Below are 59513 nucleotides of genomic sequence, written 5' to 3'. Positions count from 1 at the left end.
CAGAAATAAACAAAATAGAAACTAAGGAAACAATACAAAAAATCAATGAGTCGAGGAGTTGGTTTTTTGAAAAAATTAAAGATAGACAAACCACTGGCAAGACTCACCCAAAAAAAGAGGGGAAACGCCCAAATTAATAGGATCACAAATGAGAGGGGAGAGGTTACAACAGAACACCGAGAAATACAGCATATCATGAGGTCATATTATGAACAACTATATTTAGTTAGGCTAGAGAACCCGGTAGAAATCGACAGATTCTTGGAAAATTACCACCTTCCGAGACTGGAAAATGAAGATCTAGAAAGTCTAAACAGACCAATCACTTCAGAGGAAATCGAAGATGTAATTAAGTAACTCCCTAAGAACGAAAGTCCAGGTCCAGAGGGCTTTGCAGTTGAATTCTATCAAACACTCCAAGAAGACTTACTACCACTGATCCACAGGCTCTTCCAAACCATTGAAAAGAGAGGAATCCTCCCCAACTCCTTTTATGAGGCTAATACCACACTCATTCCCAAAGATGGCAAAGATAGCACCAAGAAATAAAACTACAGACCAATCACACTAATGAACATAGATGCAAAAATTCTCAACAAAATTTTAGCAAACTGAATCCAGCACTACATCAGAAATATTTTACACCATGACCAAGTGGGTTTCATACCAGGGATGCAAGGTTGGTTCAACATACGCAAATCAATCAACATCATACACCACGTCAACAATAAGAAAGGAAAGCCCACAGCCAACATCATCCTCAATGGCGAAAAATTGAAAGCATTTCAACTAAGGTCAGGAATGAGGCAAGGCTGTTCACTCTCTCCACTCTTATTCAATATAATCTTAGAAGTCCTAGAAATAGCAATCTGACAAGAAAAGGAAATCAAAGGAATCCAAATTAGGAAAGAGAAACTCAAACTATCCCTTTTTGCAGATGATATGATGATATACATAGAAAACCCCAAAGAGTGCACAATAAAAGTCCTAGAAACAATTAACCAATACAGCAAAGTGGCTGGATACAAAGTCAATACACAAAAGACAAGAGCATTTTTTATACAAATAATGAAGTAGAGGAGAGAGAGAGATTAAGAATACAACTCCATTTAAAATGGTATCAAAAAACATTAAGTACCTAGGAATCAACCTTACAAGAGAAGTAAAGGACTTATACCAGGGAAACTTCAAAACACTTCAGAAAGAAATTGAAGAGGATCTAAGGAAATGGAAGAACATCCCATGCTCATGGGTAGGTAGAATCAACATAATCAAAATGACTAGCCTACCCAACTTCTATATAGATTTAACACAATCCCCATCCAAATTCAGACATCATTCTTTAAAGACTTAAAACAATCCATCATAAAATTCATCTGGAACCACAAAATACTCAGGATAGCTGTTGTATATGTAAATATTTTAGGGGATTACTATGTTACTCACCCTAAACTGATTGGTAATTGTGCCCTACCCTAGGGTGTGACCTGGCATTCTGCCCCCACCCTAGGGTAGTACCTGATTCTGCTTCCACCATTGGTTGGTATGTGATCCCACCATTGGGTGGTACCTGATTCTGGAGAATAAAAACAAGGGTGTGTGGAAGGCCAGAAATTTTTGGCTGGAACTGAAGCTGAGTCTTTGGACTTCAGTCTTGTCCACCGAATAAAGCAAATATTTCAACGAGCTGACTGCGAGCTGTTTACCCGCCGTTTCACCTCAGAACCATGTTTCACCTCAGAACCATCGGCTAGGCAGGGTGGCAGACGCATGCTCTGAGCTGGAAGGGAAAGACCTCATCCTCCATCCCTCCATCAGTCAACCTCTTCAGGGGCTGACTTGTTACAGATAGCCAAACACATACTTAAAAAAAAAAAACAAGAAGCTGGGTGGCATCTCTTTATCTAACCTGAAACTATACTATAAAACCATAGTGATCAAAACAGCATGGTACTGGTACAAGGACAGAGCCTCAGACCAGTGGGTTAGAACAGAATTTCCAGACATAAGCCCCCAGATATACAGACAACTAATATTTGACAAAAGAGCCAAGAACTTGAAATGGGACAAAGAAAGTATTTTCAATAAATGGTGTTGATACAACTGGAAAACCACCTGTAAGAAATTGAAAATTTACCCATACCTCACCCCATATACAAAAGTCAACTCAAAATGGATTTAAGACCTCAAAATCAGACCCAAAACCATAAAGTTTATTGAGAAAAAATAGGCAGAACACTCGAAGATCTATATATTAAAAAAGTCTTTGATGATAGATTGCCAATGGCAAGAACTTTAGCATCAAACATAAACAAATGGGACTACACCAAACTAAAAAGCTTCTGCATGGCAAAAGAAACTATACTCAACACAAGAAGACAGGTAACTGAATGGGAAAAATCTTTGCACTCAACATATCCAGAATATACAAAGCACTCAGAAAGATGAGCTCCACAAAACCAAATAAAGCCATAGAAAAATGGGGAGATGAAATGAAAAGACACTTCACTGAAGAAGATCAAAAGATGGCCAACAAATACATAAAAACATGTTCACCTCCACTCATCATTAGGGAAATCCAAATAAAGACAACAATGAGGTACCACTTTACACCAGTGAGGATGGCTCACATCAAAAATAATGGAAACAATCTCTGTTGGCGGGGTTGTGGTATGAAAGGCACTCTCATCCACTGCTGGCGGGAATGCCCCCTAGTCCAACCCCTATGGAGAACAGTCTGGAGAGTGCTCAAGGAACTCAGAATTGAGCTGCCATTTGACCCAGCAATTGTTTTCCTGGGTATCTACCCCAAAGCCGGAAGGACATTCATCCCAAAATATGTGTGCACCCCACTATTTATCGCAGCACTCAGTATAATAGCCAAGTCTTGGAACCAACCTTGATGCCCAACAACAGATGAGTAAATCATGGTATCTATACACAATGGAATACTACATGGCAGTAATAAATGATTCAATCACAGACTTTGCAGCAACATGGATGGACCTAGAACATATTATTTTAAACAAAGTAAGTTAAAAAAAATGAAAGATAAACACAGAATGATAGCACTATTCTGAAGCACCTAGAAACTGCAGCATATATACAACTAATATTCAAAGATCAAATAACAGGATTAAACAGGGTAGAAACTCCAAACACTGTAATACCACACATATACTGGGCAGAAGTGCCCAAAACACATGAAAGAGGAACATCATAAACTCTTGACCACACATTAAACCACAAAGAAACCAGCAACTGCAGAAACAGCAGCGTAGAGTGAACAGGTATGTAATCAGCCTGTTACTGCAAAGGCTCATAATAATCTCTTAGGGATCTTATACAAGGTTACGGTAAAGAATACCAAGGGAAATCACTGACTACAACTGAAGTATTTCAAAATAATAGGTGTTAATGCCTTAAGCTTAATATATTTAAAGTAACCTCTCAGCTTTTCTGTCCACAGGCTTTCTTGGATACAAAGGATGGACAACCTAAGATGGCATCTCGGAACTAAGCCACCAAGATACCATACCGAGGTTGTGTTACAAAATTGTCTGGACAAAACTTTTTAACACACCCTTTACCTCTAGGGCATCCTTCTTTTAGGACCTGAAGCATGAGACCACCCAGACCACCTAAGTAGCAACGGTGACCTGCAGACTTATACTATGGGGCCTACTCATCGAACATATTGAAGCAAAATGACATGCCCCCGCTCTTTTCACCTCTCTTCTCACTACTCCCTCTTTCTTTTTTGTTTCCCTATTTAATCTTATTTTCTCCTTTCTTCCTTTCTGCCCCTTCCAAATACTCTACCCTAACCCCTTTCAGGAATTCGACTACCCCTTCACCCCTCAATCCCATCCAGATTTTCCAATTTATTAAAACTCTTCACCCTCAGTTCTTAATCTATTAGGTAGGCATCAAGACTGACCTACTGCCCCAACAAACCAGTACCAGTACCCGAGAGAAGGGACATCGATTCAAACTCACACCTCGTCCCAGGCAGGAAAAGACAACCAACATCCCTACTGACTCATGCTGTGTGACTCTCCCTACCAACTTATCCTAATATGGACTGTTGCTGGATACCGGACTTAGCCCTAAAAGGACTCCCAATGCAAGAACTTTACACAAGACCCCTCCCTCAAATCTTTTACCAATCTCAGGAAGGGCAGGGTGTGCAATGAGAAAGTGCCTGGGAACCCAGACCCCACAAGAAAATCTCAAAAGGCAATGGGGAAACCTATACTTCCATCATAAGTATAAGACCTGTATAACACTACCTCTTTATTTTTTATTTCATTTTACTTAAAATCATTTTTCACTATACATATGTGAGCAAATATATTTTTTATTTCTATTTTTATGTTTTTTGGGGTGTGTGACTTGTGTCTCTGTTTTTTTTCACCCTCAAATGCACTGGCAATATAATGAAGCACCATTTCTTCCTGTGAAGGCACACTAAAAAAGGAGAAATCCCATGTATATAAACAAGCTCTTATCTACTAAGGATAAGAACTCATACTTATTTACAATACAGGGGATCTCCCACCTTGAAAATATGTCATGTGGATCCATCTTAGACTCCAGAAGATTATACACCGACCATCCAGTCTTGAATCCTGAACCCCAGACATAGAATCGACACAGTTCTTCACAACAGCTACAGGAACGAAAGCCCATCTGGGACATCCTGAATACTACTCGATCTCCAACATGTGCCAGTTCTAATATGATATCCTGACAATGAGGAAATTGTAAACAAATGGACATAAGAACAAGTTATCCTACCTTACCAACTAATGATAAAACAAAATCAGAAGACTTACCACACTATGGGCTGTGCAAAAGCCAAGAACGTTGTGGGAGGCTGTTAGAGCTAGAGAGCAAAATGGAGTCTCTGATGCCTGAAACATAAAGCCTGTGTATGTGACAGGTGGCCACTGTGGCATTTACCCCCTGAACCTAAAAGAAATGTTAACCAAACAAGTCAGATGTCCCAGTAAACCGTCCGGGTTGCTAAGATAAGATCACACATCCTGTTAAGCTACCATTGTGAAATAATGTTTGTGCCCCATAAAGATAATGTAAAACTGGAAAGTCCATCCTGCATGACCCCCCTACTTTTCTATAGATACCATGAAAAAGTACTGAAAGCTACTTCCTTATGCTGTAGAACTATATATAAGCTTGTCTTGCTTTAATAAATTCAGCTCTTGATCAGCAAGCTTGACTTGAGCTCATTTCTTTCCCAGCCTCTTTCCTCCTTTTTAGGTCTGATTCTGCTCGTGACCCATGAATTACTTTGCGATCCTCAATCCACCCTGCGGGCAGGGTCCTGGGGGTCACAAGTGGCGCCCAAATGCGGGCCTCAAGATACGGACCACCAACCGACGGCATCAAGGAGCGCGTCTCGAGAGCCTGATCATAAGACACCGGGAAGACCCAAATTTGGGCAGGGTGCAGATAGGTTAGCCTAATAGTAGCTACTAAAGCCGCCGTCCCATAGTCCCAGAAAAATGGGGACCACTATAAGTAAAGATATATATAGTCCCTTTAAAGATGGGGACCACTATAAGTAAAGAGGAAACCTATGTAAAAAACATTAAAAAGGCACTGGCTGAAAGAAATGTTAAAATCAAAAAGAAAGATCTCATAAAATTTTGGTAAAGAATTAGCAGAATATTTTGAAAAATATGGAAATGAGGAGGATAAGAAGGTCATGCAGTTCTATTGGAATATTTTAGGACAAATAGTTACTGATGCAGATTCTGATCCCTTTAAAAAAGGAAATCCTTAAGAAAGTTGAAGCACATATTGATGCTGCCTCTTGCAGCCTTGCCGATCGCCCAGGCAATCTTTTGCTCAAGTCCCATACATCCCTCTAAAGGTTTTTATCCTATCCTTGCTAATGCTCCTCCGGCAGATGAAACTCTTGATCCTCAAGATGTTCAAATATTGGAGGGTGAAGCTGCCTCCTATGATCACAGGCAGTACCCTGCTAGGGCAGCCCCTCCTCCCTACAAATAGGATTTGATCCCTAAATTCCCCAAAAATATTTCCTATTTACCGTCCAATACAGACCTAGATCAAAAAAAAAAAAAAAAGGAGTTGGAGGATCGCCTGCAAAAGCTAGAAACAATCAAAAAACTAGAATATCAAGTCTCCCAGCTTCAAGCTGGCCTAGAGGGTTATAAGCTCCAATTCCCAATGTTTGCTTCCCAGGCACCAGTCCCCCCAGGTGAACAGGCTGCCGTTGGGGCCACTGGCACTGCTGTGCCTCCGGACCAACAAGACCCGGCTGCTAGACGCCGCAGCCAACAAGCCGCTGGTGCTGCAGGCAACACAGCTGGGGAAGCCAAAGCGGTTAATCCCCCAAACCCAGATAACAGACCCATTGCAGATCTCTTTCATGCTGTACGAACTTATGGCATCCAAGCTCCGTTCACCTTGTCCTGCCTTGATGCGGTCAGGGAGTGAGGAGAACTGCTCCCACATGAATGAACAAAAATTGCTAAAGCCACCCTCTCCCCTTCTAATAACCTTTTGTGGGAAACTTCTTTTGCCAACATCTGTAAAAGAATGGCTGAGTAAGGCAATAGAGACCCTCAAACAGCTGATTTACTATATACCCAACTAACAGGCACAGAAGACTTTAAAACACCAACCAATCAACAAAATCTTCCCTCTGCTGTCTTAGTTCAAATATATGCAGTGGCCACACAAGCTTAAAGAGCGCTGCCAAAAGAAGGACAAGTTATCACCCCTATAACTCAAGTCCGCCAAGGACCACAAGAACCCTATAATGAATTTCTTTGTAGACTTTTAGAGGCAGTAGAATGTGTCCTAGGCATTTCTGACAATAATAATCCTTTAGAGCTGCCCAACAGTTAGTGCAGGAGCAGTTGGCAGCTGGACACATAGAGCCCTCCAATTCTCCCTGAAACACACCCATTTTTGTTATTAAAAAGAAGTCAGGAAAATGGAGATTGTTGCATGACCTTAGAGAAATAAAAAAAAAAGCCATGGTCCCAACGGGGCTTCCCTCCCCAGTAGACATCCCCAAAAACTACTTCAAAATTATAATTGATCTAAAAGACTGCTTTTTCTCTATACCCCTTCACCCTGAAGACTGTAAAAAGTTTGCCTTAAGCCTTCCTGCTGTTAAACTGTGCTGGCCCATCCCCGGTTATCAGTGGAAGGTTCTGCCTCACACTTTGTCAAATATGTGTAGCACAGGTAATAAATTTTGTAAAAAATATTTTGAAAATAAACCTAATTATCCTATTCAACCTTAAAATAAAACAGCATATTAATTGGCTGATGCAAAATACAAATAAATGGCCTTTGGCATGTGCCTCCTTTAAGGAAAAAATTGATATTCATTATCCAGCAAATAAGTTTATACAGTTTTTTAAAAGATGCATGTGAAGAGAAAAAAGAGTCGCAAGCCAGTGACAACAAGGTACCCCCTACCTCCTGGTCTTAAAAGTTCTTGTTTTGAATATCAAAACCTCAGGTCAGCACAAACAGAAAGATAAAGTCCTGGCCCCACTCAAGGGAGAGGCCATATACCCCTAACACACTCAAGGTTTATTTTTCTTTAAGATCCCGATAAGCTAGCCACTCCCCATCCCTTAGGGTAGGAGTGCAGCCCTGTATGTAATGTTTACCCTGCATAATAAAGGATGTAACCACCTCCCCTAAGTTTTATTGATATGTAACTTCCCTTAGGTTTTTATGGTTGTCTCTCTGTTGTGACAAATGTTTCTTTCTCCTGAGTTAGGATGCCTGAGTTAAAATGTTTTTCTAAGATAAAGACCATAGTTGGTAAAATTATGAGGTTTTAAAACTGTTCAAAAATGTTATAATAAGCCCTTTAATCTATGTAGAGGTAGTGTATATGAGGCATATTCTATACCTGTATTTGAGACAGTAAGCCTCTGTGTAGTCAAAATGCAGACAAAAATTTTGGAGAAAAAAATAGCACTTCTCTCTTAAAGTTGGTAAAATTTGGCTTAAGTTCAGCAGAAATAGTGCTAGCCTGTGTGTGTTTTTGTGGTTACAAGTTTGATGGCTCTGCTAAATATGGCAGAGAGTGGCGGGGTAGAATTAAAAAGATTCAGGAACTGTTCATGTGGAATTTATAGTGAGAATTATTTTCAGAAATTTGGTGTCTCATAAGAGGCCTCAAATAATTGTGAAGTTTGTGAATTAAATTATGTGGCATAAGTGTGCCTTTTCTAAAAGCATTTGTGTAATTAAGTTTTGTGCATTGGGTGTTGTAAAGTAATTATTAAAACATTGGAAATTAGAAAACCTTCTAAATTCAGGTCTGTAAGGGTTAAAAAATTCTCTAGGGAGAAAAAGCAATTGGAAGATAAGGGTACTAAACTTTTTTTGTTTATGCCTCAGGAATTTTTGAGCAAGATAACAACTCTATCACTTGTAAAAAAAAAAAACAACTTTTGGTGTTTTAAAATTTAAAAGGACACAAAAATGTTAAAAATTTAAATATTTTATATTTCTATTAGAAAATTATTTTTGATCTTAAGAGTATACGGAAGGGCCCGGAGAGATAGCACAATGGTGTTTGCCTTGCAAGCAGCCAATCCAGGACCAAAGGTGGTTGGTTTGAATCCCTGTGTCCCATATGGCCCCCCGTGCCTGCCAGGAGCTATTTCTGAGCAGACAGCCAGGAGTAACCCCTGAGCACTGCCAGGTATGACCCAAAAACCAAAAAAAAAAAAAAAGAGTATACGGAAAATGTTGTGATTAGCCTTTTTTAAAATAATATTGTTAATTAATATTATAAAAGTAAATAAATTTTATAAACAGGTTGACAACAAGTATCAAATATAATTTTGGTCTTAAGCTTTAGGTGTGGAAATGCATCAATTGTCTTTATATTTTATAATGATCTAAACATTTTGTTAATTTGGTATATAATATTATTTACAAATTATTCACTTGAAATCTTCAAAGTAGGAACAGTTGTTTATTTTTTTAAAGTCAGTTTTTCATACCTTAAATAATCATAGTTCATGCTCTTCTGTTTAATCATAAAAATTTTAACACTTTATTGCAGCTGTCTTACTGTTCTACTGTGAAACTAATTTAAAGGAAACCCTTTCATTTACAGCAGATATCATACTTCAAAGTGGAGACTCCTACAGTGCTCATTAACCATTTTACTTAAAAATTTTTTAACTTCTTACTAACCATTTTTTTTTGCCTGGTGGTAGAAATAGTTTATTAACACGACAGGTCATCAATGGGAGCACAAAACATCGAGGCAGAACATCTGGGACCTGATTCGAGTTCAGTGCAGCCGCCTGGCCTCTCGCTCGGATTCCAGCAGGGTCAGCACATCACCCTCTCGGACGGGTCGTCCATGAATTCCACGCGCACCTGGGTGCACTGTCCCTGCGATCCGGTCCTGCCTAGCACCTTGGTGACCCGGGCTAACTTGATAGGCTGCATGCAGCTGGTGTCCATGATGGCGGCACGGCGGCTGTCTTGGCGGAGAGCCTTACTAACCATTTTACTTAATGTTTTAAATTTCAAATTAGGATTGTTTTAAAAATGTTTTGTACTGGGGCCAGGAAGGTGGCGCTAGAGGTAAGGTGTCTGCCTTACAAGTGGCGTAGGATGGACCACGGTTCGATCCCCCGGCATCCCATATGGTCCCCCAAGCCAGGAGCGATTTCTGAGCGCATATCCAGGAGTAACCCCTGAGCGTCAAATGGGTGTGGCCCAAAAAAAAAAACAAAAAAAAATGTTTTGTACTAAATCTAAACCTTAAAACTTTTATTTTCAGTAAAGTTCCACTCCATCTACATTAAGTACTTCTAAAAACTGAAAAAGTTTTTCTACAAAAAAATTTTTTCTTACAAATATGCTAGCTAAATATTTAAAAGTGCTTGTCCAATTTTACCCGGGTCAATTTTTCTAATGTAAGTTTTGGATCGATCCTTTTGTCTGTTCATGTGTGTGTGTTGTGATGAATGAAAGTGGCCACGAGTATAAAATGTTGTGTTTAGTGTTGTTTTGTTTTGCCTGTTTATTTAGTATCTCTACATTTTATGATAAATACAATTTTCAAAGCCTTATCCATTTTTGAGGTTTTAATTAATTTTTTCACAACGTGGTCAGTCTGGTCATTTAGCAGCTGACAGACTGTGGCATCCTGCAACTAAAGATCATGTGTTAAAAATTATGTGTTAATCTGACTTTATCCTTCTAAAAACATGGCAGAAGGTGTAGGGGATGGTAAACCCCAGATTTCTCAATGGCCATCAGGGATAAATTTTTCCTGGAGAATTTCTGGACTTTGCAATCACCCAGGTTTCCTGCTATGTGTAAGTTAAGGCCAGAAAAATATGGATATGTGGCTAGAGAGAGAAGCATCTAGCTTTAAGATAATAACTATGAAGTTTAAGAAAAATCATTTACGTTCAGTTTAAAAGTTTTTGAAAAATTGGCGACTTAATTATAAAATTTTTTGAATGCTGAAGTCTGATAGAAGTCAGGAGGCATTCCCGAGGTATTCAAAAATAATTTGTGTGGGGCCGGGTAGGTGGCGCTGGAGGTAAGGTGTCTGCCTTGCAAGCGCTAGCCAAGGAAGGACCGCGGTTCGATCCCCCGGCGTCCCATATGGTCCCCCCCAAGCCAGGGGCGATTTCTGAGCACATAGCCAGGAGTAACCCCTGAGCGTCAAACGGGTGTGGCCCAAAAACCAAAAAAAAAAAAATAATAATAATTTGTGTAATGTAAATTGCTAGTGTCTTCTGCCTGTAAAACAAGGCCAGAAGACTAAGTAAATTCCTATTTTTTATATGAGGAATTAAATTCATGCAAAATTTTATTGTAAAAAAAAAAAAAACCAAAAAACCATTTTGCCTCCTGCCAAGCAGTTTCTTTATAGACCTCCCGCAGCCTCCCGCTTTCCTGTCTTCATCCACCTCAAAAGAACCTGTCACCCCTGTGTCTTCATCCACCTCAAAAGAGCCTGTCACCCCTCCTCCCACCCACCCACCATTTCAGTCCTTCAGCCCACCATTCCTGCCGAAAGACAGGTCATGGGCGTCGGACTTTGCTTACTCGGACCATATATGCACCCCCCTGTCCAACTATCAGACATTTGCAATCAAACCATTGTGGTTAACAACTCTTCCATCTTCATTGAAGCCCCCAACTCCACTTATTTTGTTTGCTCCACTGGACTTTCTCCCTGTATTATTACTGAAATGTTTCTTGCTTATCATGATTATTGTGTTTTAGCTTTGTATGTCTAGATTAACCATTAAACCTGTTGGTCTGGTTTCCACCTCGGACCTCATCCTGCAAATTGTCAACACCTTCGCCCAGGCACTCTCTGGCACCAGCTATGAACACTGTTGAATCTGCTATTCACCCATCCCACCATTCTATGAAGGAATTGCTGCCTTCGGACTGCCTCACTTCACCAACAATACCAACCTTCTGCGATGGGGTATGGAGCCTCAACGCCATGACATGACTTTGAAACAAGTGGTGGGAATTGAACTTTGCCTTTTGGGACCCAATATGCTTCCCCCTATTCCCCTTATTGAAATTTGTAATCAAACTCTTGTTGTTAATTCCTCCTTTCAGTTTATAATTGCCCCCAATTTGACATTTTTTGCCTGTTCCACTGGTTTATCTCCTCACATTGTTTCACATTTGTTTCTTGAGTCCAAGGACTACTGTGTTTTGGCTGTTTTAATGCCTAATTTGACTGTTAGACCAGAAACTGATTTATTACCCCTTAAAGATAACTCTGTGTCTCTCTCCCACCACAGGGGAGAACCAGTCACTGCTCTTACCCTCGCCTTATTGTTAGGCCTGGCTGTTACTGGTCCAGGCACAGGAAATTATTCATTGATTCATACTCAAGAATCTGTTAATGCCTTAACTAGAACTGTTGTTAGAGATATTGAGGAACTTAAAAGAGGTTTGGATTATTTGGAACAAACTGTTGGCTTTTTAGCAAAAGTAGTACAGCAAAATCGCCACAGCTTAAATCTTGCCTTTCTGTGCGAGGGGAGGGTATGTGCTGCTTTATAGGAAGAATGTTGCTTTTTTAAAGATAAATCAGGTTTAGTCAGAGATAGTATTAGAAGAGTTGAGCAAAGTCTGGTAGAAACAGAAAGAAAGTTAGACCAAAATGAGTCTTGGAAAATTGGTTCTCCACTTCTCCATGGCTGTCAACACTGCTGTCTAGCCTGTTAGGCCCATTCATTGGCTTCATGTTGCTCATTTCCTTTGGTCCATGGGCGTTCCACCGCCTTCCAAATTTTGTTAAGAATCAGGTTGATGAGGCTACCAAACGCTCAGTCAGAGTCCACTATCAACAGCTCACCCAGAATGAACCCTGATCTCTAGAATACGATCCTCTAGGAGATGGTGCCTCCCACCACCTAGACTTTAAGGAGTTTGAGCACATTGCTAAACGCAAGCGTTTGCTTCTCTCTCGGCTGTGGAAGTGCTTAAGACAGGGATAGCTTGGTGCCAGTGTTTGGGGCAAACGTGACTCTCTAAACTTTTCTCGCCAGCACTGCATACTCAATTGGAAACAACAAATTGTCATGTTCAAACCTGGAAGCACACCAAGTAACCTAAGACAGGCACTCCACCCGCTTCTCTCTCCTCTCTTTATTTTAGAGAAACGGGGGAACTGTTGGAGGCTGTTAGAGCTAGAGAGCAAAATGCAGTCTCTGATGCCTGAAACATAAGGCCTGTGTATGTGACAGGCGGTCACTGTGGCATTTACCCCCTGGACCTAAAAGAAATGTTAACTAAACAAGTCAGATGTCCGAGAAAACTGCCCGAGTTGCTAAGATAATATCACACATCCTGTTAAGCTACCATTGTGAAAGAATGTTTGTGCCTCATAAAGATAATGTAAAACTAGAAAGTCCATCCTGCACGACCCCCCTACTTTTCTATAGATACCATGGAAAAGTACTGAAAGCTACTTCCTTATATATAAGCTTGTCTTGCTTTAATAAATTCAGCTCTTGATCAGCAAGCTCTACTTGAGCTCATTTCTTTCCAAGCCTCTTTCCTCCTTTTTAGGTCGGATCCCACTCATGACCCATGAATTACCTCGCGATCCTCAGTTCACCCTGTGGGCAGGGTCCTGGGGGTCGCAGAACGTGATCTACAGATGACCGGCTGATATAACCATGACCGGGCAGTATGTATTCTGGGACCAACAAGAAAGCCCTATTCTAGGGTTTGCTCTACGTCCTGCATAACAATCATGACCTCTAATTTCAGAGTCCTGACTGAGGCAATTGCAACTAAATGGGTCTTCTGGAAACATAACGAAAGACGATATCCCAGGCTCCATCCGAGTTTCAGCACAAGGGCCAAGACCACTAACCACAGAAGACATATTAAAATGACATCAAGGAAACAGAACTTCTAAAATCACAAAGAAAGTCTTCATCATAAGTTCCACTCCTTGACCTGTGCACAGACTGAGACCTCTATATTTAGAGGTCTGTTTTTATCATCCAGATCGGAGCAGAAGTCTTCCATACAGCACAAAAACACCAAGGGGAGAGTAAATGAACGTGAAAGGAGTCTAGAGATAATCCCATGACAATATATTCCAAGGGTAGAGAAACCCTTAGGCCAAGGGGATTCCCGTTTCGGATGACCCCAATAGTTACTGTGCCTATGCAGTGGGGAGGGGAGACAAAAAAACACTAAATAATCCTTTTTTTATATTAATTTTTTATTCTATTTTTTATTTTTTATTATTTTTAATCTAGTTTTTGTCGATTTCTTTGTTCTGGGGTAGATATTGAAGTAGTTGTCCATTTTTTTAATTATATATTTACTTTTTCTTTCTTCTTTTCTCTTCTTCCTCTTTGTGCCTTGCCATATTTCCTATCTCAAGACCATGGCAAATATGTGGTGCATATTTTTATTGCTGCAGTGCTCACTGAATATCTTATTTGATTCTTTGTTTTGAACTGTTGTGGTGTTTCACCTTCTTTTCCCCTTCGTCCCTCAAACCAAGGATGAGAGCCTCTAGAATGACTCTGCTCATAGTTGGCATAGTCGGTTTTTACCCCATTATATTACCTTTCTCTTCCTCAAACAAAACCATATAACTTGAACTTTCTAGTCCCGCCTCCCAATTAGAGGGGGCAGTAATGAGGCACCAAGACCAAACAGTTACAAGACCACTAAGTAATAAACTAGACACAGAAGGGACCACGCATTCTAGAGCAGAGGATATGGGAGGCAGGATGGGAGCGGTTGTAGGAGGACAATTCCCCTGATTCAATGCAAATTGAATGCAAATTGAATGCAAATTAAATATGACTGTGAACAATATGTAATTCCCCTGATTCAATGCAAATTGAATATGACTGTGAACAATATGTAAGCCACTATAATTAAAATAAAAATTATATTTTAAAAAAGTGTGATAGTGGCAATAGCTGTTGTTTGCATAGGTACAAAAAAATATGGGCCCTAGGCATCCAGAAACTACAGAGGCTTGGCTGGGCTCAGAACACTCCACATGCCAGGATTTCGTGGGCTTTTGACTGGTATGATGGGGGCTCTGGGCAGGACAGCTAGCCATAGGGCCCCTGGGCTGACCACTTAGTCCAGGCGAGCATGATTTCCCCCACACCAGGCGGGTCTTCAGGGCCACGCCTGGTTAATCGGGCCCTGGGGGGAGGGGGTGAGAAATTCCTCCCTAGGCATCCAGAAACTACAGAGGCTTGGCTGGGCTCAGAACACTCCACATGCCAGGATTTCGTGGGCTTTTGACTGGTATGATGGGGGCTCTGGGCAGGACAGCTAGCCATAGGACCCCTGGGCTGACCACTTAGTCTAGCCGAGCATGATTTCCCCCACACCAGGCGGGTCTTCAGGGCCACGCCTGGTTAATCGGGCCCTGGGGGGAGGGGGTGAGAAATTCCTCCCTAGGCATCCAGAAACTACAGAGGCTTGGCTGGGCTCAGAACACTCCACATGCCAGGATTTCGTGGGCTTTTGACTGGTATGATGGGGGCTCTGGGCAGGACAGCTAGCCATAGGACCCCTGGGCTGACCACTTAGTCTAGCCGAGCATGATTTCCCCCACACCAGGCGGGTCTTCAGGGCCACGCCTGGTTAATCGGGCCCTGGGGGGAGGGGTGAGAAATTCCTCCCTAGGCATCCAGAAACTACAGAACCGCGCGAGGGCTCACGCCCCCGCGCGTACTTCATGTACTTCATGTATTCAGAATATTCCTTATTCTTATGTTATGTTTTCCGTATACAGAATGTTTATTTTGTATTCTCCCCTTTCCCATACCCGTACAAAGCTCTTTTTTACTCCTTAACTCTCTAACCCCCTCTCAAACATCACTAACCTAGTTACTCTTTTTAACTTCAGTAGTGTACAATCCTAATCACAGTCCAAAGCTGTGCATTGTGTGTGACAACCCCAAACTGTTTTAAGATACATAAAATGGACACGTATTTCTTTAGAATATTTTGTGTTTTTTCTCTGACAGATATAATTCTTACTAAATGTTGTCTTATACAGTGATGATTCTAACCACTTTTTATCTTCTCTTTTTGAGCTGTTTAACAAGGAATTTTGGTGGAAGAGTCCCCCAGTTTAATGCTTATGATTGAACCATGTCATGGGAATCATTGTAATTGTTCTTATGGCCCCCATATGCGCCAATAACAGCATGTGGCATAGCTTCTTATTTGCATAGGCACATTAAAATGGGAAAATAGTATAAATACAAATAAGATCCTATCTAATAGAGATTTAACACACAAATCTTGTAGTGCAAATGGACCTTACACCCTGAACATTGACATAACGACCTGGCACAGACCTCAGAAGAAAGGACATATTCCATTCTCCCCTGAACCAGGAAAGCCATCCACGAAACATCCAGGCTGGTCTATAACATCACCTGGAAGCAGTCCTCTACCAAGGAAGACCTACACTGCTCAGACTTCGACCTGCTCAAAAGAGACTTCCCTTAACACTGAGAAGACTTAACAACAACAATGACCTGCTTACAGGACAGGGCTCCCTGCATTGCCCTTTGATTGTGAGGTGAAAGGAGAGGATGCTCCACATCCTGACTTCAATGTAAGATATGCAGATTCCAGGATCTTTAATACAGAAACATGATACCAACAACAGAGACTGTGTGAAAAATAAAAGTGTGTTGGCACTACAGACAATGTCTTGGATTGGACGATCTAGCTTGCCTGGAGCCTAGACTTGGTCTTGTGCCAGGAAACTTCAGGGGTCTGGTCTCTTTGTACTTAGGCCAACGTTATTTCTTTCCATGTCCCTCATATTTTGGTGGGCCTATGCAAACAACAATTGCCACTCTAACACCATTTTTACTGTGCTCCTTTGACTCTAATCCTTAAAAAGAACTCACTTAAAATTTGAGGTTAACTTAAGCTAATATGCATGTATATGGAAATGTAAGAAAATACTATGCCTGTAATGTTTAATTGTACATGGATTCTGTCTTATTTATCTTAATGTTCTTTGGCTGAAATTTCAAAGTTAAGATATCAGCAAGGGGACTTCTGAGAATTATGTTATGGGTGATTGTCCTTCCACTGTAACTTTACCTTGTCCTCTTTCTTTGCACCCTTGTACTCATAATTAAAAATAAAAATTAAAAAAAATATATGGGGAAAACAAAAAAAATCCTTGGCCTGAGACCTTACACCCTGAACATTGACATAACGGCCTGGCACAGACCTCAGAAGAAAGGGCATTTTTCATTCACCCCTGAACCAGGGAAGCCATCCACGAAACATCCAGGCTTGTCTATAACATCACCTGGAAAGTAATCCTCTACCACGGAAGACCCTACACTGCTCAGACATCAACCTGCTCAAAAGAGACTTCCCTTAACACTGAGAAGACTTAACAACAACAACAACCTGCTTACAGGACAGGGCTCCCTGCATTACCCTTTAATTGTGAGGTGAAAGGAGAGGACGCTCCACATTCTGAGTTCAATGTAGGATATGCAGATTCCAGGATCTTTAATACAGAAACATGATACCAACAACAGAGACTGTGTAAAAAATAAAAGTGTGTTGGCACTACAGACAATGTCTTGGATTGGATTATCTAGCTTGCCTGGAGCCTAGAGTTGGTCTTGTGCCAGGAAACTTCAGGGGTCGGGTCTCTTTGTATTTAGGCCAAGGTTATTCCTTTCCATGTCCCTCATATTTTGGTGGGCCTATGCAAACAACAATTGCCACTCTAACACCATTTTACTGTGCTCCTTTGACTCTAATCCTTAAAAAGAACCCACTTAAAATTTGAAGTTAACTTAAGCTAATATGCATGTACATGGAAATGTAGAAAAATACTATGTCTGTAATGTTTAAGGAGTTACGTAAGTTTTATGGCTTTAGATTGCCTTGTGTGCTGTTAAGAAATATAATATGTTACAATCTGGGGACTTGAAAGACAAAGTAATTGTACATGGATTCTGTCTTATTTATCTTAATGTTCTTTGGCTGAAATTTCAAAGTTAAGATATCAGCAAGGGGACATCTGAGAATTATGTTATGGGTGATTGTCCTTCCACTGTAACTTTACCTTGTCCTCTTTCTTTGCATCTTTGTTCTCATAATTAAAAATAAAAAATTGGGGCCGGGTAGGTGGCGCTGGAGGTAAGGTGTCTGCCTTGCAAGTGCTAGCCTAGGACGGACCACGGTTCGATCCCCCGGCGTCCCATATGGTCCCCCCAAGCCAGGGGCAATTTCTGAGCACATAGCCAGGAGTAACCCCTGAGCATAAAACGGGTGTGGCCCAAAAACCAAAAAAAAAATAAATAAATAAAAATAAAAATTAAAATTAAAAATTAAAAAAAATCCGGGCCCGGAGAGATAGCACAGCGGAGTTTGCCTTGCAAGCAGCCGATCCAGGACCAAAGGTAGTTGGTTCAAATTCCGGTGACCCATATGGTCCCCCGTGCCTGCCAGGAGCTATTTCTGAGCAGATAGCCAGGAGTAACCCCTGAGCAACGCCGGGTGTGGCCCAAAAAAAAATTCTTGGCCTGATTACAAAAAGGCCTCACCCCAGAAGTTTATTGGCATAAGACCGACTCTGGGTTCCAGGCATATCAGTCTGTCCAACCCAAGTCATTCTCCACAGTCCCGGTGAAACTTTTTCACACTTTAGCTATTGTTGGTGTATTTTTTGGTTCTTATATTTAAAGATTCTGGATTCTGTGCATGTCTTTCATCGATGTCAGGCTAATGTGGAGCATCCTCTAGTTTTAGCATACCATTAAATGCGGAGTGATCTGTCCTGCAAGCAGGCTATTGCTGAGTCGTCTGGGTGTTGAGAGCACTCTTTGGAGTAAGTCGATGCCAAAGCAGTGGTAGGTCTTCCCTGGTAGAGGCTTGGATCCTGGTAATGTTATAGACAATTGTGATTGCTTCCATAGATGGTATCCATTGCTCAGATGTGTGTGGGCGATGCCCATTCTTCTGAGGCCTAAGCCAAATCATTATGCCAATGTTCAGGGTATAAGGCCTAATTGCATTACCAGATTTGTGTTCCCATCTCTATTAGATAAGAACTTGTTTGCATAATATTATTTTCCCATTTTAATGTGCCTATGCAAAAAAGAAGCAATGCCACAAGATATTGTTGGTGTATCTAAGGGCCGATGAACAAAGTCCAACATTCCCCATAACTTTGTTCAAACATGAAATCTATACAGAGATACTCTTCTACTAGTAATGCTTATAAAACAGATCTCAAAGGGAAAAATCAAACAATCAAATAATAAAACCAGTAGGCAAAATTGTCACTATATGAGGATGCTCAAAAAAAGTTATAGATGTTAAGGGAATACATCTGAGATATACAAAGGAGATATACATGTCCCTTTTATGTTTTAGAAATAGTCAAGAGGGAGGGTGTTGTTTCCAAGACACCACTTTGCCTTAGCTTGGCCAAAAAGCCTACAGTGTGGAGCCATGCCATCCACGTGTTGCCTCCTGAAGCTTCAGACTCCACCCAAAAAATTACTGTGAGAGATATGTAATCCACCTTGGCCAAAACAAAAAGCATTAGTACAGAAAAAATGGTTAAATGTGTGGTACTAGGAGGTGGGAGTGAGGGAGTAAAGAAATAAAACAAGCTCCTGGATGACTTTCAGATTATGACAAACAAATGAAACACAATGATATCCAAATATTTGTCAATGTGTTCTGCACGGGGGCACGGTTTTACAATGAACAGGTTAGTAAGGAAACTTCCCTGGTAATTCCTGAAGCCAGAACCTATTGTGCTGCTATTCACACCTTGCTGGAAGCCCTGGAGTCCCGGAGGAAGGAGGTAGAGGGTTGCTGGGGTGACCCATGTCCTGCATCCCTTCCTAGGCCTGGTTAAAGAGGTTTTTGGCATGGCAAAGGGCTGCCAAACCCCATGCTGGCAGAACCTTCAGGTTCCCAGGAAGGAAAGAGATCCCTCAGGAGCTGGAAGGCTGGAAGGTCAAAGCCCCCACCCCAGACCCTCCCGGCTCCAGAGGGAGGAGGAAAGCCTAGGGAAACCAATAAGCTCCTCCAAGGGACCCACCTCACTGGCTTGCCCAGGCATGTGACCCAGGGGAAGCCCCCCTTAATTACATTTTTATTTCAATTTTTAATCTTTTTTATTTATATATGTGAGCATATATTTTTATTTCTATTTTTATCTTTTTTGGGTGTGTAACTTGTTTCTGTTTTCTTCTCTTTACACCCCCAAATGCACCAGCGATATAATGAAGCACCATTTCTTCCTGCAAAGTCACACTTAAAAAAGAGGAAATCTTATGTATATAAACAAGCTCTTATCTACTAGGGATAAGAACTCATACTTATTTACAATACAGGGGCATCTCCCACCTTGAAAATATGTCACGTGGACCCAACTTAGACCTCAGGTGATTAGACACTGACTGTCCAACCTTGAACCCTGGATCTCAGAAATAGAAATGACACAGTTCTTCACAACAGCTACAGGAACCAAATCCCATCCGGGACATCCTTAATACTGCTCAGACACCAACAAGTGCCAGCTCTAATAGGATATCCTGACAACGAGAAATTGGGAATAACTGGACCTAAGAGCCGGTTATCCTACCTACCTCACCAGCTAACGATAAGACAAAATCAGAAGACTTGTCACCCTTTGGTCTGTGCAAAAGCCAAGATCACGATCTACAGATGACTGGCTGATAGAACCATGACCGGGCAGTATGTATCCTGGGACCAATAAAAAAAATCCTAGCCTAGGGTTTGTTCTACGACCTGCACAACAACTATGATCTCTAATTCCAGAGATCTAACTGAGGCAATTGCAACTGAATGGGTCTTCTGGAAACATAATGAAAGATGCTATCCCAGGCTCCATCCTAGGTTCAGCGCAAGGACCAAGACCATCAACCACAGAAGACAGATTAAAATGACACTGAGGGAACAGAACTTCTAGAATCACAAAGAAAGACTTCATCATAAGTTCTACTCCTTGACCTGTGCAGAGACCAAGATCTCTAGATACAGAGATCTGATCTTATCACCCAGGATGAAGCAGAAGTCTTCCAAACTTTCCACGAAAGCACCAAGGGGAGAGTGAACCTGAACGGAGTCTATAGTTAATCCCATGACAATATACTCCAAGGGTGGAGAAACCCTGTATCTCTTAGGCCAAGAGAATTCCTTTTCGAATGACCCCAATATTTACTGTGCCTGTGCAGGAGGGAAAAGAGAAAAAAGCACAAAACAATTTTTATATCTATCTAGGTTTTGTCGATTTCTTCATTTTGGTATGGTTACTCAAGTTGTTGTCTCCATTTATATTTATTTATTTATTTTCTTTCTTTTTTTTTTTTTTGGTTTTTGGGCCACACCCGGTGACGCTCAGGGGTTACTCCTGGCTATGCGCTCAGAAGTCGCTCCTGGCTTGGGGGACCATATGGGACACTGGGGGATCGAACCGCGGTCCGTCCTAGGCTAGCACTGGCAAGGCAGACACCTTACCTCTAGTGCCACCGCCCGGCCCTATTTATTTATTTTCTTCTTTTCTTTTTCTTTCGGTGCTATACCATGTTTTTTATCTCAAGACCATGGCTTTTATGTGGTGTTTATCTTTATTGTTGGAATGCTCACTGGATATTTTATTTGACACTTCTTTTTGTACTGTTGAGGTGTTTCACCTTCTTTTTCCCCTTCATCTCTCAAACCGATGATGAAAGCCTATAGAAGGACTCCGCCCATTTTCGATGTATTTGATTTTTACCCCAGTTTATCACTTTTCTCTTCTTCAAACAAAACCATATAACTGGAACTATCTAGTACCACCTCCCAGTTAGAGGAGGAAACAAGAGAGGTACCAAGACCAAAACATGTGTAGGACCACTAAGTAGTAAGCTAGGCTCAGAGGGGACCATGTATTCTAGCAGCCCCGGGGGTGAGGGAGGAGGATATGGGAGGTAGGATGGGAACGGAGGTGTAGGGAAGATAATACAGTGATAGGAATCCCCCTGATATTATGTTAATATGTACCTAAAATATTATTGTCAACAATATGTAAGCCACTACGATCAAAATTAAAATTATGTTAAAAAAAAAAGACCAAACAGGGGCAAGAGAGATAGCATGGAGGCAAGGTGTTTGCCTTTCATGCAGAAGGTCATCGGTTCAAATCCCAGCATCCCATATGGTCCCCTGTGCCTGCCAGGAGCAATTTCTGAGCATGGAGCCAGGAGTAACCCCCGAGCACTGCCGGGTGTGACCCAAAAACCACAAAAAAAAAAAAAAAAGACCAAACATCTTCATATCCTACGTATTACTAAGTAACTGACTAAAATATATTATTGAAGATTCTACCAGCTTAAGAAAATATTATGGGCCCGGAGAGATAGCACAGTGGTGTTTGCCTTGCAAGCAGCCAATCCAGGACCAAAGGTGGTTGGTTCTAATCCCGGTGTCCCATATGGTCCCCCGTGCCTGCCAGGAGCTATTTCTGAGCAGACAGCCAGGAGTCACCCCTGAGCATCGCCGGGTGTGGCCCAAAAACCAAAAGAAAAAAGAAAAATATTAGTGTAGAGTTTAGCAGTTTAGCAGTAAGGTACATTCCAGCAATTCTTGTTTTAATGTAAGGGGCAAAGTAACTGACTAAAATACATTAATGTATATTCTAACAGCTTGAGAAAATATTGTAGAGTTTAAGAGTTTAGCAATAAGGTGTGTTCCAGCAATTCTTTTTTTTTGGGGGGGGGGAGGGGGGGTCACATCCAGCAGTAATTCTGGGTTACTCCTGGCTCTGTGTTCAGAGATCGCTCCTGGAGAGGTTTTATTCCCTCCCAATGATGCTTTTATAGGACCAGAGTTAATGGGGAGACATTTAGAGTGGCAGACATAGCAGAAGGGTAGGCAAAGAAGAGGGGGCAGCCAGGAATAGACCATGCATGCATGCTGGGGTGGAGTAATGTTTCAGCATAATGCTGTGTGTGCATGTTACTGCATGTGCCTTTTACATTGTAAATCGGCAGGGATCAGTTTTCTTCCCTCCTTTTGCATCCGGGATTAAGGATGTCTCTTCAAATGATGATTGGCAAAAATGGGCCCAGACTGATGACTAAAATAAAAAAATCACTCCTGGCAGGCTCGGAGGACCATATGGGATGCCGGGATTCGAACCACTGGCCTTCTGCATGCAAAGCAAACGCTTTACTTTCATGCTATCTCTCCAGCCCTGCAATTCTTTTTTTTTTTTTGGTTTTTGGTTTTTGGGCCACACCCGGCGTTGCTCAGGGGTTACTCCTGGTTGTCTGCTCAGAAATAGCTCCTGGCAGGCACGGGGGACCATATAGGACACCGGGATTTGAACCAACCACCTTTGGTTCTGAATCGGCTGCTTGCAAGGCAAACACCGCTGTGCTATCTCTCCAGGCCCCGCAATTCTTATTTTAATGTAAGGAGCAAAGGCACGCAGTTTGTCATCTACTCAGGATTGTTAATCTCACTATACATTAATGTTTAATAAGGTCATTGTTGCTCTCCTGCCAAGCGCGAACCTAGGGCACAACTGGCCTTTTGTTGGCAGTGCCTGCCAGGACCGCACGCCCTCTTTCAGGGAGGAGTCTAGGTCTGCACCGCAGCAGTCCTGCTTGGTATTCAGCCATCATGCCTGTAGGTGAAGGGCTGTGGCATCTCAGGTCACTATAAGCTACCCCCCTTCCAAAAAAACCCTTTGGGGGTGTGTTGAATTAAATAATTAAAGATGGGTCTGGATGGCGATGGATGGTGAAGGATGGAGGCCTTTGTTCTTAGGCCCCAGCCACGTGGCTTCATCCCCCATCAACCAGCGGGTCTGGGGTTCAGGAAAGCGACAGGTATTGAACTCACTCACAGGCAGGCATCAGGAAGCATCAGCTTTATTTATGCCCTATCCACCTTTCAAGCATTCAGCCATTCTTAGCTACCCTGCATCTTAATTCCTTACAGCCATCTTTCCTTTGACCTCCATGCTGGTCAAAGACCCAGCCTAAAGCCAAAAGGGCAAAGATCCAAAAGCCAGAGAGCCCAGCAGGGCAGAAAACCCTAATCCCCTGGCTCAAAGGCTTATCTACCTATTCCAAGACCCCTCCCAGGAATGGGCGGGGTCTTGCAGGTAAGGTCACACATAATATCTGGTTCCTAAGACCCCTCCCAGAAATGGGTGGGTCTCAGGTAGCTACACCTAAATCCAGGGTGGAGTTACAGGGGTGGTGTCTGTCATCATCAATTCCATGGAGTTGAGTCCTCAGAGTTCAAGATAAAGGGGAGAATAAGAGGGGAGAGCACTTGCCTTGCACATGGCCCACCTGGGTTCAATCCCTGGCCCCCTAGAGGGTTGCTCTTAGCCATTTCAGGGGGGTTTCCTGCGTGCAGAGCAGGGACTGACCTCTGAGTACCACTGGGTATGAATAACAACAACAACAAAATACAAGGGGCTAGAGCAATAACACAGTGGGGAGGGTGTTTACCTTGCATGTGGCCAACCCAAGTTCGATCCCTGACATCCCATAGGATCCGGGTGTGATTCCTGAGCACCATTGGTGTGGCTCAAAAAGTAAAACAAGGGGCAGGAGAAATAGCATAAAGGTAAGGTGTTTGCCTTGCATGCAGAAGGATGGTGGTTCGAATCCTGGCATCCCATATGGTCCCCCAAGCCTGCCAGGAGCAATATCTGAGCGTAGAGCCAGGAGTGGCCCCTGAGCACTGCCAGGTGTGACATAAATAAATAAATAAATAAATAAATAAATAAATAAATAAATAAATAAATAAATAAGACAAAACAAAAAAGGGTTCATTCCAGTCCTGGAAAACCTGTTCCTGGGAAGTGGGGTGCTCCCTTTCACAAGAGTCCTCTTTTCCCGTTGCCTAGTAGACAACCTTAATGAGCCCAATATGACCCTTCTGGTGTTCTGGGCCTGCCTTTCCTTTCTTAGTCTGCTCCTATCCTCACCTGTTCCTTTCCTGGTCTCCCACATTCAGTGGGTTCATAGGGCTGGGGGTGAGCACAGTACTTCCCCGTGGTCGAGAAATGCCTGGTACAGGGGACCCCTCTAAAAGCAGAAATTACCTTCGAGGTTCAGGGCTGAGTCAGACCCTTCCTCTGCCTCAGGGAGCCTCCATGCTTACAGACTTTCTCCCCCTCTCGCCCAACCACACCTATACTTTTCTGGGTGATCCTGCGCCAGCATTTGCATGAGAAGTTCCCTTTGGAAAGCCCCAGAATCGAAGACAGAAGGGAGGCACTTGCCTTTCACATGGATGACCTGGGTTTAATTCCCAGCACCATATAGTGTCCGCTTAGCACCGCTGGGTGAGCCCTGAGCACCGCTGAGTGAGGGACCATCACCACCCCCCTATCCAAAAAATAAAAAATAAATAAAAAATTGCAAAAAGGAGGGTAGATAGACAGAGAGATAGCCTGGTCACCCTACTTCTAGTCATGGGTGCCCCGGAGCACCACTAGGGGTCATTACTGAGCAGAGAACTGGGACTAGTCAGGTACCAAGTTCCCAGGAAAGGAGAAATAAAGGAGGTAACAGAAAAGAAGCACGAAGACCCCTCATTTCTATCCTGATTGGGGTGGGGGGAACGGATAAGCAGTAGGAGGGTAGGGAAAGGAAAAGAGAACGCTCCTTCTCATAATTTTATTTTGGGGCCACACCCGGCAATTTTCAAAGGCTACTTCTGGCCTGCACTCAGGAATCACTCCTAGTGATGTTCGTGAGACCCTCTGGGATGCTGGGGATGGAACCCGGGTCGGCTGCGTGCAAGGCAAATGCCATACCCATTCATCATCCTTCTAAAAAACTAAAGGGAATCCCTGGGGAGCCGTCAGGGGGCAGCTTCTACAAGTGCAGAGGAGTGTCCAAGGGTGGAACAAAGTTGACCAGGATGCGGTGTGTGATGATGGTCAAAAAACGATGATGGTTTAAGTAGGATTCCCACAGGACAGGAGCCACAGCACAGGGAGTAGGGCGTTCACCTTGCACACAGCAGACCCGGGTTTGATTCCCAGCATCCCAGAGGGTCCTAAGAGTAATTTCTTTTGGGGGACCACACCCGGTGACACTCAAGGGTTACTCCTAGCTATGTGCTCAGCAATCACTCCTGGTTTGGGGGACCATATGGGACCCCAAGGGATCAAATCATGGTCTGCCCTAGGCTAGAGCCGGCAAGGCAGACACCTTACCACTCCACGCCACTGCTCCGGCGCCCTAAAAGTTATTTCTGAACTCAGAGCCAGGAGTAACACATGAGAGCTGCTGGGTGTGGCCCCAGAACTAAATAAATAAATCACTATTAATAGTAAATTAATTAGAATAATAGTTTAGGGAGAGGTAAGGTATTTGCCTTTCATGCAGAAGGACATTGGTTCGATTCCCGGCAACCCATATGGTTCCGCAAGCCTGCCAGGAGTGATTTCTGAGTGTAGAGCCAGGAGAGCCCCTGAGCGTGGCTGAGTGTGACCCAAAAACTAAACAAAAGAATATTTTAATTGTATATTATATGATTAGTGAGATAAACAGATGAGAATACATTAAGCTTCTGCACCTCTCTCTGTGATGGGGTGTCCGTGACTGTTCTCAAAGAATGACCTGTGTCAGCTCAGCCAAGGGGCATTCTAATATCTTCTCATGGTTCCACTTGTGAGCTGCATTTGGGTTTACTATTTTGTATGTACAGTGTCCTGGGGTGCAGACTTTATGTTTGCTTGTTTACTTGCTTGTTTGTTTTTTCTGGTGATGCCTAGAGAAGTTCGCACTTTAGTCTGCAACAAAGAGAGAAAAGAGAGAGAGAAATTAATGGACTAGAGCTCGGGCTTGCATAGGAGGCCCTGAATTCCACCCTCTGCATTGCAAGGTCCCTCAATGCCATCAGGTTGTCCCTAATTGTCACCCTGCAACAAAAGACTTACACAGAACCTCAATACAGCTATTGTGACCCTTGGGCCCTGCCTGAGAAACACTGAGCCCAGACCACCCCAGAACCCCCCAATCATTTTCCTTCCCACAGGCCCACATGCCAAAGCCTGCAGTGTGTGAACTTTCATTTCTGCTTTCTCCAGAGCCCACATTACAGGGGCAGTCCCAACCCCAGACACCCCCCCCCATGCTAGTTTCCTGCTGCCTCTCCCAATGACGCTCAAGCTGTCCCACAGTTCAGTTGGGGTGGTGGAGTTCTGTGGACATGGTGGGGTGTGGGGAGGAGATCGGGGAGTGGAGGGTACACTGTGGCTGCTCCAATCATGAGTCCTTTTATGCCTGGTTTCACCCCCTGATCCACAACTTCCGCAAACCCTCTGGTCACTTCCCCTCCTGAACGACTCAGAGACATAAAAGTTGGGGAGCCTGAGGAGTGAATCGGCTGCAGGGACCTGCTTGAGGCCCCTTCATTTCGACATGGAGATGATCCCACTGCTGCTCTTCACCATGCTGTGTAGTGGTGAGAGGCTGAGGCCAGGTGTGGGGTTCCCTGTTTGGCGAGCTCGGCTGACCTCACTCTCTTCTTAGGGTCGCAGGCTTTGGATGATGGGTATCAGCTCGAAGTGCAGCCAGTAGTGTGGGCACAGGAGGGGCTCTGCGTGTTTGTGCCCTGCACTTTCAAGTACCCCCAGGACAGCCAGTCGAGCACATATGGCTACTGGTACAGATTATCAAGGAAGCCATACAACCAAAAAGAGGAACTCGTGGCCAGCAACAACTATTGGAATTCACCAAGCACCAAAGGACGCTTCCAGCTTGTTGGAAACCCCGAGGATGGAAAGTGCTCCCTGCTCATCACAGATGTCCAGAACAGTGACCAGGGCATGTATTACTTCCGGGTGGAGAATGGTGAGTCCATGAAATACAGTTACACAAAGTCAACAGTCTTCCTTGAAGTGACAGGTATGTGAGGGGCACAGCAGGCCCCAAGCACCGCCCCACGCTGCTCCCAACCTGGCACCAGTGCCTAGAACATGCCTCCCTTCTCTGATCAGATCTAATGAAGCCAGATATCTACATCCTGGAGCCCCTGTGGCCGAACCGCTGGGGGACCGTCAATTGTGTGTTTAATGCCACCTTCGACCAATGTCCGGCCCCCTCCTTCTCCTGGGCTGGGCAGGTTTTATCCACCAGTCTGTTCCCAGTCAGCACCCATCGACGCTCAGTGCTCAAGATCTCACCCCGGCCCCAGGACCAGAGAATCGACCTCACCTGCCGTGTGAGGTTTACCCCACAAGGCCGGATTTTCGAGAAAACCGTGAGGCTGGATGTGGCTTGTGAGTAGGGGGTCAAGGCTGGGGGGGGCACTGCCACCGGAGGGTTCAAGAGGCAAGGAGGGCCCGGGGTTGCCCTCAGCCCACCCCGTTTGCCTCTCTGGGGTAGAGTCAAGCACTGAACCCTAGGCCCAGATGTGCCCACAGACTGCGGGGTTCCCACATTCCCCTCCTAAACTGACCTTGTTGCTTTCAGATGCCCCCAAAGACCTCGTTATCCGCGTTTCTCAGGTCAAAGGCGCAGGTAAAGGCAGCATCTGGTTATTTGGGGGCAGTGGAACATTGGGGAAGAATTAGTCCTCCAGGGAGCACCCTCTTGGCTCTGTCTCCACAGCCCCACAGTCCCAAGGCAAGGGTGACCCCTCCTTCCACCTGCAAGCCCAGCAAGGAAGCTTCTTGCAGCTGCTCTGTGAGGCCTCCAGTCACCCTCCTGCTTCTCTGAGCTGGTCCCTGGGGGACCGAGTCCTCTGGTACTCCAACCCCAAGGACCCCAGGGCCCTGGCGCTGGAGCTGCCCTCGGTGCAGGCGAGAGACACGGGGAACTACACCTGCCGCGCTGAGAACGCATTGGGCCAGAAGATGAGCGTGGTCCACCTGGAGGTGCAGTGTGAGTGGCCTGCAGGCGGTGCCAGGGAGGGAAATGTCAGGGCGTGGCCAATAGCGATGGACATGGACAGTGTGGGCAGGGCCTGATAACCGAGAGGTGTGTGGGCATTGCCAATACTACTATGAATGGTGTGGGCTTGGCCAGCACCACGTTGGCTTGTGTTGAGTGGGCGTGACCACCAGGAGAATGGAGGGAGTTGGGCGTGGCTGCCTAGAGGGGGAGGGATTATGAGTTAGTGGGCATCAATGCCTTGGGTGTGGCCTTAGGTGGGCGGGGCATAAGAAGGGGTGGGTTTAGGCCCAGAAATTGTTGGGAGTCTCGATTTCTGGGTGTGGCCCAGCAGGTGCATTTGGTGGTCAGGCATCAGCTGGTGTCCCTAATATCTGGGAGAGCAGCTTTCTCTGAGCCTACAAGGAGAGATTCCTTGGTGCAGAGCCAGGAATAAACCCTAGTCATCATCAGGTGAGGCCCAAGAATAGAAAGTAAAAATGAAGTTGTCTGTGAGTGTAAAGACCCCTAGATTTCAAGAGTTAATAGCTAGGGTTTATGTTAGTGGTAGAGCAAATATTTTGAATTACGTCCTGGCACCGACAAGGACGATGGGAGTCTATGTTTTGGGGTTTTTTTTTTTTTGGTTTTTTTTTTTGTTTGTTTGTTTTTTTGTGTGTGTGTGTTTTTTTTTTTTTTTTTTTGGTTTTTGTGTCACACCCAGTGTTGCTCAGGGCTTACTCCTGGCTGTCTGCTCAGAAATAGCTCCTGGCAGGCACGGGGGACCATATGGGACACCGGGATTAGAACCAACCACCTTTGGTCCTGGATTGGCTGCTTGCAAGGCAAACGCCGCTGTGCTATCTCTCCGGGCCCTATTTTTTTTATTTTTGTTTGTTTGTTTGTTTGCTATTTCTTTATATTTTTTCCCTTCGGTGTTGGTTGTCAAACCAGGTATCTCCACCACTGAAAATCTCCTCTGTGGCTCTGAATGTAGGTTTTTGTTTTTCTCTTTATCATAGCTCGAAGTACCACACACCTTTCCTAACACTTTAAGAAGTCTTTTATTTCACTTTGGAGGTGGGGAACCCACATTCACACTCAGAGACATGAACAGCAAGACTGGTATTGGAACCAGGGTCTTATGACCACTGGTGAAAGCCCTCCACCCTATGCTCTATCTACAGTGCTCCCGTTCCTCATTCTGGGACATCTGTTTTCTGTTTAGATGCTCCTGAGGACCTGAGTGTGATGGTCTCCATAGAAAATGGTACAGGTAAGAGAGATGGGGGGCAGGGTCTCGAGCAACAGCATAATTGGGAGGACATTTAGTCCACCTTGCATGTGGCTGACCCAGGTTCAAACTTCAGCATCTCATATGACACCCCCAAACCTTCCAGGAGTGATTCCTGAATGCAGAGCAGGACTGAGTCCTGAGCACCATTGGGTGTTGCTCCCAAACAAATAAAAACTGGGGAATAACAGGACAAACTGGGGTGGCAGCTTCTGGAAGGCGGCCTGGAATCTGCAGGGCCCATGTCTTCTCCTCTCTCTCCCTCACAGTCCTGCAAACCCTCCAGAAAGCCAACACACTCAGAGTGCTCCAGGGCCAAAGCCTGCAGCTGCGCTGTGTCGCCCGCAGCAGCCCTCCTGCCAGACTGAGCTGGACCCGGGGCCCCCTCCCACAGAGCCCAGTGCTGCCCAACGAACTTGGGCTCCTACTTCTTCCCCGGATGCAGCCAGACCAGGAAGGAGAATACACCTGCCAGGCCCAGAACCAGCTGGGCTCCCAGCAAGTGTCGGTGACCATCCACGTGTACTGTGAGAATAGGCTGGGGCCCAGGGTGGAGGGAAGGAGACCCCCAGTCCCATAGCCCAGCTAATGCCCCATCCCTCTCACAGCTCCCCCACCTCAGTTGCTGGGCCTCCACTGCTCCTGGGAGACCCCAGCTCTGCAGTGCAGCTGCTTGGCCCATGGGCTGCCTGTCCCTGCCCTGCGCTGGTGGCTGGGGTCCAAGCTGCTGTCAGAAAACTGCAGCAAAGCCTCTGTCCAATTCAGTACCCAGGAACTCTGGGCAAACAGCTCCCTGAGCCTCCTGAAGGAATTCGACCCTGGCCTCACCCTCAGCTGCGAGGCCTGGAACTTGCACGGGGCCCAGATGGTTCAGTCCTGCTACTGCCAGGTTGGGGTATCAGTGGGTGGCAAGGCACCGGGGCAGTGCACCCACACACCACACACACCCCTAAAACACAAATACACACACACGGTGCATGGGCAGGAAAAGGTAGAGTGCCAAACCCCAGCTCTGCCTTACACTGGGCCAGACTCTGCCAATTCTCCTGTGCTATTTACTTCACCCATTGACCCCACCAGGGACCAATGCAGAGCACCACCAGGGGTGGGCATGAGCGATAGCATAGAGGGGAGGCTGTTTGCCTTGCATGTGGCCAGTCCGAGTTCATTCCTGGACCTGCTGGGAGAGATTCCTGAGTGCAGAGCATGAATAACCACTGAAAACTGCTAGATGTGATCCAAAAACAAAGGCAAAAATCAAAAACCAAAAGTAAGGAGTTGGGCGAGAGCCATAGTATATTGTGGAGGGCGCTTTCCTTGCATAGAAACAACCCTACGTTCGATCCTCAGCATCCCACTTGGTTCCCCATGCACTACTAGAAGTGCAGAGCCAGTAGTAAGCCCTGAGCATCACTGGTGTAGCCTCAAAACAAAACACAACCAAAAATAGAAACAAAAAAAGAACTCTAGCACACGAGGGAGGGTGTTTGTCTTGCACACAGCAGAGCTAGATTTGATCCCCAATATCCTATAGGGTTCCCTGAGCCTGCCATGAATTATTCCTGAATGCATAGCCTGGAGGATCCCTTGAGCACCGCCGAGTGTGGCCCCAAAACAATCAGAATTGCAAGGAATCTATGGGGATGGAGAAAAAAAGAGAAATACTAAAACTGAGATACATGGGCATGGGTTCAATGAAGGCCCACCCCACCTGACATCCTCTCTGCCCCACACAGATGAAAAGGGGACCCTCAGAGGTGCTTTTTCCAACGGAGTCCTGGTGGGCACTGGCATTGCAGGGTTCCTATGTCTCTGTGTCATCCTAATTCTGTGAGTTCAAAGGCAGGATAGGGTTGGGAGCAGACACCTGGGCTGGGTCGGGGTGCAGCACTCTGAGTAGAGGGGGCATGTTGAAGCTTGAGTCTGGCGTATGCCCTGCCTGCAGGGTGATCTTTCTGAGGAGGAGAGGGAAGTGGACCAAGCAGATGTCCCGCAGGAGCACCATCCTGGACTACGTCAACATTTTCCCCCACTCGGGTTCCCAGGTGAGTGTCACCCCAAGGTCCCCACAGCTGGCCCATCTCCCTCTCGTGCCCAGACTCTTCTCTCCTAACATTCCACCCTTGCTTCATGCTGTGTCTGCTCTTGGACTCAACACTGAGTCCCTAGGAAATAGATCTCTCCCCAATGGACTGCATGTGGGTTTCAGCTCAGTGGCTGCGGTTAGGGATGGGAGCATGATGAAGGGGAAGAAAGGGGCTGGAGCGAGGTAATGGAATAAGGCCAGAGTGCAGGAGGGAGGCAGCTGTGTTGGCTGCCACAAGCCAATCCTGTCTCCTTTCTCTTGGGCAGCCAGAGATGCAATTATAGGCTTCTCATTGTTCCTACTCCAAGACAGTGGGGGGGGGGGGTCTTGCTCTCCCCTCATGTCACTCCAGAGCCTCTCTCAGGGCCAAGGACCCCTCAGGTGCTGAAGCTCTGCGGAAATGCACGCACCTTGCAGCAGGCACTGAAGGAGTGATTGCTTGTGCCTTGTGCCCTTTTCCATCCAGGCTCCGAATCAAGAGGCCGAACCACATGGTCCTTCTCAGCCTTCTCCCCCAGCTCGCCTTCCAAAACCCAGGAAGAATCCAAAGCAGAAGCAGAAGCTCCAGCAGGAGCTTCCCAGCAGTGCTGGGAAACATGCAGAAGCCACTCCACCACAAGAGGCCAGCCAGGACCAGGAGATTCAGTACTCACAGCTTTACTTTCCTGGCCGCAGGCCCCAGGTGCTCCAGGCACCCAACGACAGCCATGAGGAATATGTGGAAATGAGGTTCTGCTGAGCTCAAAGGACGAGCACTGAGAGTCTCTGGGAGGGAGATCGCTGTGAAGATAAGGAACCCAGAGAAAAGGCCCTCAAAAAATGAGTATGTTGGGACCAGAGACAGAAGATGGAAGACAGTGGGGAAGGTGCTTGCCTTGACCCGGGCTCAAGCATCAGCACTGCACTGGGTCCCCCATTCACCCCTAGGAGTGAGCCCTGAGCACAGAGCTGGGAGTAAGAATTGAACACTACCAGACATGGCCAAGAACAAAAACAAAAACATTCTCCAGGGATGATTTATTCTGCTGGACATGTCTCTCCTTCTGAGCAGAGAAACTTCAGGAAAGGTCCCAGCCAGACGTCAGGGCTTGGGGTCCTCAGTTGTGGGGTGTCCGTGAGTATTCACAAACTGATTGTCTGTGTCAGCTCAGCCAGGCGGCATTCAGGAACCTTCTCATGATTCCACCTATGAGCTGCATTTAATGATTTTGCATGTTCTGTGTCCTGGGGTGTATATTAAAAGTGGGAGAGCATTTGTTTTTGTATATTTATTTACATGCTTGTTTGTTTTTTTCTGGTGATGCCTGAAGAGGTTCACACTTTAGTGTCAGAAACAGAGAGAAAGAGGGAGAGAGGGGAGAGAAGGAGAGAGAGAAATGTTTTGGGGGAGTTGGGGCACTAGAACTGCAGGGAGGGTGTTTGCCTTGCATGTGGCTGACCTGGGTTTCATCCCCAGCATTCTTTAGGATTCCTGCCAGGAGTAATTCCTGAGAGCAGATCCAGGAGTAACCCTTGAGCACCACTGGCTGTAGCCAAAAATCCAAAAGGAAAAAAGAAGAAAAGAAGGAAAGAAAAAGAAATGTTCTTGGGAGCAATGCTATGTCCGTTGGTGACTTTTCTCTGCAGTTGATCTCTGGCATCTGTACAGGAAAAGCTAGGCCACAGTTATAGATATATCTATGACTCATGCACAGAGAGGAGAAGAAACAAAAGTGGGGGCCTGAGGGCTCAGGACAGCCAAGGGGAACATAGTGACCGGTAAACTGGGGGCAGGGACCATTTCTGAGAAACCTCCGTTCCTCTTTGCATGTCTCTAGTTGCTTCACGGAAAATCTTTTGGGGCATATGACTATGTTTGAGATTGTTCTCTTTTAGAGGAGCCATACCCGATGACTTACTTTTGACTCTGCACTCAGGAACCCCTCCTGGGGATGTTCAGGGGACCCTATGGGATGCCAGGGATCAAATCCAGGTGGGTTATATGCAAGACAAGCAAGTGCCCTCCCCTCTGTGTTATGTCTCTGGACCCCGTTGACTAATTTGAGCAGCAAAAAAGGGGCACTAGGAAAGGAGTTGACTTTTCTATTAAAAAAATAAAAGAAAGCCACAAGCCAGTGGCAAATATTATCCTCAATGGAGAAAAACTAAAAGCCTTCCCTCTAAACTCTGGTACAAGACAAGGCTGTCCTCTCTCACCACTCCTATTCAACATAGTACTGGTAGTACTTACTATAGCAATTAGGCAAGAAAAAGATATCAAGGGAATCCAGATAGAAAAGGAAGAAGTCAAGCTCTCACTGTTAGTAGATGACATGATACTCTACTTAGAAAACCCTAAAGACTCTACCAAAAAGCTTCTAGAAATAATAGATTCATATAGCAAAGTGGCAGGCTACAAAATTAACACACAAAAATCAATGGCCTTTTTATACACTAATAAGGATAGGGAAGAAATGGACATTAAGAGAACAATCCCATTCACATTAGTGCCACACAAACTCATATATCTTGGAGTCAACCTGACTAAAGATGTGAAGGGTCTATACAAAGAAAACTATAAAACACTGCTCCAAGAAATAAGAGAGGACACGCGGAAATGGAAACACATACCCTATTCATGGATTGGCAGGATCAACATCATTAAAATGGCAATACTTCCAAAAGCATTGTACAGATTTAACGCAATTCCTCTAAAGATACCCATGACATTCTTCAAAGAAGTGGATCAAACACTTCTGAAATTCCTTTGGAACAATAAACAACCTCGAATAGCTAAAGCACTCCTTGGGAAAAGGAATATGGGAGGCATTACTTTCCCCAATTTTAAGCTGTATTACAAAGCAATAGTTATCAAAACAGCATGGTATTGGAATAAAGACAGACCCTCAGATCAGTGGAATAGGCTTGAGTACTCTGAGAATGTGCCTCAGACATATAATCACCTAGTTTTTGATAAAGGAGCAAGAAATCCTAAATGGAGCAAGAAAAGCCTATTCAACAAGTAGTGGTGGCACAACTGGTTAGCCACTTGCAAAAAAACGAACTCAGACCCCCAGCTAACACCATGTACAAAGGTAAAATCCAAATGGATTAAAGACCTTGATATCAGATCTGAAACTATAAGGTATATAGAACAACATGTAGGTGAAACACTCCAGGACATTGAGACTAAAGGCATCTTTAAGGAAGAGACAGCACTCTCCAAACAAGTGGAAGCAGAGATAAACAGATGGGACTATATTAAGCTGAGAAGCTTTTGCATCTCAAAGGAGATAGTGCCCAGAATACAAAGGCCACCCACTGAGTGGGAGAAATTATTCACCCAATACTCATCAGGTAAAGGGCTAATGTCCAAAATGTACAAGGTACTGACAGAACTATACAAGAAAAAAACAACTAACCCCATCAAAAATGGGGAGAAGAAATGAACAGACACTTTGAAAAAGAATAAAGGCAAATGGCCAAAAGGCACATGAAAAGATGTTCAACATCACTAATCGTCAGGGAGATGCAAATCAAAACTACTATAAGGTACCACCTCAACCACTGAGATTGGCACACATCACAAAAAGAAAAACAAGCAGTGCTGATGGGGATGTGGAGAGAAAGGAACTCCTTTTCACTGCTGGTGGGAATGCCATCTAGTACAACCTTTATGGAAAGCAATATGGAGATTCCTTCACAAACTGGAAATTGAGCTTCCATACAATCCAGCTATACCACTCCTAGGAATATATCTGAGGAACACAAAAATACAATACAAAAATCCCTTTCTTACACCTATATTCGTTGCAATGCTATTTACAATAGCCAGACTCTGGAAACAACGAAGATGCCCTTCAACAGATGAGTGGCTAAAGAAACTGTGGTACATATACACAATGGAATACTATGCAGCCATCAGGAGAGATGAAGTCATGAAATTTTCCTATACATTGATGTACATGGAATCTATTATGCTGAGTGAAGTAAGTCAGAGGGAGAGAGAAAGACGCAGAAGGTTTCACTCATCTATGGGTTTTAAGAAAAATGAAAGACATTTGAACAGTATCTCAGAGACAAGAGAGATGAGGGCTGGTAGGTGCAGCTAATGACATGAAGCTCATCACATAAAGTGATGAGTGCAGTTGGAGAGATGACTACACTGAAAACTATCATAACAATGTGAATGAATGAGGGAAGTAGAAAGTCTGTCTCGAGTACAGGTGGGGGGTGGGGAGGAGGGAGATCTGGGAAATTGGTGGTGGGAATGTTGCACTGGTGAAGGGGGGTGTTCTTTACATGACTGTAATCATACAACTATAATCATATTTGAAATTACGGTGTTTAAATAAAAATATTTATAAAATATAAAAGGAAAAGAAAAAAATGTTACCAAATTGGAAGAAAGAAAGGTCTGGGAAAAGAACCAAGCAAAAATTTCAGGGATCAGAAGACTTGTGGAAGAGATGGTGCAAGAGGCTAGTGTGCCATTCTTGATCAAAACTCTCAGCAAGATGGGAATGGAAGGAACCTTTCTCAATATAGTTAAGGCCATCTACCACAAGCCAGAGGCAAATATTGTCCTCAATGGAGAAAAACTGAAAGCCTTTCCTCTAAATTCTGGCACAAGACAAGGCTGTCCTCTCTCACCACTCCTATTCAACATAGCACTGGAAGTACTCGCTATAGCAATTAGGCAAGAAAAAGATATCAAGGGAATCCAGATAGGAAAGGAAGAAGTCAAGCTCTCACTGTTTGCAGATGACATGATACTCTACTTAGAAAACCCCAAAGACTCTACCAAAAAGCTTCTAAAAACAATAGACTCATATAGCAAGGTGGCAGGCTACAAAATTAACACAGAAAAATCAATGGCCTTTCTATACATCAATACTAATAAGAAAGAAATGGACATTAAGAAAACAACCCCATTCACTATAGTGCCACACAAACTCAAATATCTTGGAATCAACTTGACTAAAAATGTGAAGGACCTATACAAAGAAAACTATAAAACTCTGCTCCAAGAAATAAGAGAGGACACGAGGAAATGGAAGCACATACCCTGCTCATGGATTGGCAGGATTAACATCATTAAAATGGCAATACTCCCCAAAGCACTGTACAGATTTAATTTGATCCCCTAAAGATACCCATGACATTCTTCAAAGAAGTGGATCAGGCACTTTTGAAATTTATTTGGAACAATAAACACCCTCGAATAGCTGAAGCAATCATTGGGAAAAAGAATATGGGATGAATTACTTTCCCCAACTTTAAACTTTACTACAAAGCCATAGTTATCAAAACAGCATGGTATTGGAATAAGGACAGGCCCTCAGATCAGTGGAATAAGCTTGAATACTCAGAGAATGTTCCCCAGACATACAATCACCTAATTTTTGATAAAGGAGCAAAAAATCCTAAATGGAACAAAGAAAGCCTCTTCAACAAGTGGTGTTGGCACAACTGGATAGCCACTTGCAAAAAATTCAACTTAGACCCCCAGCTAACATCATGTACAAAGGTAAAATCCAAATGGATTAAAGACCTCGATATCAGACCCAAAACCATAAGATATATAGAACAACACGTAGGTAAAACACTCCAGGACATTGAGACTAAAGGCATCTTCAAGAAAGAAACTGCACTCTCCAAGCAAGTGAAAGCAGAAATTAACAAATGGGAATATATTAAGCTGAGAAGCTTCTGCACCTCAAAGGAAATAGTGCCCAAGATACAAGAGCCACCCACTGAGTGGGAGAAACTATTCACCCAATACCCATCAGATAAGGGGCTAATCTCCAAAATATACAAGGCACTGACAGAACTTTACAAGAAAAAAACATCTAATCCCATCAAAAAATGGGGAGAAGAAATGAACAGACACTTTGACAAAGAAGAAATACAAATGGCCAAAAGACACATGAAAAAATGCTCCACATCACTAATCATCAGGGAGATGCAAATCAAAACAACGATGAGATACCACCTCACACCACAGAGAATGGCACACATCACAAAGAATGAGAATAAACAGTGTTGGCGGGGATGTGGGGAGAAAGGAACTCTTATCCACTGCTGGTGGGAATGCCGTCTAGTTCAACCTTTATGGAAAGCGATATGGAGATTCCTCCAAAAACTGGAAATCGAGCTCCCATACGATCCAGCTATACCACTCCTAGAAATATACCCTAGGAACACAAAAATACAATACAAAAACCCCTTCCTTACACCTATATTCATTGCAGCACTATTTACCATAGCAAGACTCTGGAAACAACCAAGATGCCCTTCAACAGACGAATGGCTAAAGAAACTGTGGTACATATACACAATGGAATATTATGCAGCTGTCAGGAGAGATGAAGTCATGAAATTTTCCTATACATGGATGTACACGGAGTCTATTATGCTGAGTGAAATAAGTCAGAGAGAGAGAGAGAAAAACGCAGAATGGTCTCACTCATCTATGGGTTTTAAGAAAAATGAAAGACATTCTTGCAATAATTATTTTCACACACAAAAGAGAAAAGAGCTGGAAGTTCCAGCTCACCTCAGGAAGCTCACCACAAAGAGTGATGAGTTTAGTTAGAGAAATAACTACATTTTGAACTGTCCTAATAATGAGAATGTATGAGGGAAATTGAGAGCCTGTTTAGAGTACAGGCGGGGGTCGGGTGGGGAGGAGAGAAACTTGGGACATTGGTGATGGGAATGTTGCACTGGTGATAGGTGGTGTTCTTTATATGACTGAAACCCAAACACAATCATGTATGTAATCAAGGTGTTTAAATAAAAAAAAAAACAAAAAGCAAAAAATTAATTAATTAAGCATTCCTAGAAAAAAAAAGAGGCTAGTGTGATCCTTCATGAGGGGGGGACCTGAACAGGATGCCCCACCCTGCACTGTCTCCTAAGCAGGACTGGGGTGAACGTGGCCCCCGAGCATTGCCAGGTACAACCCCAACACAGAGATAAACCAAACTCTCAGAAGCAAGTGGGCTGGAGAAAGCAATAGATAAGCAGCATGAATATTAGCTCCCCAGCTCCAAGATTCCTTTTTTGGGGGTGGAGGGGGTTTTGGGGATTTACACTCAGCTGTGCTCTGGGGTTGGTTACTCCTGGCTCTGTGCTCAGGAATTACTCTTGGCGACGCTCAGAAGTCCCTGTGGGATGCCAAGCATCAAACTCAGGTCAGCCCCATGCAAGGCAAATGCCCTCCCCACTGTCTTATAGCTTCAGTCTTCCTGGATTCTTCAGGGCAGAGAAGGACGCTCGTTCCTGTCATTCCTTTTTTTGTCCTATAGACAGACACACAAGTTCAGTGGGAATAGAACAATAGTACAGTAGGCTGGTAGTTTGCCTTGCATAAGGCTAACCCTAGCTCCATCCCATAGGGTCCCCTGAGACTTCCAAGAGTGACTTCTGAGTTCAGAGTCAAGTGTAACCACTGAGCATCACTGAGTGTGGCCTAAAAGCCAACACACACACACACACACACACACACACACGCACACACACGCACGCACGCGCACACAAACACACACACACAACCAAAATCCCTTCTGAGAAAATGTCTGGGGGACTCTTGATGGACATAGAGACCATTGCAGAGTAAGTAAGGTGGTGGGGAAGAGTCAGGGGAACTAGGCAGAGAAGAATGCAGATAAGGGAAAATGGAAAGATGAGGAGAAAGGGGAAACTCTTGCACTTTCCCCAAGACATCCTTCAAAGAAATGGTTTCTGAATCACAGGGGGTGCCCCAAAGACCAGTCACATGTGCCTCACAGTTGACCATTTGCAAAGCCAATCCCCCATCTGACTCAGCCCAAACTCTGACCCAAAAGCTCGTGGGGGTGCCTCTCAGGGGCTGTGATAGGCAGAAACCCCACCCAGAGCACGATTTTCCCTCCTTTATTTTTGGTGGTTTTTTTGTTTGTTTTGTTTTGTTTCTTTGTTTTTGGGCCACACCCGGCGGTGCTCAGGGGTTACTCCTGGCTATCTGCTTAGAAATAGCTCCTGGCAGGCACGGGGGATCATATGGGATGCCAGGATTCGAACCAACCACCTTGGGTCCTGGATCAGCTACTTGCAAGGCAAACACCGCTGTGCTATCTCTCTGGCCTGTGACTTTCCCTCCTTAAGTCTCTAACATCTTGCTTTGGGGCCACACCAGCAGTGCTGGGGTCTCCTCACTTGCACAGTCCAGGAGATGAAACTGGGTTGGCATGTGCAGAGCTGGCTCTGTGCTATCTCTCCAGCCTTCAAGATGCAAATCTTGTTCAGATCACGCTCCAAAGCAGGAGGTGAGATTAATCCACTCCAAGTTAGGGGAACTAAACAGAGAATGTCAGCTTTGAGATCATGGGGACCCTAAATCCCACAGCCCCCTTCACTTAGGATTTCCTTCCCTTTGTCACCATCTTCCCAATAACTGACATCACACGCTGAGCTGATGTACCAGGCATCACCCTTTCATGGAGTGATGGGCCTCCCATGCCCTGCCTCATTTGATGTTGGGGTCTTTGCTGGGGATCCAGCCAGAAGTCTCCAGCAGTCGCCCACGTGTAGGGGGAAGGCTGGTCTCTCTGAGCCCCAGCCTGAGGTCCTACACACCTCAATTTATTACTTTATTTGTGGTGGGGGTTAAATGTTAGGTGTTCCATGGACACTTCTGGCAATTCTCAGCTACCGAGAGCAGTTCATTGGAGGGCGTGAGAATTGGGGAGTGTCTAGGATTGTACCCCATTTTAGGGAACCACCTGGCACTAGAACAGCAGTATACAAGCAGTTGTGTTAACCCTAATCCATTCTCCCCAATACAGCTTTTTCTGTTTTGTTTTGTTTTGGGCCCATGCTCAAGGATTACTCGTGGTTCTGCACTCAGGAATCACACCTGGCAGTGTTTGGGGGATTGATCCTCTGGGATGCTGTGGATCCAACCTGAGTCAGCTATCGGCAAGGCAAACATTCTCCTTGCTGTGCTCCAGCCCCAGCATTCAGCTCATTTTATACTTTCTTAGTCTGGCAGCAGTGTTGCCTGTATAAAGCTCAAATTCAGACAGGTCCTCATAGGAGCAGATATATCATGCATCCTTTTATTGTTGATAAAATTTTAGTATTATTTTGTTTTTAGGGTTACATTGGGCTGTACTAAGGGCTTAGCTAGCCCTGTGCTCAGAGGACCAAGTCCAGGTGGGCCATATGCCAGGCAAGCATCTTCCATGCTGTACTTTCTCTCCACCCCCAACAATTCCTCCTCTTTGCTTGCTGTTTATTTGTGTGGGGGCCTCACCTGGCAGTACTCAGGGGTTCCTCCTGGCTCTGCACTCAGGGATCACTCCTAGCAGGCTCTGGGGACCCTATGGGACGCTGGGGATTGAACTTGGGTTGACCTGTGCAAGGTAAGTGCTCTCCACACTGGCTATTGCTCTGATCCCCATGGATTCCTTTTAAGGCATCAAAAAAATGGGGAGGATGTTGGCAGGGCTGTGAGAAAACTAAGAGAGCTCTCACCCAAGAGTAGAGTGATCAATGCCCTTCTGTTTTCAACCCCCCAAACTCACTATGCTGACAAACCTGCCAAGATGGATTGGCCCCCAAATTACAACTTTCTGTTGCCAGAGGAACAGGCAGAACCAGAGGTAGGACATGTAAAATGCATGTGTTGATTTCTGAAATCAAGACTTGGGACTTGGGGTGGGGTGAGAGTCAGACAGTGGGGAAATGGGAAAGGAAGTATGTGTCATGGTTGAGACCCAGTGTGTTTATCAGCAGCAGTCAGAGCCAGGAGTGTAGATATTAGCTCCCAGCTGGCCAGGGTGGGGGAAATAAGGACTATTTCCCATAAGAGTGGGAAGAAGGTGAGGAGTGAATCTCTTTTAATTTTGGGGTCTCACTCAGCAGTGCTCAGGGGTAACTCCTGGCTCTGCATTCAGGGACCACTCCTGGTGTCCTGGCAGAGCTCAGGGGACCATATAGAGGGGCAGGGATTCGAACCCAGATTGTTAAGTGCAGGGCAAACCCTTCCCCACTATACTATTGCTCCAGACTTTTTTCTTTTCTTTTTTCCTTTATTGATTTTTGGTTTGGGGGCCACACCCATGGTGCTCAGGAGTTACTCCTGGCTCTGCGCTCAGGGATCACTCCTGGTGGTGCTCAGGGGGCACATATGGGATGCTGGAGATCCAATCCAGTTGGCAGTATGCAAGGGAAATGCACTCCCCACTGCACTGATTCCTCCAGCCTTCTTTTCATTTTTTAACAGATATTTTCAGTGTTGCAGGCCAGCTGAGTCAGGCAGCACTGAGACGGGATTCAGCGTTGTTCAATGGGAGGGTGGGAGCGAGGAGTAAGTGAAGAGTACTCAGAGACCAGACACACTCAAGAGTAGTCAGAACTGAGCCCAACTTATTGCGAATTCTGCTTCATATTTAAGCAAAAATGTATCAATAGTAGAAAGTTGGATAGGAAAAAAAAAAAAAAAAAAAAAAAAAAATGGGACCGGGAAGGTGGCGCTACAGGTTAGGTGTCTGCCTTGCAAGCGGATGGACCGCGGTTCGATCCCCCGGTGTCCCATATGGTCCCCCAAGCCAGGGGTGATTTCTGAGCGCGTAGCCAGGAGTAACCCCTGAGCGTCAAATGGGTGTGGCCCAAAAACTAAAAAAAAAAAAAAAAAAAAAAAAAAAGAAAGTTGGATAGGTCAGTGTTACATGTTTTTAGCCATAGGATTAAATATTATGTGTCAGCACAGTCACTAGACAGCCATCTAAACATTTCTAAACATTCTATATACATATTTTAAAATTATTTGTCTTGAGTTTTATTGACCATAGACAGAAATCAGAAAAATACTTATTCTTTCCTCTCGGATATGATTCTCGCTAGTCAAATATTAACCAACAAAATACAAGCCCATTGTCCATTATATGCTATCCCAAGGAACTATTGTAAAAAGAGGAGTAGATGGAATTAAAAGACCAAACATCTTTGTAACCTACACAGTAAGTGAGCACAGTATTAAGTAACTGACTAAAAATATTATTGTAGATTCTACCAGCTTGAGAAAAATATCGAGTCTTTCAGCAGTTAGCAGTAAGGTGTGTTCCAGCAATTCTTGTTTTAATGTAAGAGGCAAAGGCACGCAGATTTTTATCTACTCGGGATTGTTAAATCTCACTATGGATCAATGTTTAATAAGGTCATTGTTGCTCTCCTGCCAAGCGCTAACCTAGGGCACAACTGGCCTTTTCTCGGCAGTGTCTGCCAGGACCGCACCCCCTCTTTCAGGGAGGAGTCTAGGTCTGCACCGCAGCAGCCCTGCTTGGTATTCAGCCATCATGCCTGTAAGCAAAGGGCTATGGCATCTCAGGTCACTATAAGCTACCCCCCTTCCAAAAAACCCCTTTGGGGGTGGTGTCTGTCATCATCAACTCCGTGGGGTTGAGTCCTCAGAGTTCAAGGTAATGGGCATCATTCCCGGGGCCAGAATAAGAGTGGGAGGTTACTTGCTTTGCACATGGTCCAACTGGGTTTGATCCCTGGCACCCTATAGGGTCCCTCTTAGCCCTGCCAGGGGCATTTCCTGAGTGCAGAGCACCACTGGGTATGAACAACAACTATATATGTATATACATACTGTTGTTCCTCATAGAGCTCCCAAAATTAGATATTGATTTCCGTTCCCCTATCCCTTGGAGGGAAAAAGATCTTGGTGATATTTATCCATGGCAAATAATCTACACAGACAGCAGCATCAAAAAGGGGCCACAAGCTCAGATCTAGAGTCCCTGTCAGCCTACCTTCAGCTCCAAAATACCTGAAGCCAGCCAGTAAACTGCCCAACTGACTCTGAGCACCTCGCTCAGGTGGGACAACAAGCAGACTTTCATATACATATACATACATATATTATATGTATATATATGAGGCTGGAGCAATAGCAGAGTGGGGAGAGTATCTACCTACCTTGCATGTGGCCAACCCAAGTTCAATCCCTGACATCCCAAAGGATCCGGGAGTAATCCCTGAGCACTACTAGTATGGCCCAAAAAGTAAAACAAAACAAAAAAAAAAGTCGTGGAAAACCTGTTCCTGGGGAGGGAGGTGCTCTTTCACAAGAGTCCTCTCTTCCCACTGCTAGTGGACATCCTTAATGAGCCCCTGAACCTGCCTTTCTTTTCCTAGTCTGCTCCTATCCTAGCCTGTTTCTTTCCTGGTCTCCCACATTCAGTGGGTTCAGAAGGGCTGGGGGTGAGCACAGTACTTCCCTGTGCTCGAGAAACGCCTGCTACAGGGGACCCCTCTAAAAGCAGAAGTTACCTTCTAGGTTTAGGGCTGAGCCTGACCCTCCCTCTGCCTCAGGGAGCCTCCAGGCTTGCAGACTTTCTCCCCCTCTCGCCCAACTACACCTATAGTTTTCTGGGAGATCCTGCGCCAGCATTTGCATGAGAAGTTCTTTTGGGGAGGCCCCAAATAGAGGACAAAAGGGAAGCATTTGCCTTTCATATGGCTGACCTGGGTTTAATTCACAGCACCACATCGTGTCAGCTGAGCACGACTGAGTGAATTCTGAGCACAGCTGAGTTAGGGACCCACTCAAAAAAAAGAGGTGAAGGGGAAACAAAATAAATAAATAAATAAATAAATAAATAAATAAATAAATAAATAAATAAATAAATAAAAAGAGGTGAAAAGAAAGCAGAGAGAGAGATAGCCTGGTCACCCTACTTCTAGTTAAGGGCACCACATATGGTCCCTGGAGCACCACTAGGGGTCATTACTGAGCAGAGAACCAGAACTAGTATGGTACCAATCTCCCAGGAAACGCTAAATAAAGGAGGTAAGAGAAAAGGAGCCTGAAGGCCACTCATTTCTATCCTGATTGGAGGGAGGCAAAGGGATAAGTAGTAGGAAGGATGGGGAGAGGAAAGAAGACTGTTTCTTCTCATATCTTTATTTATATCTGTGGAGCAGGGGGGCAGCTTCTGCAAGTTCATTGGGGTGTCTAAGGGTGGAACAAGGTTGACTAGGATGGAGGTATGTGATGATGGTTAAACTGTGACAATGGTTTAAGAAGGGTCCCCTTGGGGTCGGAGAGATAGCATGGAGGTAGGGCATTTGCCTTTCATGCAGAAGGTCATTAGTTCGAATCCTAGCATCCCATATGGTCCCCTATGCCTGCCAGGAGCAATTTCTGAGCATGGAGCCAGGAGTAACCCCTGAGCACTGCCGGGTGTGACCCAAAAACAAAAAGAAAAAGAAAAAGAAAAAAATAATGAAGAGCCCCCACGGGGCAGGAGTCACAGCACAGGGAGTAGGCGGTTCACCTTGCACAGGCCCGGGTTTGATCCCCAGCATCCTATAGTGTCCTTAGAGTAATCTCTTTTGGCGGGAGGGGCACAACCCGGTGACACTCAAGGGTTATTCGTGGCTATGTGCTCAGAAATTGCTCCTGGCTTATGGCTTTAGATTGCTTGGTGTACCACTAAGAAACGTTATAATGTGCTACAATCTGGGGACTTGAGGGACAAAGTAATTGTACATGGGTTCCTTTTTATTTTTCTTAATGTTCTTTGTAAGTTCAAAATTAAGGTTTTAGCAGGGGGATTTCTTCTGAGAACTCTGTTTTTGGGTGATTGTCCTTTCACTGTAACTTTACCTGGTCCTCTTTCTTTGCATCATTGTTCACATAATTAAAAATAAATTTAAAAAATTAAAAAAAGAAAAAGAATGGACCGGAGAGATAGCATGGAGGTAAGGCATTTACCTTTCATGCAGAAGGTCATCGTTTGCCCCATACCTGCCAGGGGCAATTTCTGAGCACGGAGCCAGGAAAAACCCCTGAGCACTGCCGGGTGTGACCCAAAAACCAAAAAAAAAAAAAAGAAAAGAAAGAAAGAAAAAGAAAAATTGCTCCTGGCTTAGGGAACCATATGGGACCCCAAGGAATCAAAGCACAGTTTGTCTTAGGCTAGCGCTGGCAAGGCAGACACCTTACCACTCCACACCACCACTCTGGCCCCTAAGAGTTATTTCTGGGGCCCGGAGAGATAGCACAGTGGCGTTTGCCTTGCAAGCAGCCGATCTAGGACCAAAGGTGGTTGGTTCGAATCCCGGTGTCCCATATGGTCCCCCCGTGCCTGCCAGGAGCTATTTCTGAGCAGACAGCCAGGAGTAACCCCTGAGCATCGCCGGGTGTGGCCCAAAAACCAAAAAAAAAAAAAAAAAGTTATTTCTGAGCACAGAGCCAAGAGTAACCCATGAAAGCTGCTGGGTGTGGCCCCAAAACTAAATAAATAAATCATCATTAATAATAAATTAATTAGAATAATAGTATAATTATATATTATATGATTAGTGGGATAAACAGATGGGAATATATTAAGCTGAGAAGTTTCTGCACCTCAAAGGAAATAGTGCCCAGGATACAAGAGCCACCCACTGAGTGGGAAAGACTATTCACCCAATACTCATCAGATAAGGGGCTAATATCCAAAATATCCAAGGCACTGACAGAACTTTACAAGAAAAAAACATCTAACCCCATCAAAATATGGGGAGAAGAAATGAACACTTTGTCAAAGAAGAAATGCAAATGGCCAAAAGGCGCATGAAAAAAATGCTCCACATTTGTCACCCTACCCCCATCTTCTACATAACTTTACCTTAGGGTAAAAACCTGCCCATTTCTGGGAGAGGCCTTGGGGAGGTCTCAAAAGGTTTGGCTGGAAGGCCAGCAGAGGAGAGATTAGAAAATGATGGAGGATAGAAAGAGGAGTAGAGATGGCTTAGAAACAAGGTACAATGCAGGGCTGATGAGATCCAGTATAAAAAGTTATGAGAGAAGCCACACCTGTTGGCTAGGGCCTGAATAAAGATATCTCCTGAAACCTGTCAGTGGATTTCCTTGCCGCTATCCTGAACTTGCAGACCCATCAGCTGGAGAGGGTTGGAGACGCATGGTTCGAGCTGGAAGAGAAAGGCTCCTCCATCACCATCCACCACCGTCCAGCCCAATCCAAGGGCTGATATGCAATACATATCACTAATTATCAGGGAGATGCAAATCAAAACAACTATGAGGTACCATCTCATGCACGACACAGAGATTGGCGCACATCACAAAGAATGAGAACAAGCAGTGCTGGTGGGGATGTGGAGAGAAAGGAACTCTGATCCACTGCTGGTGGGAATGCCATCTAGTCCAACCTCTATGGAAAACGATATGGAGATTCCTCCAAAAACTGAAATTGAGCTCCCACTTGACCCAACTATACCACTCCTAGGAATATACCCTAGGAACACAAAAATACAACACAAAAAATCCCTTCCTCACATCTATATTCATTGCAGTGCTATTTACCATAGCCAGACTCTGGAAACTGCCGAGATGCCCTACAACAGATGAATGGCTAAAGAAACTGTAGTACAATACACAATGGAATATTAGGTAGCCGTCAGAGAGATGAAGTCATGAAATTTTCCCATACATGGATGTACATGGAATCTATTACGCTGAGTGAAATAAGTCAGAGGGAGAGAGGTGGATGCAGAATAGTCTCCCTCATCTATGGGTTTTAAGAAAAATAAAAGACATGTTTGCAATAATTCTCAGACAAGGGGACGGAGAGATAGCATGGAGGTAAGGCGTTTGCCTTTCATGCAGAAGGTCATTGGTTCAAATCCCAGCGTCCCATATGGTCCCCCGTGCCTGCCAGGAGCAATTTCTGAGCATGGAGCCAGGAGTAACCCCTGAGCACTGCTGGGTGTGACCCAAAAACCACAAAAAAAAAAAAATTCTCAGACAAGAAAAAGGAAGCCTGAAAGGTCCAGCTCACAACATGAAGCTCACCTCAAAGAGTGGTGAGTGCAGTTAGAGAAATAACTGCACTGAGAACTATCCTAACAATGTGAATGAATGAGGGAAGTGGTCTAGAGTACAGGCAGGGTGGGGTGGGGAGGAGGGAGACTTGGGACACTGGTGATGGGAATGTTGCACTGGTGAAGCGAGGTGTTCTTTACACGACTGAACCCCAACTCCAATCATATTTGTAATCAAAGTGTTTAAATAAAGATATTAACTTTAAAAAATAAGAACAGGAGCCCCGGGGCTTTCCAGGAGTGAACCCTGCCTGAAGTTTGGGGAGTCCCTGAAAGTCGAATTTGGAGCTCTGGACCAAATCCTGGGGTCAGGGTAAGGGGAGAGGTTGGTTCTAAAATGGTGATGGGAAAACCGGGGTACCCCAGTGGGGTGGGAGATGATTAAGCGATATCTCCCCTCCCCAACTCCACCCTGGACCCCAGATTCCTCCATCCACCGTGCATCCCAGGCCGACCCAGTATAAATAGCGGTTCTAGCGCGGAGACAGGCCTAGGAATTAGACAGCCAATCAGAGAGCGAGATCGAGAGCGGGGGCGAATTCACCGACCAATCAGAGCTGAGAGCGACTTCCGGCACTGCCTCACGCAACGAGGGGGAGTGGGCGGGCCACGGGAGGAGCGTAGGCGGGCTCAAGCCAACTGCCCAAACGCCAGCCACGAATCCCCAGCCGCGCTGCCCTCCGACGTAGAACCTGATTGGTCGCTTTGCCTGTCAGTTTGGAAAAAGACGCGGATCCCGCCTCCACGCCCAGAGGGGCCCTTAAAGGGCCAGGCACACGCTCCCAGGAGATGGTGAACCCCACCTGGAGAAAGAGAACAGAACTAGGGGGGTCTTGTTCCTAGGGATGCTCAATCTTGCTAAAAGACAGGAGACTGCAAAAGGGCAGGCAGCTCGCCGTGTGCCTGGAAGCAGAGGAGATGGGATGAGATTCCTCCTTTCACCTTTCACATCAACCCCCTATCTGGAAAAGGACCAAACTGGATGGAAAAAATAAAACAGAGAAATCAGGCTCCTTCTTCATGCAAAATCTTCTCCTTGCAGCCAGGATTGTTGCTCCAACCGTGTTTCCTACATCCAATCCCCTCTAAGCCCCAGATCTTTCTCTTAAAAATATTCCCTCTTGCCAAAATCATGTTCCAGCTCCTCTCTCTGCACCCCTGAACTATAACCCTGTAGGCAATTGAATTCACTTACTTTGGGCTCTCCCTGTTCAGTGGCTTCTCTGTGTGCACCTCAGTCTGCCCTGAATGTGAACACGCACGCACGCACGCACACACACACACACACACACACACACACACACACACACACACACACACACACACACACACACACACACACACACGACTCAGAGTTCTTGCTGGCAAGTACCAGTTTTGCACCAGTGGATGTCACCAGAGTACTCCAGTCCAGAACCTCAATTCTAGAGAAACCACAAAGCTAAGTGGCTGCCTTTCTGGGTCCTTAAAGTGAGATTTTGTAAACCTCTTGTATAAAAAGAAAGTAAACATTATCATGTGCATTGCTCCAACTGAAAAAAGCATCAGTCAAGACTTCCCCTAAGCCAGGGGCCTGAGTGATAACACTCAGGGTGTTTGCCTTGCAGGCAGCAGATCCGGGATGGATCCAGGTTCTATCCCTGGCATCCCAGATGGTTCCCTGAGCCTGCCAGGGGAGATTTCTGAGTGCAGAGCCAGGAGGAACCCCTGAGGACCACCAGGTGTGGCCCAACCTCCCCCCTAATAATGACTTTCTGAGCCACTAGGCCCCAGAAGTCTCACAAGTCCAAGGGTCTTTCTTCCAAGTGCAGAAGGTAAAACAGGAGAGACAGGACAGGAGGTAAGGCCCCAGCTTTAACTCCCAGTATTAAACTCTGCCTCCTGGGCCCTAAACATATCTTCACCAGGGATTCCACGAAGAGATCACAGACATCAGTGACAGAAGCTCTTTTTTCTTGGGGAGGTGGCACACCCTGCAGTGCTCCAGGCTCTGAACTCAAGGCCTTCCAGCAGCACTCAGAAGACTACATGAGGTGCCAGGAATAGAAACCATGCAAGACAGGCACTCTATTTGCTGTTTCATTGCTCTGGCCCCGAGGTGAAAGTTTCATATGCACAATGTTTTGTTTTGTTTTGTTGTTTTGTCTCTGGAAAACAATTTTCAATTGTGTCAAAAAACTAAGAATAGGGGTCAGAGCAACAACACAGCAGGGAGGGTATTTGCCTTGCCTGTGGTTGACCCATAGGATTCCTAAGCCTGCCAGGAGTAATTTCTGAGCACAGAGCCAGGAGTAACCTCTGAGTGCCGGGTGTGGCCCAAAAACCAAGGAGAAAAGAATATATATTCCTTCGGATGTGTGGAATCCTATGCAGCTGGAAGACAAGAGGAAATCTTGTGCTTTGCTGCAGCTTGAATGGCACTGGATGGCATCAAGCTGAGCAAAATGAGCCCCAGACAAAGACAAGCCCCAGGTGACCCCAGTCCTTGGGGTATGGAGTGAACCCAGACATCGGGATAGATAATAGCGGCTAATAATAAACTCTGGTACCAGATTCACACTGAAGAGAAAGTGGACAGGATGTGACTAGGTGGTGTCATGTTTTTGTTTGGGGGTTCACACCTGTGCTTCCTTCTGGCTCTGTGCTTAGGAGTCATTTCTGGTGGGGCCGAGGATGGAAGCAAATTAGGCCAGTTTGAGTCAAACCTTCATGCACACCCCAACAAACAACAATTAAACAACAACAACAACGATGATGATGATGATGATGATGATGATAATAATAATAATAATAATAATAATAATAATAATAAAAATACTCTTCTGCCCAGGAGAGCTACAAGTGCCCCTATTTCCCTGTCAGTGTTCCTTTATTTTTGGTTTTCTGGCCACACCAGAGATGCTCAGGGCTCACTCCAGAGACTCAGAGATCCCTCCTGGCTGGGCTCAGGAGACCTTCTGTGGTACTTTGGGGTCGAACCCTTATCTGCTTCGTGCAAAGCTGTACTATAGCTCCAACCTTAAATGCCCTTTTATTACTTTAGGATTTACCCAGAGCGCTATGATTTAGGGAGAGACCCCATGAATGCAAAAAAGAGATGGGATTGGGGCCTGAGCTATACAGCATGGCAGGGAAGGAGTTTTCCTTGTAGGCAGCAGATCCAGGTTCGAGCCCTGGCATCTCATATGTCCCCCAAGCCTGCCAGGAGTAACCCCTGAGCACCGCTGGGTGTGGCCCCAAAACCCAAACCCAAAACAAAAGATATGGGGAGGGGCCAGTTCTGAACCCCTGAGTCTGAAGAAGCCAGTGGGGTGGGGGTGGGGTGAAGGAGTGTAATCAGGTCCCAACAACCCTTCCCCCCAGGCGCACAAAGCCCCACCCACGGTGGTCTCCCCGCCCACGGCTGCCTCCAGCCCTAGAACATTCCAGGAGAAGGTGCTTGAAGGAAAGTGAGAAAACCCGGGGACGATGGAGCAGCCAAAGGAAGGGACAGGCCAGGAGAGGTAAGAGGAGCCAGAGAGATAGAGACAGAGAGAAGGGGAGCTAGAAATAAGGGTGGGGACCCCCAAAGTGGTATCTTTGGGGAGCCAGAGCAACACGTGGGGATGGAAAGGTCTAGAAGGTACCAGGCCTGTGCTGGCCTAGGGGCTGCGCCCCTCACTTCACTGCGCATGTTTCCTGGACCTGTTTGGTTGAATGCGGGGGTGGGAGGCGCCCAAGGGTGCTCAGGGCTATTCCTGGCTGTGTGCTTAGGGGTGACCCTTGGTGGTGCTGGAAGGGGGGACACAGGCAGTGCTGGGATTCGGACCTTTGTCCTAGATGTCACTGCCTTAACCCCTGAGCCCCCTAGACCCCACTGTTGAATCGGCCCCTTTATTATATTTAATTATTTTATTTATTATTGTATTGGTATTTATTATTTGAGATTTTGTTTTGTTTTTCTGTTTGTTTTGGGGGGCATGCCCAGCAGTGCTCAGGAGTTACTCCTGGATCTGCTCTCAGAAATCGCTCCTGGCAAGCTTCGGGGACCAGATGGGGTGCCAGGGATGAAACCCGGGTCCACCATGTGCAAGGCAAGCACCTTCCCAGCTGTGCTGTATCCCCAGCCCCCTATTATTTGGGAGTATTTTTGGTTGGTTGGTTGCAGGTTGGTTGTTTGGTGGTTGGTTGCTTGGTTGGCTGGTTGGTTGCTTGTTTGGTTGGTTGCTTGGTTGGTTGGTTAGTTGGTTGGTTTGCTGTGTTCAGGGCTAACTCCTGGTGGGACTAGAGGGATGCTCTTCGGGGCCAAGTATCAAACCCCGGTCAGCTGCATCAAAGCAAGTGCCCTGCCCATTGCCCACTGTCACTCCAGGCCCAGAATCTCTTCTTGAGATTGAAGGCCTGGCCAGTCCATCTGCCTGGAGAGATGGGAAGGGACTGAGGGAGAGAAGGAGAGAAATTTTGGGGTGCAGAAAGAAATGATGAGGGGGGCATCTTGGGGTGGCATCTTGGGGTGGTGGGCAGGAAAGGGGACAGCCAGCAACTTTGCCAAGTGGTGCCTCATATTTTCTAGAAACAACGGCTCATCCCTGTCGCCACCAGGCCCCGAGCCAGGGCCCCCCGCGTCTTTCCCAGGCCTACCGCCCTCTCTCCTGGACACCCCGAATCCTGCCCACCTGGGACTCCCCGAAAGCCTGGCCTCAGTCACGGTGCCCATCCGCCTGGACGCTCTGTCTTCGCTCCTGCACAGCGCGCTACTGGGCGCCTACTCCATGCCCGCCTGCCCCTGTGCGCCCTCCTGCTGCCCTCCGCAACCAGGCCCTGCAGGCAGGGCTGCCCCCCAAGCTCGGGGCAGGTGGGGCAGGGGCGACAGGGGTTGGCCAAGACCAGGCTACCGGGGCCGGGAAGAGCGGCCCAGGGGCTCCTGGAGGCCCAGGCAGCCAGAGAAGAGCTTCGAGGGGCGTCCTGGGGCTGGCCCCAGGACCCCACAACTAGCACCGCCTCCCCAGACTTCACCAGCCCATGATGAGAAGAAAGAAGGCAGATTGGGAGAGACAGCTCCGAGCGCAGCAACGGCCCAGGAAGACTGGGAGTTGGAGTATTAGAGTCCCTGGAGCTCCGTCAGATGAACCCCAAATTCCCACCCTTTGCCCCAAGTCTCAAGATCCCGACCTAGGGATTCAAAGTCTGGAGGGGTTCTATCCACACCCCGAACCATTCCTCTTGCCATGGCCCAAAGCACCAGCCACCCAGTGAAGCCATAACAGGGAGGCCATTTCCTTTGCACATGGCCAACCCGGGTTCGATCCCTGACATCCCATAGGGTCCCCCGAGCCTGCCAAGAGTGATTCCTGAGTGCAAAGCCAGGAATTACCCCTGAGCACTGCTGTAGCCTAAAAAACAAACAAAACCAGCAAAAGTCAAATCACCTCGAACTATAACAACACCCCAGCCCCTTCCAAAGAAGACTCCCTCTACCCTAATCACCAAGCCCCCTCAGAGCCCAAGGTCTCCCCCTCTCCTCTCTGCTCCCTCAGCCTCCTCCCCACTCCCTAATTTCACCCAGCTCAGCTCCGACCTACCTTGGTCCAGCCCAGACCCCCCTCACCCCACTTCTCATTCTTCCCAAGCCCTGGGACCCCACGATCGGCCCTTGGTCCAGAGTGTCCAGACACCCCCACCCTGTTTCCCAACCCCCTGGTGGGGAGGAAATCTAGCTCGGACAATAAATGGGTCTTTTCCTGCTATCTCTGTCTGTGTCTCTCTTTGTGTGTGGCTGTGTGTGTTTGTATATGTGTTTGACTGTGTGTCTCTGTGTATGTCTGAGTCTCAGTGTGTGTCCATGTGTCTGTGTCTCTGTGTATCTCAGTGTCTGTCTGTGTTTCTGTGTGTCTGTCGTTGTCACTGTGTGTTCGTGTCTCTGTGTGTCTCTGTGTGTTTGTGTATCTCTTTGTCTCTATGTGTCTCTGTGTATCTGTCTTGTATCTGTGTGTGTCTCTGTGTATATTCATGTCTCTGTGTCTGTGTATCTTTGTGTGTCTGTCTCTGTGTCTCCCTGTGCGTGTGTCTCTGTGTGTGTCTGTATCTCTGTCTGTCTCTGTGTTTCTCTGTGTGTCTGGGTCACTGTATGTTCTGTGTCTCTGTCTCTGTGTGTGTCTGTGTCTCTGTGTGTGTGTGTCTGTGTCTATTTCTGTGTGTGTCTCGGTGTGTGTGTTTATGTGTTATTCGACTCTGGTGAAGAGTGAAGTGTGTGGATGATTCAGAAGCTTATGGGGAGACCAGCGGGGACTCAGGCAGGGGACCCCTACCTCAGCGATTTCCATTGGGACGTTCGTTCGCAGACGCTGCATTTCTGCTGTCTGGAAGCTGCTGGTCACAGGGCCATTGTGCGGGGCTTAAGGGCTTTGGGGGCCGGGCTGGGGGAACCTGTACTTGCTGTGGTTCAGCCAGGCCAGACCGGCCCGGGGGTGGATGGCTCAGGCGGTTCCTGCAAGGGTAAGACCAGGCCGCCTGCTGTGGCCCCTTCTGCCAGCCCCCACTCCTTCCTCTCTTGGGTCCAGGACCCTAACCCCCTGAAGAGATGGGGGGGTCCAAGCATCCAGCCCAACAGGGTGTAGGAACTGTAGCCCCCACTTCTTTCTCAAATCAAGTGTGGGGGGGTACAGACCCAGTGGGGGTTCCCCCAGCCTCTTCCTTCAGCTCTACCAGCCCTGATCCTGCCTCCCCCGCAGGCCAGCATGCAGACCAGCTTCCTGGGCAGCGGACTCCTGTGTGCGTGGGCGGGGACCGTCCTCCTGGTGGTGGCCACGGCGACAGAGCACTGGATGCAGTACCGGATGGGGGGCGCCTTGGCCCACCAGGGCCTGTGGCGCTACTGCCTGGGACCCAAGTGCTTCCTGCAGACCGAGGGCAGCGGTGAGGCCCGGGCCCTGCGGCGTGAGGGACAGGAGCTGGGGACTGTGCCTTTTTTTAGGGGGTTCCTAGCACAGGCCCAGGGTCTGAGACGGAGGGCTGCTTGGAGGAGACGTCATCTCCTGGTCTTCTTTGGGAGTAGAAGACAGGATGACTCACGAACACTTTCACTATCATGTGTTTTTAGTTCTTTATTTTGTTTTGTTTTGGGGCCACACCCCGTGGTGCCTCTGAACTCAGAAATCACTCCTGGGGACCTATGGGATAGGTTGCTGGAATATCACTCTGGCCCTGGGATGAGGCATTTATTTATTTATTTATTTATTTATTTATTTATTTATTTATTTATTTTGGTTTGGGGGCCATACCTGGCACTGCTCAGGGGTGACTCCTGGCTCTGCACTCAGAAATCACTCCAGGCAGGCTCGGGGGACCATATGGGATAGAACCCGGGTCTGTCCCAGGTGGGTCGTGTGCAAGGCAAATGCCCTACCGCTGTGTTACCTCTCCATCCCTGGAGAAGGACTTTAAAAGAACTAATCGTATGTGTAGGCCATGTAACATGTGTGTCTCTGATGTGTATTTATCCATGCCTGTTCATATATAGCTCAATGCACAGGTTATAAAGTTTAAGAATGGAAATGAGGGGTCGGAGTGATAGTACAGTGGAGAGGGCGTTTGCCTTGCACGCAGCCGATCCAGGACGGACCCCTGTTCGATCCCTGGCATCCCATATGGTCCCTGAGCCTACCAGGAGCGATTTCTGAACACATAGCCAGGAGTAACCCCTGAGCTCTGCTGGGTGTGACCCAAAAACCAAACAGAGAGAGAGTGAGAGAGAGAGAGAGAGAGAGAGAGAGAGAGAGAGAGAGAGAGAGAGGAGAGAGAGAGAGAGAGAGAGAGAGAGGAGAGAGAGAGAGAGAGAGAGAGAGAGAGAGAGGAGAGAGAGAGAGAGAGAAGAGAGAGGGAGAAAGAGTGGGAGAGAGAGAAGAGAGAGGGAGAGGGACAAAGAGAGGAAAAGAGGGAGGGAGGGAGGGAGGGAGAGAGGGAGGGAGGGAGGGAGAGATTAGGGGCTAGAGCAATAGCACAGCGGGAAGGGCATTTGCCTTGCAAATGGCCTGACTCAGGTTGGATCCCTAACATTCCATAGGGTCTCCTGAGCCTGCCAGGACTGATTCCTGATTCCTGAGTGCAGAGCCAGGAGTAACCCACCCCCCCCCCCCAGCATAGCCGATGTGACCCTAAAGCAAAAGAAACAAATGATTTTTGAGCATAGAGCCAAGAGGAACCCCCTGAACGCTGCCGGGTGTGACACCCCCCCCAAAAAAAAAAGAAACAAATGAACAAAATATGTCTAGACAAAACTTTTTCAGATAGGAGTAGAGTGTAAAAGGAATGAAGAAACATAGCAGAGATGAGAGAATGAAGAAAGGGTGTCCTTCCCTTCATTCCTTCGTTCACTCTTCTTCCCCCAACTTTTCTTCAGGCACTCCTGTCAACCATTTACAGGGCGTGTTTGTGACCCATCGGGGCCTGCAGGGGGAGACAGAGGCACAGCGCAGAGCAGGCAGAGGGAAAAGTCTTGTCTGAGAGGTGAAGGGGGTGGGTTTGGGGGTGCTGAGTTTTGAGGGATGTGAAGGAGTTTGACAGATGATGAGGAAGAGAAGTCAGGAAGGAACTGGGTCAGGGGGAGGGAGAGTGTGAGACCTGCCTGCCTGCCCTGTGAGGAAGAAGTGCTGGTCACTCAAAGTCGGGGAGGCCTCACTCAGCGTGATGGGGTGCTCCCACAGCCTACTGGAACGCCACCCGGGCCTTCATGATCCTGGCGTCAGTGTGTGCCACTTCCGGCCTGATCTTGGGCATCCTGGCCTTCGCCCAGCACCCCACCCTCAGCCGCCTCTCCAGGCCCTTCTCGGCTGGCATCATGTGTCTTGCTTCCAGTGAGTTCCTACCCCTCTCCTGTCCCCCACATGGCGTTCAACTCTTTGGTCAACCCCAACTCACCTCCCTTACTCGCACCCCATAAACAGGGCACCCAGGGCCAGAGAGATAGTACAGAAGATAACACACACACACACACACACACACACACACACACACACACACACACACACACCGCCTTGGTATGCTGCTAACTTGGTGTGGTTGCATCCTGGCACAGTTAGGAGTGACCCCTAAGCACAGAGATAGGAGGAACGCAACAAGCACTATCGTGTGTGGCCCCCCAAAAAATAAAGCATAACACCCCACACCCAGGCTTCGGGAACTGGCAGGCTGCAATCAAGTCATTACCATTTCATTCCTTCCAGCACCGGCCTCCCAGACCCCAGGGGTTCTCAGCAAATGGCCCTGATTTTAGCTGGAAATGGGGTGCCCAGGCCATTAAAGCACTTAAACCAGGTGGCTGCAGATTTAGGGGATACCTAAGAGCTTCTCATCTTGAAAGACAGCCAGGAAAACCCACATCTCCGGAAAGTGTTCTGGGTCCAATGATAAAGGACTCCCCAGCTCCAGAGACCAGAGGGGAAGCTTGAGGGTCTTTTAGGGGCCCCCAAAAAAGCCAGGGCATGTCCCTTCCTGGCACACGGGTACCCAAAGATTCTGCTTCCGCTGGAGTTTCATTCCAAAGACCTGATGGAGCGCAGGGCGGGCACCCAGAAGTGACACTGATGCTGTTGGCTCAGAGGCCCTTAATCCCCAAACCCCAAGTGTCTCTTTGGGGACCAGCTCCCCAGCCTGAGTCACCCACCTGCCAAGCAGGCCTGAGCCCAGAGCGTTTAGAAAAACAAAGACACTCCTTGCCTGGAAAATAAATGCTCCCGGATCTCCAGCCGGCCTCCCCAAGGAGACAATGGCCTGCTCTCATTCCAACCCACAGAGGTGTCCCCACCGCACCCCAAAATGCCCAGGCCCTTCCCCACCCTTCCCCTTCACTCATCCCCCACCTGGCCCTGCGCCTCCCCTCTCCGCACTCCCTCTCTCCGCTCCGCCCCGCAGCCCTCTTCGTCCTGCTGGCCTTGGCTGTGTACACCGGGGTGGCCATCAGCGTCCTGGGGCGCCGCTTCGGGGACTGGCGCTTCGCCTGGTCCTACATCCTGGGCTGGGTGGCCTTGCTCTTGACCTTCTTCGCAGGTACGGGGCGGGGCTAGTGGTGGAGGGGCGGGGCTAGGACAAAGGGCGTGACTAATGGTGAGAGGCTGGGCCAGGGCAAAGGGGCGGGGCTAGGGATCGGGAAGTCGGGGCCAAGGAAGATGATGGTTGTTGGGTGGGTGGGGCTAGGACAAAGGGGCCTGGCTATATTGGGAGGGCGGGGCTAAGGCAAAGGGCGTGGCTAATGGGGAGAGGCTGGGCCAGGGCAAAGGGGTGGGGCTAGTGATTGGGGAGGCGTTGCCAGGGAAGATGATGGTGTTTGGGTGGGTGGGGCTAGGACAATGGGGCGTGGCTATGTTTGGAGGGCAGAGCTAAGGCAAAGGGCGTGGCTAATGTGGGGAGGCGAGGTTAGGGCAGAGGGGCGTGGCTAGTGGTGGGAGGCGGGGCCAGAAGGAATGGTGGGTGTTGGAAGGGCGGGGCTAGGGTAACTGGGCGGGGCTGCGTTGGGGCGGGGCCATTGAAAAGGGGCGGGGCTAGTGTCAGACAAGGCCAGTATGGGCATCGGAGGGTCCGAGCTAGGGCGAAGGGGCAGGGCTGGCATTGGGTGGGGCTGTGTTTGAGGGCGGGGCTAGTGGCTGGGCGGGGCTTAAGGGGCGGGGTTAGGCAGGTTCAGGGTTGGGGCTGCGGGGTTTATTTTGTTGGTGGTGGTTTTATTTTTGGTTTTTGGTTTGGGGCCCAATCCTGATGGAGCTCTGGGGTGACTCCTGGCTCTGCACTCAGAAATTACTCCTGGCAGGCTCTGGGGGCCCTCTGGGATGCTGGGAGTTGAACCAGGGTTGGAAGCATGCAAGGCAAATGCCCTACCCCCTGTGCATTTGCTCCTGCTCACTCCTGGGTGTTGTTATTGTTGTTGTTGTTGTTGTTGTTGTTGTTGTTGTTGTTCTGGGCAGTAGAGATCACCCCGGGGCCCCCAGCACGAAAGCCTGAAGCTCTGAGTCCAGATGTCTTCAGTACTTTGGGGTTAGGAACCGGGGCCAGAAAGACTTGCAGGACGGGAGCAGGTGGGGGGCCTGGTGGAGGTCAGTTGGGGTCTCTCTCGAGCAGGTATTTTCTACATGTGTGCTTTCCGGGTGCACGAATGTCGCCGCATGTCCACTCCCCACTGAGCCTGAGTATGCCTGCCTCCCCGAACCTCACGTTGGAGCTGGAAGAGGAAGGACCCCAATTCTGGAGACCTGAAATCCTGGTTCCCGGAGGCATGAAGGGGGCTTGATCCCAGATCCTGGGTGGCAGCCCCTGACCCTTGTGTCCCAGGTGACCCAAGACCCTACCACGAGGGTATTAGAGAAATGGGGTATCCTTGAGTGCCATGCTGTGAATTCTAATAAACAGATATGAATCTATAAAATGAGTCTGGGGGGGGGAGTGTGGGTGGCTGTCACAATCCTATACCAGCATAAGCTGCCAGCTGTTCTATTAGGGTGCTGTTTGGGCCACTCCTGGTGGCTCTAGGGACCCCTCCTGACTCTATTTGGGGACCATGGGATGAAAAGGGCAGCAGCCTGCAAGAATGGGCCCTTAACCTCTGTCCTACCTCTATGGCCTCCTGACAGACACAGCCCCAGTGCTGATTAAGTGACCCCCCTAAAGTCCCACCCCAGATGACCCCTCATCTGCTCCAAGATAAGCCTCTGTGATTTCTTTACGATAACCAGTAAAAAACAAATCACTCAGTTCTGACCCTATTATCTGGGCTTAGTCCCTCCATGCCCAATTTCTTAGACACCCCATTACATTGGTCCCATACACTGGACCCATACAGGGTCGACCAGGT

The 59513-nt window shown here is 46.5% G+C and overlaps 3 protein-coding genes and 1 pseudogene across 3 annotated transcripts; 3 read left to right on the top strand and 1 right to left on the bottom strand.

Moving 5' to 3' along the window:
* Window positions 1–9233: 9233 nt before the first annotated feature.
* On the bottom strand, window positions 9234–9514 carry LOC126028078 (40S ribosomal protein S28-like; annotated as a pseudogene).
* Window positions 9515–27406: 17892 nt separating this feature from the next.
* Window positions 27407–51151, top strand: LOC126028648 (sialic acid-binding Ig-like lectin 10). Its single transcript, XM_049787589.1, has 13 exons — window positions 27407–27485; window positions 27578–27859; window positions 28053–28100; window positions 28191–28463; window positions 29680–29727; window positions 30015–30272; window positions 30354–30653; window positions 31482–31575; window positions 31691–31790; window positions 32184–32212; window positions 32369–32560; window positions 48122–48470; window positions 51062–51151. Exons 1-13 carry the CDS (start codon window positions 27407–27409, stop codon window positions 51149–51151), a joined length of 2142 nt encoding a protein of 713 aa, XP_049643546.1.
* A 15-nt stretch (window positions 51152–51166) lies between these two features.
* On the top strand, window positions 51167–54076 carry C14H19orf84 (chromosome 14 C19orf84 homolog). Its single transcript, XM_049787588.1, has 4 exons — window positions 51167–51201; window positions 52251–52532; window positions 53308–53377; window positions 54044–54076. Exons 1-4 carry the CDS (start codon window positions 51167–51169, stop codon window positions 54074–54076), a joined length of 420 nt encoding a protein of 139 aa, XP_049643545.1.
* Window positions 54077–54148: 72 nt separating this feature from the next.
* Window positions 54149–58845, top strand: LOC126028646 (lens fiber membrane intrinsic protein-like). The gene is made up of 5 exons (XM_049787587.1): window positions 54149–54172; window positions 54409–54592; window positions 56380–56529; window positions 57587–57721; window positions 58784–58845. The coding sequence occupies exons 1-5, from the start codon at window positions 54149–54151 to the stop codon at window positions 58843–58845; spliced, it is 555 nt and encodes a 184-aa protein (XP_049643544.1).
* The last annotated feature ends 668 nt before the right edge of the window (window positions 58846–59513 follow it).

The sequence above is a fragment of the Suncus etruscus genome, chromosome 14 (assembly GCF_024139225.1).
Source record: "Suncus etruscus isolate mSunEtr1 chromosome 14, mSunEtr1.pri.cur, whole genome shotgun sequence".
NCBI lineage: Eukaryota > Metazoa > Chordata > Mammalia > Eulipotyphla > Soricidae > Suncus > Suncus etruscus.
This window is presented reverse-complemented; position numbering and strand designations above follow the sequence as displayed.

What these genes read in the sequence shown, in the direction of transcription:
- LOC126028648 (XM_049787589.1), top strand. Translation starts at nt 27,407, where the DNA reads ATGTATTACTTCCGGGTGGAGAATGGTGAGTCCATGAAATACAGTTAC. An exon ending in GGTGACCATCCACGTGTACT is followed by an intron (nt 30,273 to 30,353) that starts GTGAGAATAGGC and finishes TCCCTCTCACAG; the next exon opens with CTCCCCCACCTCAGTTGCTG. An exon ending in TCCCCCACTCGGGTTCCCAG is followed by an intron (nt 31,791 to 32,183) that starts GTGAGTGTCACC and finishes ATGTCACTCCAG; the next exon opens with AGCCTCTCTCAGGGCCAAGG.
- C14H19orf84 (XM_049787588.1), top strand. Translation starts at nt 51,167, where the DNA reads ATGGAGCAGCCAAAGGAAGGGACAGGCCAGGAGAG. An exon ending in GAAGGGACAGGCCAGGAGAG is followed by an intron (nt 51,202 to 52,250) that starts GTAAGAGGAGCC and finishes CATATTTTCTAG; the next exon opens with AAACAACGGCTCATCCCTGT. An exon ending in CCCTGTTTCCCAACCCCCTG is followed by an intron (nt 53,378 to 54,043) that starts GTGGGGAGGAAA and finishes GCTGTCTGGAAG; the next exon opens with CTGCTGGTCACAGGGCCATT.
- LOC126028646 (XM_049787587.1), top strand. Translation starts at nt 54,149, where the DNA reads ATGGCTCAGGCGGTTCCTGCAAGG. An exon ending in CATCATGTGTCTTGCTTCCA is followed by an intron (nt 56,530 to 57,586) that starts GTGAGTTCCTAC and finishes TCCGCCCCGCAG; the next exon opens with CCCTCTTCGTCCTGCTGGCC. An exon ending in GCTCTTGACCTTCTTCGCAG is followed by an intron (nt 57,722 to 58,783) that starts GTACGGGGCGGG and finishes TCTCTCGAGCAG; the next exon opens with GTATTTTCTACATGTGTGCT.